At 41.4% G+C, this 52,921-nt stretch overlaps 2 long non-coding RNA genes and 1 pseudogene across 3 annotated transcripts; all 3 read left to right on the top strand.

Moving 5' to 3' along the window:
- The first annotated feature begins 610 nt into the window (after positions 1–610).
- On the top strand, positions 611–2,948 carry LOC116366734 (uncharacterized). 2 transcript variants are annotated; one of them, XR_004208306.1, is made up of 3 exons: positions 611–1,248; positions 1,550–1,676; positions 2,323–2,948. It is a non-coding gene; the product is annotated as an uncharacterized LOC116366734 (long non-coding RNA). The 2 variants fall into 2 exon arrangements; XR_004208307.1 differs by having other exon boundaries at positions 614–1,248; positions 1,600–1,676.
- An 821-nt stretch (positions 2,949–3,769) lies between these two features.
- LOC116366733 (zinc finger protein 420-like) lies at positions 3,770–21,479 on the top strand (annotated as a pseudogene).
- Positions 21,480–51,764: 30,285 nt separating this feature from the next.
- Positions 51,765–52,671, top strand: LOC116366735 (uncharacterized). The gene is made up of 3 exons (XR_004208308.1): positions 51,765–52,042; positions 52,198–52,331; positions 52,630–52,671. It is a non-coding gene; the product is annotated as an uncharacterized LOC116366735 (long non-coding RNA).
- Positions 52,672–52,921: the final 250 nt, after the last annotated feature.

Consider the following 52,921-nt stretch of genomic DNA (forward strand, 5'->3'; position numbering starts at 1 on the left):
CAACAACGAATATTGCATCTGCGTCCTCGATTATCCAAGTGGTCAATGTGCTCCGCCATTTCGCGCACCTGTTTCTCAAGTGCTTTTATCTTAGCGTCCATAGATGTAGTTGAAGTTTCCACTGCAGCAATTCTTCCTTCCGCCTCAACAACACGTTTCACAACGCTCTGTAATTTCAGCTGAATGGCCTGCTATTGCTTCCAAACCGTTCTTATCTTAGCATCGAATACTTTAGTAATGTTATCAGTCATCTTTTGAATCATCAGGTACATTGTGCCTGGATCCGCAATGGTTTAGCTTCGCTAACGTTAGCTAGCTCCTCATGCACATCCACAGGGGTGGTGGTTTTTGGTCGACTTCTTTAGTAGTTCTATTGGGCATGTTGTCGGAGGTTTTTGCGAAATAGTCGTCAAGTCTCATTATATGGTAACTTATTTAGCCAATTCTACCACTTTTTCAAGCTAGGAGATTAATGTAAGAATATAAATTTACGAATGTCACGAGAGCTCGCTGAAACAAGCGTGTTCTCTCTACGGCGCCATTTTGTCCCCAGCAATTACATTTATATTGATACATAAGCATATTTAAACCAAATACTTTTAGACTTTTACTCAAATAGAATTTTACCAGGTGACTATCACTTGGACTTGTCATTTTCTATTATGGTATCTTTACTTTGACTCAAGTATGACAATTGGGTACCACCACCAGACTTATGTTTATTTTTGACCGGAGAATTACTTGTGAATTAGTTTTGATGCATCCATTGCAAAGACTTGCATAAACAGCTCTTTGTGCTGGTAGTGTACAGCAGCTGCCATTATATCAGCAGCCAAAGACCGGAAATAGTCATTCTCAGACACCCCCTCACAAGAGGCCTATTCAGATACTCCCTCTTTGCTCATGTGTTCCAAGTCCCTGCCAGGCAAGGGTAGACGATAACAAACTACAGGATTCTTAACGTTTTGTTGACTTTTATAGATCACCTAAAATGTTATCCAGGAACTTTCTGAAGAAATATTAGGATACATGATACGTTTATTTGTTTGAACTTAATTCCGTGTTGATATTGAAGTAGATGTTTGATTGCTCTGGTCTAGGGACGCATCATTTGCAGCCTTGGGAATCTAATTTTCTCTCCGCAACTCCCTTGTCATTATCTCTACACTACAACAAAGTAGTCTACTCTACTGTAGCCAACAATTATTCATTCAATACAAAGAAACAATAGCTTACACAATGGATCGGGTAAGTCTGGCTTTAACAGTATAGGCCTGCTGTGTTGTAGAAAATGTCTCGGCCTAGTTTCAATCGTCTTTGATCCTCCACATTCCTGCGTTGGGTTTAAACGTTTCGACCAAAAAAGCATGACGGTAAAACTTGTTGGGATTTTTTTTCTTCTTCAAAGTAGCCTGCTACTATATCATGTTTAGGAATCTGTGATTATGAACGAATTATCTCTATTTTTTTCTTATTCAAAGTAGCCTACTACTATATCATGTTTAGGAATATGTGACTATGACCTAATAATCTCTCCTTCCTCCCAAAGTGTTCACATTCCTTCACTGATTTCGAACACATTGTCCATTATTTGACCAGATACTCAAGTGACCGTTCAAACAAAGAAAATAAATGTCTTCAACAATGGAAGGCAATCGATAAAGAGGCAAGATCAGGTGGGAACATTATAGCCAATGAGAGGGCAGATATGCGTGTTTCCACTAGTTTCCACAGCCACAAATGTCTATATTGCTTTATTATTTATTTAAGGTTAGACATAAAGCTAGAAGTGGTGTTAAGGTTAGGTTTAAAAAATAAATAAAAAATAATTATTGCCACGTAAGTACTGGAAAATTCACAATAAGATCAGGTGGGACCATTATTAGGCATAAAGTTAGAAGTGTTGTTAATAAGATCAATGGTAGAAATGGGCGTGGTTTATGGCTTTGTTTGCGGTAACTAGTGACGACAAGTCACTACTACCATATAAAGTGTCCTACTTTTATCAATACACTCCTGACTCCCTAATCTTTATGAAATGTATATTCGATCAAATGAGGCAGAAGCCAGATTCTGGGCCCAGTTATCCCTCTCGCTTCACCTCTTCATCGCTGTTTGAAAGGAAATGACTGGTATGAGATATATGGTGGAAACTAGCCCATGCCTCCACCAATCTAATGCTCTTAGATTTGTGGGAAGTAGTGTACAATTGAACATTTGAGGAAAAAGGAGATGTTCGAGGGATGCACCCAAATCAGAGGTTTAGACTAAATGAATACACTATTTGGTTTAATGTTAATCTATGTTGAATACTTCCAACAGGACAAATCTAGGCCGTTCCCCTCCACCCTCCCAGAGTCCCCAGGTCGATCGCCTCCCTGTACTTTACTGCTGGGTCTGGTTGACTGCAGGAAAACACCAGGGCAGAGTGGAACTGAGAGAGGAGAAGAGGAATATGGAGATGTGATTTCATTAAGTAAGAACCATGGCGTGTGGATGAGACTACAGTCTGCTTCTGTAACAATGAATTCATTATATATTGATGAAAATATCTGGTCGTTCCACCCAATTTTAAAAAGTGTACCAAAAAAAAGTTTGATTTCACATCATTTTAACATTCTGTCATAAAAAGCACATGTTCAACTTAATAAAATACATTTTGCCATCTCAAGAGGTTTAATGAAATATAAATACTATAGTAAGAGCCAATGTGCCAAATAAAGTTACATGGTTGACCGTAACATGGGACTACTGAAAACAACAAAAACCCTACATTGGTAAAACGGTCCTTTAAATCAGCCATGAATCTGCTTGTGACGGGGGGAATGGAAGCTAGTATTGTGCAACAGGAAGTAGTAATTGAATGCAGTCTTCACATAAAAAGTTATTGTTAAAACATCTCTATCATGTCTGTGTCTGGATAGAAGGGTTGAGATGCTCAGTTTCCCACCACAAAATAGCAGTAAATTGATAAAGAGTAGAACCAGCTCACCTGCTTTTACTCTGTGATTTGACTATTAGATGTTCAATGTTTCTTATGCAAAAAAATATATATTTAAAAAAAAAAAATTAAAGAATAGTTTCACCATATTAAAACAAGAGTTCAGTTCATGTAACAGGGTAGACCTTAAAATGAGGGACAGACTCACTAATCACTGAAATAAATCATGTTCAGAAATGAACTGTTAAAGTAACCAAAATAACTAGGGGCTTTACATGCACACTAATCATTTCCTATTAAATTGATTATGGCAGTAGGCTAAGTGTGTCATTAGTCATGTAAACATCTTACTCTGCTGATCTTAATTGGTGTAAGGTCATAACCGAAGTAAGGATACGCCTTTAAAAACACCTGGTTTTCTGAGAATTCTTTAGAATTATTAGGACATGTAAACACTTTAATCAGAGTTATAGAGGTGTATTTAATCTGCATGTGCTAACAGAAGAAGCAGTGCCAGCTAACGTCTTTGACCGAGGGCAGTGAGTTCAGGAAAAACTAAAAGTATGCTGCTTAGAAATAGTTTCACATACAAACTAAATTTGTAATAACTCAGAATTAAATATGCTTAAAAAAAATAACATGATAATAATAGACATGCTTTTACAGAGCCTTTATTTTGATAGCAGCCTGATTTCAGATGTGTCCATGTAAACAGGTTTAGTAGGGAATTGTTCTACTTTCCAAGCATGTCAACTTTTAAAATTAAACTCATATACTAATTGACTTCACAATAATCATATTATTCTGCGCTTGTAACTTTACTCAATGATGGTAAAACTTGGAGTAAGTATTGTATTAGATGGGTTAAAATCTTTCTAGAAGTTACACAGTGGTTGACGGAGGGACCTGTCAAAATGCTGATTTGTGTCACTTTAGTTTTTTTCCCCGCAAAAAATCCGATTCATTGAATTCTCCCTGTGTTCTGTATTAAATGGCACTTATGGAATATTACAGTTTTAAAATGCAATATTGGTATGCAATTATTACAGGAAAAATGTCAATGGGACCCAAAAGGCAGTCTTTCATAGAACGAAATCTGTTTATAGGATCCATATTTGCAAAACGTAGTTATTCATGTCTTTGTTTCACAGGGGACATCCCTCAATCGTTGCTCTCTCAGTGGGAGGGGCTTATCATCTGGGGAGCCTCAACAACATCATGATGCTGACAAGAAAGAGAAGAGTCTCTCCAGATCAGAACACCTCAAGAAACACCAGCATAGAGGTATAGGGAAGAAACCTCGACCACTCTGCTTTGACTGTGGGAAGAGTTTTGCTAAACAGAAGGAATTGATGATTCATGAGCATATTCACAACGGAGAGAAACCATACCACTGCTCTCAGAGTGGTAAGAGTTTTGCTGAATTTAAAATCTTAAAATCTAATCAGAGAATTCTTACAAGGGAGAGGACTTACACCTGCTTTGATTGTGGGAAACACTTCAGTCGATCAGGAGACCTGACTGCCACACCAACGCATACACACAGGGAGAGAAGCCTTATAGCTGTGATCAGTGTGGGAAGAGCTTCAATCAATCAGGATCCCTGACTACACACCAATGCATACACACAGGAGAGAGACCTTATAGCTGTGATCAGTGTGGGAAGAGCTTCCGTCATTCAGGATCCCTGACTACACACCAACGCATACACACAGGAGAGAAGCCTTATAGCTGTGATCAGTGTGGGAAGAGCTTCAATCATTCAGGATCCCTGACTAAACACCAACGTATACACACAGGAGAGAAGCCTTATAGCTGTGATCAGTGTGGGAAGAGCTTCAATCATTCAGGGTCCCTGACTACACACCAATGTATACACACAGGAGAGAAGCCTTATTGCTGTGATCAGTGTGGGAAGCGCTTCCGTCATTCAGGATCCCTGACTACACACCAACGCATACACACAGGAGAGAAGCCTTATGGCTGTGGTCAGTGTGGGAAGAGCTTCAATCATTCAGGAAACCTGACTACACACCAACGCATACACACAGGAGAGAAGCCTTATAGCTGTGATCAATGTGGGAATTGCTTCAGTCGATCAGGAGCACTGAATACACACAGGAGAGAAGCCTTATAGCTGTGATCAATGTGGGAAGAGCTTCAATCATTCAGGAAACCTGACTACACACCAACGCATACACACAGGAGAGAAGCCTTATAGCTGTGATCAATGTGGGAATTGCTTCAGTCGATCAGGATCCCTGTCTGCACACCAATGCATACACACAGCAGATAAACCTTATAGCTGTAATCAGTGTGGGAAGAGCTTCAATCGATCAGGAGCCCTGACTACACACCAACGCATACACACAGGAGAGAAACCTTATAGCTGTGATCAGTGTGGGAAGAGTTTCAATCATTCAGGATCCCTGACAAAACACCAACGCATACACACAGGAGAGAAGCCGTATAGCTGTGATCAATGTGGGAAGAGCTTTGCTCTATCTGGAAACCTGACTACACACCAACGCATACACACAGGAGAGAAGCCTTATAGCTGTGATCAATGTGGGAAGAGTTTCAGGAAGATAGAATACTTGACTATACACCAGCGCATACACACTGGAGAGAAGCCTTATAGCTGTGATCAGTGTGGGAAGAGTTTTTCTCAAAATTCCACCCTGACTACACACCAGGTCACACACACTGGAGAGAAACCTTACTCCTGTCTATGTGGAAAGAGCTTTGCTCATTCAGGGTCACTGAAAAACCACCAGAAAACACAAACATGTTTTCTTTCATCTCCCTCCTCTCTGGCACCGGTTCCAGATCCCTAAATACAGTTTCAATAGAAAACATCTTGTAAAGAGTCATCCATCTCCCATTCTTTAACAGTTTACTAAGTCTGATTACCATGGTAACCTGTGTAGCATAATATGCAGCTCTGGATCCATATGTATCAAGCATCTTGGAGTAGGAGTGGTGTGTGGTGGGGAGTAGGAGTGTTCAGAGCTGTATCTTATTTCTATATCTCCTATTATCCATTAAATAACTTTAATGTAGAATGTTTCAACAATACAAGGTGTGTATTCATTTTAAAAAATTACATCCATTATCTGCTCAACAACGTCTGCTTTTCACATTAATTATATGTTTTTAAAATCTATATCATTTTTAATGAGGATCATTGGCCTCTTGTATAAATAATTTGGTCCTAAAAGATGTTCTGCCAATTGGTCTGAGGGTCACAGTTACCTGCATGAACCAAAACCGAGTGAGAGAAGAGCGAGCACTCTCTTCAGAAATACAATTCCAGCACAATGTCCTGTACATTACCATTCTACTTCTTTTTGGTGAGTTGTTACGTGGAACAAATGCTTGTATGAAAATATTGTAAAACATCTGGAATGTGGTTTCCTTGTTTTGTTTTACATTGCTGATTGCATATTCATATTTTAAATATGTATCTTTTTCAAATGTGTATTGTTTAGTTGTATTCTGTAAAAGAGACCAGGATATGTTGTTGGCCTGGGTCCCAATACTCAGTGTTATAGTCAGGGTACTGACAATAGAGACCAGGATATGTTGTTGTCCTGTGTCCCAATACTCAGTGTTATAGTCCTGGTCCTGAGAATAGAGACCAGGATATGTTGTTGGCCTGGATCCCAATACTCAGTGTTATAGTCATGGTACTGACAATAGAGACCAGGATATGGTGTTGGCCTGGATCCCAATACTCAGTGTTATAGTCATGGTACTGACTATAGAGACCAGGATATGTTGTTGGCCTGGATCCCAATACTCAGTGTTATAGTCATGGTCCTGAGAATAGAGACCAGGATATGTTGTTGGCCTGGATCCCAATACTCAGTGTTATAGTCATGGTACTGACAATAGAGACCAGGATATGTTGTTGGCCTGGGTCCCAATACTCAGTGTTATAGTCAGGGTACTGACAATAGAGACCAGGATATGTTGTTAGCCTGGGTCCCAATACTCAGTGTTATAGTCCTGGTCCTGAGATTAGAGACCAGGATATGTGGTTGTCCTGGGTCCCCAATACTCAATATTATAATCCTGGTCCTGAGAATAGAGACCAGGATATGTTGTTGGCCTGGATCCCAATACTCAGTGTTATAGTCCTGGTCCTGAGAATAGAGACCAGGATATGTTGTTGTCCTGGATCCCAATACTCAGTGTTATAGTCCTGGTCCTGAGAATAGAGACCAGGATATGTTGTTGGCCTGGATCCCAATACTCAGTGTTATAGTCCTGGTCCTGAGAATAGAGACCAGGATATGTTGTTGTCCTGGATCCCAATACTCAGTGTTATAGTCCTGGTCCTGAGAATAAAACAGGTTTAAAACAACAACAGAGAAACACGTGTCTTACAGTGCTACACATCTGTTATGATAGAGACTTTTTCCTGCTTAATGGAAGTATCAGGTGTAGTTTTTCACCAGTTATAAAGTGTGTTTGTTGTCTCTCTTTATGATTCCAGGCTGCATGGAGGGAGATGCAACAACAGCCTTGAGAACATCTGGACTCAAATTGAACTCTGTTCCAAGTTGCTGTCAGGTAAAAGTAGACGAAAGCAGACATACAGGATTATTTTTGAAAGGGGTGTTGTTGAATGTTCCCTTTGCAGAAAAACAGCCCCAAAGCATGATGTTTCCATCCCCATGCTTCACAGTAGGTATGGTGTTCTTTGGATGCAACTCAGCATTCTTTGTCCTCCAAACACGACGAGTTGAGTTTTTACCAAAAAGTTATATTTTGGTTTCATCTGACCATATGCCATTCTCCCAATCTTCTTCTGGATCATCCAAATACTCTCGCAAACTTCAGATGGGCCTGGACATGTACTGGCTTAAGCAGGGGGACACGTCTGGCACTGCAGGATTTGAGTCCCTGGCGGCGTAGTGTGTTACTGATGGTAGGCTTTGTTACTTTGGTCCCAGCTCTCTGCAGGTCATTCACTAGGTCCCCCGTGAGGTTCTGGAATTTTTGCTCACCGTTCTTATGATCACTTTGACCCCACAGGGTGAGATTTTGCGTGGAGCCCTTGCTTGTTTGTAGGTGACCAAATACTATTTTCCACCATAATTTGCAAATAAATTCATTAAAAATCCTACAATGTGATTATCTGGATTTTCTTTTCTCATTTTGTCTGTAATAGTTTAAGTGTACCTATGATGAAAATTACAGGCCTCTCATCTTTTAAAGTGGGAGAACTTGCACAATTGGTGGCTGACTAAATACTTTTTTGCCCCACTGTACACCCACACTTCGAACCCTATTCAGATTTGAGAACTTAACATCGACGAGAGTCCAAAATATTGCCTAATGTCCACATTTTATTGACATGTCCATGTTACGTCAACATATCTCAAGATTGAATCGGGCCCTTCATACACATCATGCAATATACATTGTAATTGTTGTAGTTTTTAGTAAAATGTTTTGTAAAATGCAGTATAATTTATCATGAAAATGATTTGGGGTTAAACCATCTCTTTTAAAACAAAAGTATTTGCTGGACTTGATTTCAGTTAGTACATATATTATATATTAAATAACACATTATAATCAGCTTTATTTAATGAGGCCTAACAATAAATCTACACAGTGATTTAAATGTTTTCTCTTTCCGTCCTGAATGAGGTAAGTCACAGGTCCCAGTTTCCAGATTACTGTTGCCTGAATCCATTTCCCTGTCACACTTGTTCTTCCTCCTGGAAAACTCGAAGGTGTAGTCTACCATGGTCAGGGTGTTTCTTTTGTTTGGCATGTTTTTCTTCCACTGTTTTAGCTAAGTCAGGTCGGAGTAGGTTGAAGCGTGTTCGGATCTGGAGCTTCAGGAAGAGCTCAGCAGGGGTCTGACATGTGACTCTGTGGGGGGTCCTGCGGAACATTGGCTCAGCGATGCTTGAGAAAGACAGTAGATTGTCTGTTGTCCTCAAACGTTTTTTTTCAGAGCTCGCTTGAGTATCTGGACTGACCTTTCTGCTGCACCATTCGAGGCAGGATGGTAAGCAGGAAGGGTCTGCTTGATTCTGTTGTTTTTTAGGAATTGTTTGAAAGCAGAAGAGACCAGCTGGGGTCCATTATCAGAGACAATTCCATTGCACAATCCATAGGCTGCAAACAGCATTCGTAGGTTTTTGATGAAGTTCGTTAATGTCTTTGAAGTTTTGTGAAAAACTTCCAACCACTTTGAATCACTATCGATTATCACCTCATAAAGGAATGTTCTCACCTCGGAAAGGAATGTTCTCACCTCGGAAAGGAATGTTCTCACCCAGCAAAGGAATGTTCTCACCCAGCCAAGGAATGTTCTCACCCAGCAAAGGAATGTTCTCACCCAGTAAAGGAATGTTCTCACCCAGTAAAGGAATGTTCTCACCCAGCAAAGGAATGTTCTCACCCAGCAAAGGAATGTTCTCACCCAGCAAAGGAATGTTCTCACCCAGCAAAGGAATGTTCTCACCCAGCAAAGGAATGTTCTCACCCAGCAAAGGAATGTTCTCACCCAGTAAAGGAATGTTCTCACCCAGCAAAGGAATGTTCTCACCCAGCAAAGGAATGGTCTCACCCAGCAAAGGAATGTTCTCACCCAGTAAAGGAATGTTCTCACCCAGCAAAGGAATGTTCTCACCCAGCAAAGGAATGTTCTCACCCAGCAAAGGAATGTTCTCACCCAGCAAAGGAATGTTCTCACCTCGCAAAGGAATGTTCTCACCTCGCAAAGGAATGTTCTCACCTCGCAAAGGAATGTTCTCACCCAGCAAAGGAATGGTCTCACCTCGCAAAGGAATGTTCTCACCCAGCAAAGGAATGGTCTCACCCAGCAAAGGAATGTTCTCACCCAGTAAAGGAATGTTCTCACCCAGCAAAGGAATGGTCTCACCCAGCAAAGGAATGTTCTCACCCAGTAAAGGAATGGTCTCACCCAGCAAAGGAATGTTCTCACCCAGCAAAGGAATGGTCTCACCAAGCAAAGGAATTTTGTTTTCTTTAATGGCAGGTGACTCAGAGCATCATGGAAACACAGTTCCGAGACCAGAGAGACAGCGGGCTCTGTGTCTAACTGCCTGTCCAAATCCTTTCCATCCAATGTGACATTCATTGTAACGCCCTTTTCCCATTGGAAGAAGTGTAAACTGTATACACCCCAAAAAACTGAATCATCCTCCTTACTCTTGCCATGGCTCTGAGCAGTATCAACATAGTGTGTCTGTCCTGCTCTGCCGTTCCTACATGCAGAGGCAATGTGTCCAACTTTAGAACAGACATGTATTTCTCATTTTTGAATCTGCAACCACGAGCAGAATGTTTTCCTCTGCACCTGTAGCATGGTTGCTGACCAGAATTCTCTTGCCCTGTGTTATTTTTTTATACTGTTTCTCTACATTGTCATTTCTGCCCTTGAACTGTCCGTTTCCTGTCCTGGGAAATGTTCTAGCATTTCTATTCACTGCATTTACTGCTTGAGCCTCTTTTGTCACTCTGTAATATCCCTGGTGTACTTGGAAGCTAACTCCATTGATAATGCCATCTCACATGCCTTTCTGAATGTTCGATCCTTCTCTGCCAGCATCTTGTGTTGCAAAGCTTCAGAGCAGAGTCCACTAACAAACTGATCTCTCAATGCTTTTCCTAGATATGGCCAAAAACACAACTACCTGACAGCTATCGCAAAGCCAGCGCATAATCAGACACATACTCTCCTTCCTTCTGGTTATGTTTTTTTCAAATGAAATTGCTCTGCAATCACCAGAGGTTTTGGTTTGTAGTGAGCTAGCAACACTAGCTTCAGTTCCTCATACTGGAAAGTACTTGTATCAGGTGTGATCAGTCTCTTTAATAGTCCATATGTCTCTGCACCGATCACAGAAAGAAACACACGGACATTCTTGTCGTCTTTAAGTCTTTAATGTAATTTGCAAACATCCATAGCTCCAAAAGCTCAAGGTAGCTTTCAAAATCCTCCCACGATTCTTTGTACTCGTCCACTTGTCCGCCTTGTATAGTTGCCATTTTCCATCGCCACTGTTCTCTGGCCTAATATCTCTGCAATTGTTCTGTATGTTCTTCCTGATAGATGCATGGCTGCTCCATTTACAATCCTCACGATTGTTCTTTTGAATCCATTTGTCGTATTTGAGGTTTTATCACCTATAGAACAACTAATAATAACAACTGGACAGGAGAGAGGAGCTCATCTGGGAAACTTTACGAATTCAAAAAATGGTAGAATAACACCCGCAAGTTTGAGGCAGCACGTTCTGCTGGGTCTGGTCTACTGTAGGAAAACACCGGGGCAGAGAAGAGGAACATGGAGATTTGATTTCATTAAGAACCATGTGGATTAGATTACAGTCTGCTTCTGTAACAATTAATGGTTAATTATATATTGGATGAAAATATCTGGTAGTTCCACCCAATTGAGAAGTGTAACTTGGTGCCCACAAGATGTCACCTACTTTTAAACATTCTGTCATGAAGTGCACATGTTCAACTTCATAAAAACATGTTTTCCCATCTCGAGGTTATATGAAAATAAATACTGTACTAAGTGCCAATGTGCTAAATAAAGTAACGGGGGACAACTGAAAACAAACAAAACCACTATTCACATTGGTAAAATAGTCCTTTAAATCAGCCACATATTTTCTTATGACAGGTGTCATGTCTTTACTATCATTAAATTGAAAAACATAGTTATAATCAAAGATTCCCGGTAATTAGTATAACGCGATCAAAGTAATTAATCCTGTAACTGTAATTAACTAGAAAGTCGGGGCACCAAGGAAAGTATTCAGATTACAAAGTTATAATTTCCCAATATAACCTTTCAGATATTTTCATATCTGATCAATAGTCTTCCGATTAATTAATTATTTATTTTACCTCACGTTAGTCTCATTCCAAAAGTCGTAAATTGTTGATCTGCACGAATCCAGTCTTGACTATGAGTCATCCATACATCAATTGTCTTTATTTATTTATTACTAAGTAATTCACATAAATGCATAAACAAACAGTAAATATGGTTACATGGAAATTATAGAATGTGCCCGAGTGGGTTAAACCGGCATCGAGGCTTGTTTGACAAAAGAGGAGTGGGAGGTCGACTGAGATGTCACAACAGAGTTAATAATTTTACAATTGAAATGCTATTCCTTACACATGAACGCTCACTCAGTCGGGAACAATTGCAATCAATCAATATATTTACGCTCAGTATGTCGTCTTGATCGCTGGTGAAAAGTTCATTTATTTTGAAGAATTGTCCTTCTCTCATCCTCTCTCTCTCTCTCTCTCTCTCTCTCTCTCTCTCTCTCTCTCTCTCTCTCTCTCTCTCTCTCTCTCTCTCTCTCTCTCTCTCTCTCTCTCTCTCTCTCTCTCTCTCTCTCTCTCTCTCTCTCTCTCTCTCTCTCTCTCTCTCTCTCTCTCTCTCTCTCTCTCTCTCTCTCTCTCTCTAGAGGGGGGTTATATTCAGAGTGACATTCGTTATAGAATGGATGTTTCGGCGGTTGTCGTTCTTCGCGTTCAATGATGCCGAATTCCTAGCTGCAGTCTCTCCATCAGGGAGACTGTAGTCCCATGTATGACAACATCTCAGGCTCTGCAGCACAGAGCAGACAGAGGAGAGCAGGATGACAGTCACTACACCAGCGTCCACTTCTCTTGGTCCAATAACCAGGAAAGTGCCTATGCATTCCACTGTTCAACTGCCTCAAACCCCAGAAAGAGGATAAGGATGTCCAGCGTGATGCTGTGAAATTCTACCGCCCCAGTGCTGCCACCCGGTGAGCAGGTCCAGATATTACAACATCTCAGAAAAAAATATAAAATAAATGGTTCATGTGCTTGACAGTTAGGAATGCATAAGACTTGTATGTTAAGCAGATCAGCAGTTGTCGGAGCATGAGGTCTAACACCACGGGCCAGAGACAGTTTCTATCTACAAGCCATCAGACTGCTTAACACTTGAACTGGACTGACCACCTGCAATGTTCCTCGCACCTTAGCACACACACACAGCGCACACACACACACACACACACACACACACCACACACACACACACCACACACCACACACAATCATGCACAAACACAGCTTAGCCTTTGGTTAATCACCCTGTCATCTCATATTTTGAAATTATGCTTTGCATCAAAAGCAATACAAGCGTTTGTGTAAGTTTATCGATGGCCTAGCATAGCATTATGTACACTTAGCATCAGGAAGCTTGGTCACGAAAATCAGAAAAGCAATCAAATTAATAATTTACCTTTGATGAGCTTTGGAATGTTTTCACTCACGAGACTCCCAGTTAGACAGCAAAATGTTCCTTTTGTTCCATAAAGATATGTTTTATATCCAAATACCTCGTTAGTTTGATGCGTTATGCCTAGGACTCCCCCGGATATAGCCGGTCACGACATTTTAGACAAAAATTCCAAATTACTATCCATAATATCGACAGAAACATGGCAAAGTTTTTTACTAATCAATCCTCAAGGTGTTTTTTCAAATATCTATTCGATAATATATCAACCGGGACAGTTGGCTTTTCCCTAGGACCGGGAGGAACAATGGCTACCCTCTCTGTTTTGCGCAAAAATCACACTGAGAGCCAACAACTGACCACTTAAGCAATGTGGACGTTTACGCTCATTCTTCAAAATAAAGGCCTGAAACTATGTCTAAAGGCTGTAGACACCTTAGGGAAGCCACAGAAAACGGAATCTGGTTGATATCCCTTTCAATTGGCAATAGGGATGATAGAAAGACAGGGTTTTCAAAATAAGAGTCACTTCCTGATTGGATTTTTCTCAGGATTTCGCCTGCAATTGCAGTTCTGTTATATGCACAGACAATATTTTTACAGTTTGAAACTTTAGGAGTGTTTTTCTATCCTAAGCTGTCAATTTAGATGCATATTCTAGCATCTGGTCCCTGAGAAATAGGCGGTTTACTTTGGGAACGTTATTTTTCCAAAAAAAAATAGTGCCCCCTAGCTTCAAGAGGTTTTAATAGACCAAACTATTACACCATCCATCCACCAGACTAGAATAGACCTTCAGGACCCAAACTATTACACCATCCATCCACCAGACTAGAACAGACCTTCAGGACCAAAACTATTACACCATCCATCCACCAGACTAGAACAGACCTTCAGGACCAATCTATTACACCATCCATCCACCAGACTAGAACAGACCCTTCAGGACCAATCTATTACACCATCCATCCACCAGACTAGAACAGACCTTCAGACCAATCTATTACACCATCCATCCACCAGACTAGAACAGACCTTCAGGACCAATCTATTACACCATCCATCCACCAGACTAGAATAGACCTACAGGACCAATCTATTACACCATCCATCCACCAGACTAGAATAGACCTTCAGGACCAATCTATTACACCATCCATCCACCAGACTAGAACAGACCTTCAGGACCAAATCTATTACACCATCCATCCACCAGACTAGAACAGACCTTCAGGAACCAATCTATTACACCATCCATCCACCAGACTAGAACAGACCTTCAGGACCAATCTATTACACCATCCATCCACCAGACTAGAATAGACCTTCAGGACCAAACTATTACACCATCCATCCACCAGACTAGAAACAGACCTTCAGGACCAATCTATTACACCAATCCATCCACCAGACTAGAATAGACCTTCAGGACCAAAACTATTACACCATCCATCCACCAGACTAGAATAGACCTTCAGGACCAATCTATTACACCATCCATCCCACCAGACTAGAACAGACCTTCAGGACCAATCTATTACACCATCCATCCACCAGGACTAGAACAGACCTTCAGGACCAATCTATTACACCATCCATCCACCAGACTAGAACAGACCTTCAGGACCCAATCTATTACACCATCCATCCACCAGACTAGAACAGACCTACACATAGTCTGGTCTGAAATGGCATCCTATTACCTATATCTGTCAGGTGACATTTCAGATGCAGCCATCCTCTCTAATAGTTAGAAGTCAAACAAATGATGTCAGGAACTCCAAATGACAAGTCACTCTTGGGGATTGTCTTTGCAATGACGTCTCACAAATCATCAACGCCATGGTGATGCTCCATGACAATTTATTGGATGGTGAAGTGTTGTAGAGGAGTGGGAGTAACAACACTACACCCTTTGGGAAAACCTTAAAGAGTTGTTTCGGCTGTCCCCATAGGAGAACCCTTTGAAGAACCCTTTTTGGTTGCAGGTAGAACCTCTTTGGTTCCATGTAGAACTCTTTAGGGTTCCATGTAGAACCCTTTCAACAGACCAGATGTTTTTTAACTTTCTGTGGAGAAACCGTACCCGTCACATTAGGAAACTGTTGCATTGAACACGTGAGTATGGTGGGCTGAATTTTCTGGACAATCCTACCTTAAATAATACTTTTAAGATCAATTTGATAAACACTACATAAGAAGACCTACTCTATGTGAAACTTTATTCCTCATCATGCCTTTTCTACTTTTGGCCTTAACCTTCATGCCTTACTTCATGTTGGTTTGCTTTTGACAAAATTCAAGTGAAACTCTGCTTTTCATCAACAGGTTTTCTAGTCATGATCCTTCATTTAGAAGCATCATTTCTCTCCACACATATATTATATTTGTAATAACCAGCAATATTGTATAACAATTCATCTTTGTTTTTAAATATTGGTTGAGAAATAATATCCTATTGGTGAGACAACTTGTAAATGTAGAGTAGTTTACTTCATTATGACTCATTCTTATCAATTTACAAGATCCCTATAACGCCTAAAGAGTTTACCAATTATGTTAGGTCTCCATTTCCTCAGGTGTTGCTTTATTTTTTATTTAACTAGTCAAGTCAGTTAAGAACAAATTCTTATTTACAATGACAGCGATTAATAACTGCTTTGTTCAGGGGCAGAACAACAGACTTCTACCTTGTCAGGTCGGGGACTCAATCTCGCAACCCTTCCGGTTACTAGTTACTAGGCTTTAACCACTAGGCTACCTGCCGCCCCGTTATTCAGGAACATGTTAAGACTCCTCAGAACCTACCTTCGATTACCCCTGTTGACTCAATAGTAGTAAAGATTTGTTTTTGTTTTAGTCCATTCAACAACAGAGTGATTACTTGCCTTGTATCAACAGGATTTGTATCTATCTATACACCTATGTAATTCCTTATTGAATCGTTTTATTGATAATATCTGTGGTCTCATACATACGTACTTTCTAACACAATTAAGGAGGTTATTATAAAATTATTCATTAATATTACCCTGCCAACCACTAAATGAAGATTTAAAAATAGATACATTCAAATTGTACCTTTTGCAACAGTTTTGCATCTTTGAATGGTATTAATGTAAAGAATTTTTGGCAAGACATCAGTAGATTTCTAATGGAAAAATCTGCATTTAGATTTGACACTATTATGGAGAGACGTATTACATTAATTCTTTACCGACGATAGGAAATCATTTGGATGGAAATGTATATTATCATTCACTCGCCGTACAGTAGGGTGGCGGGCAATACGGCAATAGGTGTAGTCTGCCATAAAACCTTAAAGAAGAACCAAGACAACAGGAAATTGTTGAAGAGAACAGCTCGGGTCGAACAATTGCTTCCACAATGGATCGGGTAAGTCTGGTTTTAACATTATATGCCCGCTGTGTTTGTATAAAATGTCTAGGCCTAGTTTTCATCATATTTGAACCTCTACATTGCTGTGTTCTGTTTGGAGCGGCAGGTAGCCTAGTGGTTAGAGCGTTGGGTCAGTAACCGAATCAACCGAGCTGACCAGATAAACATATGTCGTTCTGTTCCTGAACAAGGCAGTTGACCCATTGTTGATGGTCAATCATTGTAAATAAGAATTTGTTCAAAACTGACTTGCCTAGTTATTAATTTATATATTTTAAATAGCCTACAAGTGTAGAATTTGAATCTATTATGGATACTCTTCCTGGGGTCCAGCAAAATTAAGACTCTGTGACTATGACCGAATTCTCTCCTTCCGCCCAGTGTGCACATGTTTCACATTCCTTCATTGATTTCTTACACATTAGCCATTATTTGACCAGATACTCAAGTGACCGTTTCTAACAAAGAAAATAAATGGCTTGCAGTTCCAAACAGGTTGTTTTTCCCTGGTGGTATCCCCGTCGAACCGGATGCAGTTTGATTACCATCTTAATAAGGGAGGTCTAATTCCCTAAAGTTGGCCCTCGATTTAGCTTGAAGGAGCGATTGAACAACTTTGGTCACTTGCGGGGATGATATGATCTCAGGAATATGAATCGAGCTGTCTAAAACAATCTATTGATTTAGCTTTGGAAAATAGGCTCAGTTTCGTAGTGATGAGTGCAATTCAGAAATGTATTGGAATAAATGACCAAACTATGGGTAACTGTAGCTAGCTACCGGACAGGAGTGCTAGCTAGACACGTTAGCTTACTAGGTCATTAATAGCTTTAGGTTGGTTGTTTTAAGTTAAACTTCAAGATTTCCACCAAGGACGTTGCCCTCTCCCATCACCACTCTCCCCGCTTGGGTAAGGGACATTTTAAGGTACACTTGAATTTGAATTGTAGCTGGAAGGCAATCAGGAAGATGCAAGATCAGGTGGGACCATTATAGGCAATGAGAGGGCAGATATGCGTGTTTCCACTAGTTACACAGCCACAGAGTCAAACTCCTATAACGTATTTTTATTCATTTAGGGTTATGCATAAAGTTAGTGTTTGCAAGGTTAGGGTTAAAATTACATTTAAAAGACAGTTGTATAAATGGGCGTGGTTGTGGTAACTAGTGATGACCAGGCACTACTTCCATACAAAGTGTTTTTTTTCTCAAAGTTGCCTGGATGTGACGTGGCCTACTTTTACCAATACACTCCTAACAACCTACTCGTTTCGAAAATGTATATATGATCAAATAAGCCAGATTTTGGGCACAGTTATCCCTCTTGTTTCTTCTCTTCTGCGCTGTTCGATAGGAAATGACTGGTATAAGAAATACGGTGGAAACTGGCCCATGCCTCCACCAATCCAATGCTCTTATATTTGTGGGTTGCAGTGAAAGATTGAACATTTCAGATTAAAGGAGATATTTGAGGGATGCACCCAAATCGGAGGTTAGACTGAATTAATACAATATTTGGTTTAATGATCAGCTGTAATACGTCTTGTCGAACAGCAAAAAGGATAACCTGTCCCCCTCCACCCTCCAGGAGTCCCCCTCCACCCTCCAGGAGTCCCCAGGTCAATCGCCTCTCCGTACTTTACTGCTGGTTCTGGTCGACTGCAGGAAAACACCGGGGCAGAGTGGAACTGAGAGACTAGAAGAGGAACATGGAGATATGATTTCATTAAGTAAGAACCATGTGGATTAGATTAGTTTGCTTCTGTAACAATGAATTGGTTCATTATGTATTGATGAAATATCTGGTCGTTCCACCTAATTTTGAGAAGTGTAACTGCTCCCCCCAAATGTTTGATTTCAACCTCATTTTAACATTCTTTCATGAAGAGCACATGTTCAACTTCATAAAAACATGTTTTCCCAAGAGGTTGTATGAAAATACATACTGTAGTAAGTGCCAATGTGCTAAATAAGTAAAGGGGGACAACTGAAAACAACATAACCACTAGTTTACATTGGTAGAATAGTCCTTTAAATCAGCCACCAATGTGCTTATGACAGGGCTAATGGAAGCTAGTTTGTTCCACCGGTGGTGAAAATTGAATGCCATCTTCACAAAATAATATTCTACCATATCAATTATGGGTAAAATGGTTCACTTGCTCAGTTTTCTACAAAAAACACCAGAGAATTGATAAAAAGACTAGAACCAGCTTACCTGCCTTGGCTCTATAATTTGACTATTGATGTTTGATGTTTCTTTTGCCCAAAATGTAAGGAACAGTTTCACCATATTACAACATGGGTTTGACCTTAAAATGAGGGACAGACGTAAATTAATCACAAATAAAATAAAATAAATAATGTTCAGAAATGACTGTCAAAGTAACCAAATAACTAGGGCTTTACATGCACACTAATCATTTCCTATTAAACTGATTATGGCAGTAGGCTAAGTGTGTCATTAGTCATGTAAACATCTTACTCTGCTGATCTTAATTGGTGTAATGGTCATAACCGAAGTAAGCATACGCCTTTAAAACACCTGGTTTTCTGAGAATTCTTTAGAATGATTAGGACATGTAAACACTTTAATCAGAGTTATAGAGGTGTATTTAATCTGTGTATGTGCTAACACAAGCAGCGCCAGCTACTTCTTTTGACCGAGTGCAGTGAGCGTTTATTTAGATGTGTCCATGTAAACAGGATTATTAGGGAAATTGTTCATTCAAGCATGTCAACATTTAAATCAAACTCTTATACTAATTGGCTTCACAATAATCGTATTATTCTGCACTTGTAACTTTACTCAACGATGGTAAAACATTGGAGACATTATTGTATTAGTTGGGTTAAAATCTTTCTAGATGTGACACAGGGTTGATGGAACTTTTCAAATTCAGAATTGTCACTTGAGCAAGTCTTTATTCATATTATTTAATAACAGATTTAAAATATAATGCTGATGCACAATATTCTACTGGAAAATATGAAGGGACCCAAAAGGCCTTAATTTCATGGAAGGACCCATCTGTTTATGGACCCATATTTGCAAACCTAACTATCCAATGCCTTTGTTTCACAGGGGAACATCCCTTATCGTTGCTCTCTAAGTGGGAGGGCTTATCATCTGGGGAGCCTCAACAACATCATGATGCTGACAAGAAAGAGAAGAGTCTCTCCAGATCGAAACACCGGCATAGAGGTAGAGGGAAGAAACCTCAACACTGCTCTGTCTGTGGGAAGAGTTTTGCTAAACAAGACTTGACTATTCATGAGCAAATTCACCCCGGAGAGAAACCGTTCCACTGCTCTCGGTGCGGGAAGAGTTTCACTGCATCTAAAACTGTAAAATCTCACCAGAGAATTCATACAGGGGAGAGGCCTTATCCCTGCTTTAATTGTGAGAAATGCTTCAAACAATCAGGATTCCAGACTACACAAAAACACACAGGACCGCCTTATAGCTGTGATCAGTGTGGGAAGAGATTCAATCAATCAGGAGCCCTGACTAGACACCAACGCATACACACAGGAGAGAAGCCTTATAGCTGTGATCAGTGTGGGAAGAGCTTCAATCAATTAGTACACCTGACTATACACCAACGCATACACACAGGAGAGAAGCCTTATAGCTGTGATCAGTGTGGGAAGAGCTTCAATCAATTAGTACACCTGACTATACACCAACGCATACACACAGGAGAGAAGCCTTATATCAGCTTCACAGGATGACTAGCATACACACAGTTATAGCTGTGATCAGTGTGGGAAGAGCTTCAGTCATCAGGATGACTATACACCAACGCATACACACAGGAGAGAAGCCTTATAGCTGTGATCAGTGTGGGAAGAGCTTCAATCAATTAGTACACCTGACTATACACCAACGCATACACACAGGAGAGAAGCCTTATAGCTGTGATCAGTGTGAGAAGAGTTTCAGGACGTCAGATCACCTGACTAACCACCAATGCATACACACAGGAGAGAAGCCTTATAGCTGTGATCAGTGTGGGAAGAGCTTCAATCAATCAGGACACCTGACTAAACACCAATGCATACACACAGGACAGAAGCCTTATAGCTGTGATCAGTGTGGGAAGAGCTTCAATCAATCAGGACACCTGACTAAACACCAACGCATACACACAGGAGAGAAGCCTTATAGCTGTGATCAGTGTGGGAAGAGCTTCAATCAGTCAGTAAACCTGACTAAACACCAACGCATACACACAGGAGAGAAGCCTTATAGCTGTGATCAGTGTGGGAAGAGCTTCAATGAATCAGGAAACCTGACTAAACACCAACGCATACACACAGGAGAGAAGCCTTATAGCTGTGATCAGTGTGGGAAGAGCTTCAATCAGTCAGTAAAGCTGACTACACACCAACGCATACACACAGGAGAGAAGCCTTATAGCTGTGATCAGTGTGGGAAGAGCTTCAATCAATCAGGAAAACCTGACTATACACCAGCGCATACACACAGGAGAGAAGCCTTATAGCTGTGATCAGTGTGGAAAGAGTTTTGCTCTAGATTTCACCCTGACTGCACACCAGCGAATACACACTGGAGAGAAACCTTATTCCTGTCTATGTGGAAAGAGCTTTGCTCATTCAGGGTCACTGAAAAAACACCAGGATGCACAAATATGTTGTTTTTTTATCTCCCTCCTCCGGCACCAGTTTCAGATCTCTAAATGAAGTTTCAATAGAAACCATATTGTAAAGAGTCATCCATCTCCCATTCGCATTTTACCTTGGTAAGTCTGATTACCAAGGTAAAATGTGTAGCATGATATGCAGCTCTGGATCCATATGTATCAAGCGTCTTGGAGTAGGAGTCGGTTATCTTATTTCATTACTCCTATTGTCCATTAAATAATGTAGAATAATGTTTCAACAATTGTAGGTTCATATTAATGTGTGAGGGAAATGTTGTCTGAAGAAAGAGCCTTGAATTGTACATCTTGTCTCATACAATTATTGGTTCCTGTTGGTGCTGGGTAGAGATGTGAGGGGAGACGGTCATGACCCCTCAGACCTTTTGGCAGAATATGTTCTATAAGTTAAGATGGGAGACAGTGCCAGTCACATGCAGGAACCAAACGTCAATGATGAATTAATTATGATAATGTAAATCATGCAAATATAACTTGTCTGTGTAAACAGTATATAGAGAACTAACGGGGACTGCCCCGAAAGAGCTCCAGACCGTACTCTGGTGTTTTAGGTTTGTTGGAACCCCTCCAGCTTCCTGATAATAAATATTATTCATTTAAGTTTACCTTTGAGGCCCTGGTGTTAATTTCCACGACACGTATTCAATACAAAAATACATTAAATCCATTGTTTTACATGAAGGAGAGAGTCGCACTGCATGAGGCAAATGGTGGTCTCACCAGATACTGACTACCTTTTTAAAAAGTGTCTGTGACCAACTGAGTTATATCTGTATCGCAGTCATGGATTAGGGCCTAATTCATTCATAACATTAACAGATATTTTTGGTAAGAACTGTAACTCAGTAAAATCTTAGAAATTGGTTGTTTAATTGTTGTTGATAATAATAATTGAAGAATCTAAATGAATGGGCCCGCCTACTGTTTTAGGTGTCTGGGTCAGAACTGTTTCAACGTGACTTACATCCATCAGAGTATCTGTGGCCTTGAAGGAGTCAACAGTGGAACTGCCCTGCACATATCAACATCCAAGTTATCATGTAGTCTCAGAACCAAACTGGTATATCCAAGAGAAATATAATGAGGTGCCTAAATTCCTGAGCTCTGTCCATAGTATGCATGTTGTGCTGAGTACCTTGGGACTAAAGAGAAAGACTGCACCCTGAGAATCACAGACCTGAAAGTGATTCAGCTTAGTACAAGTTCAGATTTACAACACAGAATGGGGGTACAGCTTCCCTGGAACAACTCTGACTGACACAGGTAATATATAATATCTAATTCTAATAATTCATTAAGAATCATTCAGAGCTGCAGGTGAAGGTGTCTTCCTCCACAGAGGAATAGAAGAGAACACTGACCTGTAGCACCACCTGTCTTCTGACTGACAACCCAACCTCACCTACATCTGGTACAACAACGGACAACATCTCCATGACCCTACTTCCCAACAATACTCCTGTAATACTCTAGTGGTCGGGTGTTACTCTACAGACAGTCACTCCTGTGCTGTAAAATACCATGAGGATTTTCTCACTCCTACATTGTGTGAGTCTGAACTCACCTATAATAATCATCTTAAGTATCAATCATTAAGGCCTGTGACCAATAGTAGAACATGTGGGGAAAACAGACAAATCGGTGCACTCTTGGATAGTAAACACTAGTAAGGAACTATACAGCATAATAGAAAAGGTAGAAAATGGCTGATGGTATGTTGTTATACTGTTTTAGAATTATAATTTTGGAATTCGTTTTAGAATAAGACTAACGTAACAAAATGAAAAAGTCAAGGGTTCTGAATACTTTCTGAATGCACTGTGTGTGTCTATATATTTTATTCATTTTAAATTAACCAGTCCTATACATCTAAAACACTTGAAAATAGTCTCATTACCATTTGAGGAATTGATCAGATACATTTAGTTTCAGGTGTTTCATGGTCTGAGCTGTTTGAATGTGACTTACACCCTCAGAGTATTTGTACCTTGAAGAGGTCAACAGTGGATCTGTCCTGCTCTTACACATATCCCAGAGGTCATACAGTCACAGAGACATCATGGTTCTATAGATGGTCTGGTGTGAAACCTCAGAATGATGATTGTGTGGAGTACTATGGGGACAGAGTGAGTAACTGCAACCCTGAGAATCACAGACCTGAGAGAGAGAGACTCAGCTGAGTACTGGTTCACATTCAAGACTCAGATCATACAGGTCATGTCTTTAAAGACTGTTTAAAAGAAAGACTAGTTATAGTCTTGGTCCTGAGAATAAGAGACCAGGGATTGTTGTTGGCCTGGTCCCCATACTCAGTGTTTATAGTCCTGAGAATAGAGAACAGGATATGTCGTTGTCCTGGGCCCCAATAACTCAGTGTTATAGTCCTGGTCCTGAGAATAGAGACCAGGATATGTTGTTGTCCTGGGCCCCAATACTCAGTGTCATAGTCCTGGTCCTGAGAATAGAGACCAGGATATGTTGTTGTCCTGGGCCCCAATACTACAGTGTTATAGTCAGGTCCTGAGAATAGAGACCAGGATATGTTGTTGGCCCTGGGCCCCAATACTCGGTGTTATAGTCCTGGTCCTGAGAATAGAGACCAGGATATGTTGTTGGCCTGGATCCCAATACTCAGTGTTATAGTCCTGGTCCTGAGAATAGAGACCAGGATATGTTGTTGGCCTGGATCCCAATACTCAGTGTTATAGTCCTGGTCCTGAGAATAAAACAGGTTTAAACAACAACAGAGAAACACGTCCTTCTTACAGTGCTCACATCTGTTATAATAAGTGTTTTTTTCAATTGAAGTATCAGGATTAGTTTATTTACCAGTTATAAAGTATGTTTTAGTTGTGTATCTTCATGTTTCTAAGACTGCAGGGAGGGAGATGCAAACAACGGCCTTGAGAACAGCAGGAAGTGTGTTGGTCTTTCTCTGTTCTGTGACAGGTTTGGCCTCATTCATAATATGTCAGTAAACCATTTTTCTCCTATGCTTTGCAATCAATCTATAGACATTTTTAATAAAGGAAAGTTGTTCCTCAATGTTTTCTGGCATGCATTGTTCATATTTAGGAGCTGTTCTTCACAGATGCACTAGTGGTTTCTATAACTCTCTCAGCAGCTGTGAAACTAACTGAGTCAGAGGGATCAGAGGGGATGCTTGTCTGAGGTTGCTATTCTCACTCAACTCTGCAACTACGGTAAACAAGTGTGGACAAACTCTGTCAGTATGAGCCAACAGTGTTTGTGCTTAATTTAATGTCCTTATTTTGAGCGATTGTGTTTCGGTGATACTGGTTCAGGATGGCTGGAGTGTGACTTACACTACTCAGAGTATCTTTACCGTGAAGGGGTCAACAGTGGATCTATCCTGCATTTACACATATCCCAGAGGTCATACAGTCATAAAAGCATCATGGTCCTATAGATGGCTGGTGTGAAACCTGAGAATGGTGCTATTTCATTTCGAGATGCGCTATATAATAACATGTATTCATATCCTCCACCTTGTTGTTGAACCTTTAGGGAACAGACCTCAGTTATGTGAAGTGTAGAAGTGTTTCAGCTGTAGGAACTCACAGATTCTCATACTCCATCTCTCTGGAATCATGTGGTTCAGGTGAGAATCTAAGACTTTCACTTCACGTTATCATTTTGATTTAATAACTTGATTCTTTATTCATTCACGTATAAAACAGAAAGAAGGCCTCCAATCCAACTCTGACATAAAGGGACACAGCAGTTGACAGACAGGTGAGTAAAGATCACAAAGTATTTTATTAATTAAAGCTCCAGCAGCACTACACCCTGGGTTACACCTCCACACCTAGTGACATTAATATACTACACCACTACACCCTGGTTACACCTCCACACCTGGTGGACATTAATATACTACATCACTACACCCTGGTTACACCTCCACACCTAGTGACATTAATATACTACATCACTACACCCTGGTTACACCTCCACACCTAGTGACATTAATATACTACACCCTGGTTACACCTCCACACCTGGTGACATTAATATACTACATCACTACACCCTGGTTACACCTCCACACCTGGTGACATTAATATACTACACACTACACCCTGGTACACCTCCACACCTGTGACATTAATATACTACTATCACTACACCCTGGTACACCTCCACACCTGGTGACATTAATATACTACATCACTACATCCTGGTACACTCCACACCTAGTGACATTAATATCTATCACTACCCTGGTTACACCTCCACACCTAGTGACATTATATACTACATCACTACACCCTGGTTACACCTCCACACCTAGTGACATTAATATACTACATCACTACACCCTGGTTACACCTCCACACCTAGTGACATTAATATACTACATCACTACACCCTGGTTACACCTCCACACCTAGTGACATTAATATACTACATCACTACACCTGGTTACACCTCCACACCTGGTGACATTAATATACTACATCACTACACCCTGGTTACACCTCCACACCTAGTGACATTAATATACTACATCACTACACCCTGGTTACACCTCCACACCTAGTGACATTAATATACTACATCACTACACCCTGGTTACACCTCCACACCTAGTGACATTAATATACTACATCACTACACCCTGGTTACACCTCCACACCTAGTGACATTAATATACTACATCACTACACCCTGGTTACACCTCCACACCTAGTGACATTAATATACTACATCACTACACCCTGGTTACACCTCCACACCTAGTGACATTAATATACTACATCACTACACCCTGGTTACACCTCACACCTAGTGACATTAATATACTACATCACTACACCCTGGTTACACCTCCACACCTAGTGACATTAATATACTACATCACTACACCTGGTTACACCTCCACACCTAGTGACATTAATATACTACATCACTACACCCTGGTTACACCTCCACACCTGTGACATTAATATACTACATCACTACACACCCTGGTTACACCTCCACACCTAGTGACATTAATATACTACATCACTACACCCTTGGTTACACCTCCACACCTAGTGACATTAATATACTACATCACCTACACCCTGGTTACACCTCCAACCTAGTGGACATTAATATACTACATCACACAGCCTCTGGTTAACACCTCCCCACCTAGTGGACATTAATATACTACATACTACACCTGGTTACACCTCCACACCTAGTGACATTAATATACTACATCACTACACCCTGGTTACACCCTCCACACCTAGTGACATTAATATACTACATCACTACACCCTGGTTACACTCCACACCTAGTGACATTAATATACTACATCACTACACCTGGTTACACCTCCACACCTAGTGACATTAATATACTACATCAACTACACCCTGGGTTACACCTCCACACCTAGTGACATTAATATACTACACCCTGGTTACACCTCCACACCTAGTGACATTAATATACTACATCACTACACCCCTGGTTACACCTCCACACCTGGTGACATTAATATACTACATCACTACACCCTGGTTACACCTCCACACCTAGTGACATTAATATACTACATCACTACACCTGGTTACACCTCCACACCTAGTGACATTAATATACTACATCACTACACCCTGGTTACACCTCCACACCTGGTGACATTAATATACTACATCACTACACCCTGGTTACACCTCCACACCTAGTGACATTAATATACTACATCACTACACCCTGGTTTACACCTCCACACCTAGTGACATTAATATACTACATCACTACACCCTGGTTACACCTCCACACCTAGTGACATTAATATACTACATCACTACACCCTGGTACACCTCCACACCTAGTGACATTAATATACTACATCACTACACCCTGGTTACACTCCACACCTAGTGACATTAATATACTACATCACTACACCCTGGTTACACCTCCACACCTAGTGACATTAATATACTACATCACTACACCCTGGTTACACTCCACACCTAGTGACATTATATTACTACATCACTACACCCTGGTTACACCTCCACACCTGGTGACATTAATATACTACATCACTACACCCTGGTTACACCTCCACACCTAGTGACATTAATATACACATCACTACACCCTGGTTACACCTCCACAACCTAGTGACATTAATATACTACATCACTACACCTGGTTACACCTCCACACCTAGTGACATTAATATACTACATCACTACACCCTGGTTACACCTCCACACCTAGTGACATTAATATACTACATCCACTACACCCTGGTACACCTCCACACCTAGTGACATTAATATACTACATCACTACACCCTGGTTACACCCTCCACACCTAGGTGACATTAATATACTACTCACTACACCCTGGTTACACCTCCACACCTAGTGACATTAAGTATACTACATCACTACACCCTGGTTACACCTCCACACCTATGGACATTAATATACTACATCACTACACCCTGGTTACACCTCCACACCTAGTGACATTAATATACTACATCACTACACCCTGGTTACACCTCCACACCTAGTGACATTAATATACTACACCACTACAACCCCTGGTACACCCCTGGTTACACCTCCACACTGCTCCACCTCACACTAGTGACATAATACTACATCACTACACCCTGGTTACACCGCCACACCTAGTGACATTAATATACTACATCACTACACCCTGGTTACACCTCCACACCTAGTGACATTAATATACTACATCACTACACCCCTGGTTACACCTCCACACCTAGTGACATTAATATACTACATCACTACACCTGGTTAACCTCCACACCTAGTGACATTAATATACTACATCACTACACCCTGGTTACACCTCCACACCTGGTGACATTAATATACTACATCACTACACCCTGGTTACACCTCCACACCTAGTGACATTAATATACTACATCACTACACCCTGGTTACACCTCCACACCTAGTGACATTAATATACTACATCACTACACCCTGGTTACACCTCCACACCTAGTGACATTAATATACTACATCACTACACCTGGTTACACCTCCACACCTAGTGACATTAATATACTACATCACTACACCCTGGTTACACCTCCACACCTAGTGACATTAATATACTACATCACTACACCCTGGTTACACCTCCACACCTATGACATTAATATACTACATCACTACACCCTGGTTACACCTCCACACCTAGTGACATAATATACTACACCCTGGTTATCACCTCCACACCTAGTGACATTAATATACTACATCACTACACCCTGGTTACACCTCCACACCTAGTGACATTAATATACTACATCACTACACCCTGGTTACACCTCCACACCTAGTGACATTAATATACTACATCACTACACCCTGGTTACACCTCCACACCTAGTGACATTAATATACTACATCACTACACCCTGGTTACACCTCCACACCTAGTGACATTAATATACTACATCACTACACCCTGGTTACACCTCCACACCTGGTGACATTAATATACTACATCACTACACCCTGGTTACACCTCCACACCTAGTGACATTAATATACTACATCACTACACCCTGGTTACACCTCCACACCTAGTGACATTAATATACTACACCTGGTTACACCTCCACACCTAGTGACATTCATATACTACACCCTGGTTACACCTCCACACTAGTGACATTAATATACTACATCACTACACCCTGGTTACACCTCCACACCTAGTGACATTAATATACTACATCACTACACCCTGGTTACACCTCCACACCTAGTGACATTAATATACTACACCCTGGTTACACCTCCACACCTAGTGACATTAATATACTACATCACTACACCCTGGTTACACCTCCACACCTAGTGACATTAATATACTACATCACTACACCCTGGTTACACCTCCACACCTAGTGACATTAATATACTACATCACTACACCCTGGTTACACCTCCACACCTAGTGACATTAATATACTACATCACTACACCCTGGTTACACCTCCACACCTAGTGACATTAATATACTACATCACTACACCCTGGTTACACCTCCACACCTAGTGACATTAATATACTACATCACTACACCCTGGTTACACCTCCACACCTAGTGACATTAATATACTACATCACTACACCCTGGTTACACCTCCACACCTAGTGACATTAATATACTACATCACTACACCCTGGTTACACCTCCACCTAGTGACATTAATATACTACATCACTACACCCTGGTTACACCTCCACACCTAGTGACATTAATATACTACATCACTACACCCTGGTTACACCTCCACACCTAGTGACATTAATATACTACATCACTACACCCTGGTTACCCTCCACACCTGTGACATTAATATACTACATCACTACACCCTGGTTTACAAACCCACCTAGTGACATTAATATGCTACACCCTGGTTACACCTCCACACCTAGTGACATTAATATACTACATCACTACACCCTGGTTACACCTCCACACCTGGTGACATTAATATACTACATCACTCACCCTAGTGAATTATATACTACATACTAACAACCTGGTTACCTAGTGACATTAATATACTACATCACTACACCCTGGTTACACCTCCACACCTAGGTGACATTAATATACTACATCACTACACCCTGGTTACACACCTCCACACCTAGTGACATTAATATACTACATCACTACACCCTGGTTACACCTCCACACCTAGTGACATTAATATATACATCACTACACCCTGGGTACACCTCCACACCTAGTGACATTAATATACTACATCACTACACCCTGGTTACACCTCCACACCTAGTGACATTAATATACTACATCACTACACCCTGGTTACACCTCCACACCTAGTGACATTAATATACTACATCACTACACCCTGGTTACACCTCCACACCTGGTGACATTAATATACTACATCACTACACCCTGGTTACACCTCCACACCTAGTGACATTAATATACTACATCACTACACCCTGGTACACCTCCACACCTAGTGACATTAATATACTACATCACTACACCCTGGTTACACCTCCACACCTAGTGACATAATATAACTACATCACTACACCCTGGTTACACCTCCACACCTGGTGACATTAATATACTACACCACTACACCCTGTTACACCTCCACACCTAGTGACATTAATATACAATCTACACCCTGGTTACACCCTCCACACCTAGTGACATTAATATACTACATCACTACACCCTGGTTACACCTCCACACCTAGTGACATTAATATACTACATCACTACACCCTGGTTACACCTTCCACACCTAGTGACATTAATATACTACATCACTACACCCTGGTTACACCTCTCACACCTAGTGACATTAATATACTACATCACTACACCCTGGTTACACCTCCACACCTAGTGACATTAATATACTACATCACCTACACCCTGGTTACACCTCCACACCTAGTGACATTAATATACTACATCACACACCCTGGTTACACCTCCACACCTAGTGACATTAATATACTACATCACTACACCACCCTGGTTACAACCTCCACACCTAGTGACATTAATATACTACATCACTACACCCTGGTTACAACCTCCACACCTAGTGACATTAATATACTACATCACTACACCCTGGTTACACCTCCACACCTAGTGACATTAATATACTACAATCACTACACCCTGGTTACACCTCCACACCTGTGACATTAATATACTACATCACTACACCCTGGTTACCCTCCACACCTGGTGACATTAATATACTACATCACTACAACCCTGGTTACACCTCCACACCTAGTGACATTAATATACTACATCACTACACCCTGGTTACACCTCCACACCTAGTGACATTAATATACTACATCACTACCCTGGTTACACCTCCACACCTAGTGACATTAATATACTACATCACTACACCCTGGTTACACCTCCACACTAGTGACATAATATACTACATCACTACACCCTGGTTACACCTCCACACCTAGTGACATTAATATACTACATCACTAACCCTGTTACACCTCCACACCTAAGTGCATATATATCTACACCAACTACACCCTGGTTTACACCTCCCACACCGTAGTGACATTAATATACACCCACCTGGTTACACCTCCACACCTATGACATTAATATACTACATCATACAACCCTGGTTAACACCTCCACACCTAGTGACATTAATATACTACATCACTACACCCTGGTTACACCTCCACACCTAGTGACATTAATATACTACATCACTACACCCTGGTTACACCTCCACACCTAGTGACATGAATATACTACATCACTACACCCTGGTTACACCTCCACACCTAGTGACATTAATATACTACATCACTACACCCTGGTTACACCTCCACACCTGGTGACATTAATATACTACATCACTACACCCTGGTTACACCTCCACACCTAGTGACATTAATATACTACATCACTACACCCTGGTTACACCTCCACACCTAGTGACATTAATATACTACACCCTGGTTACACCTCAACACCTAGTGACATTAATATACTACACCCTGGTTACACCTCCACACCTAGTGACATTAATATACTACATCACTACACCCTGGTTACACCTCCACACCTAGTGACATTAATATACTACATCACTACACCCTGGTTACACCTCCACACCTAGTGACATTAATATACTACACCCTGGTTACACCTCCACACCTAGTGACATTAATATACTACATCACTACACCCTGGTTACACCTTCCACACCTAGTGACATTAATATACTACATCACTACACCCTGGTTACACCTCCACACCTAGTGACATTAATATACTACATCACTACACCCTGGTTACACCTCCACACCTAGTGACATTAATATACTACATCACTACACCCTGGTTACACCTCCACACCTAGTGACATTAATATACTACATCACTACACCCTGGTTACACCTCCACACCTGATGACATTAATATACTACATCACTACACCCTGGTTACACCTCCACACCTAGTGACATTAATATACTACATCACTACACCCTGGTTACACCTCCACACCTGGTGACATTAATATACTACACCTGGTTACACCTCCACACCTAGTGACATTAATATACTACATCACTACACCCTGGTTACACCTCCACACCTAGTGACATTAATATACTACATCACTACACCCTGGTTACACCTCCACCACTAGTGACATTAATATACTATCACTACACCTGGTTACACCTCCACACCTAGTGACATTAATATACTACATCACTACCCCTGGTTAAACCTCCACACCTGGTGACATTAATATACTACATCACTACACCCTGGTTACACCTCCACACCTAGTGACATTAATATACTACATCACTACACCCTGGTTACACCTCCACACCTAGTGACATAATATACTACATCACTACACCCTGGTTACACCTCCACACCTAGTGACATTAATATACTACATCACTACACCCTGGTTACACCTCCACACCTGGTGACATTAATATACTACATCACTACACCCTGGTTACACCTCCACACCTAGTGACATTAATATACTACAATCACTACACCCTGGTTACACCTCCACACCTAGTGACATTAATATACTACATCACTACACCCTGGTTACACCTCCACACCTGATGACATTAATATACTACATCACTACAACCCTGGTTACACCTCCACACCTAGTGACATTAAATATACTACATCACTAACCCTGGTTACACCTCCACACCTGGTGACATTAATATACTACACCCTGGTTACACCTCCACACCTAGTGACATTAATATACTACATCACTACACCCTGGTTACAACCTCCACACCTAGTGACATTAATATACTACATCACTACACCCTGGTTACACCTCCACACCTAGTGACATTAATATACTACATCACTACACCCTGGTTACACCTCACACCTAGTGACATTAATATACTACATCACTACACCCTGGTTACACCTCCACACCTGGTGACATTAATATACTACATCACTACACCCTGGTTACACTCCACACCTAGTGACATTAATATACTACATCACTACAACCCTGGTTACACCTCCACACCTAGTGACATTAATATACTACATCACTACACCCTGGTTACACCTCCACACCTAGTGACATTAATATACTACATCACTACACCCTGGTTACACCTCCACACCTGGTGACATTAATATACTACATCACTACACCCTGGTTACACCTCCACACCTAGTGACATTAATAGACTACATACACCCTGGTTACACCTCCACACCTAGTGACATTAATATACTACATCACTACCCCTGGTTACACCTCCACACCTGGTGACATTAATATACTACAATCACTACACCCTGGTTACACCCTCCACACCTAGTGACATTAATATACTACATCACTACACCCTGGTTACACCTCCACACCTAGTGACATTAATATACTATACACTATACACCCTGGTTACACCTCCACACCTAGTGACTTATATACTACATCACTCACTACAACAAACACTACAAGAACTACTAACCCCGGGTTACACCTCCACACCTAGTGACATTAATATACTACATCACTACACCCTGGTTACCTCCACACCTAGTGACATTAATATACTACATCACTACACCCTGGTTACACCTCCACACCTAGTGACATTATATACTACATCCTACACACCCTGGTTACACCTCCACACCTAGTGACATTAATATACTACATCACTACACGCTGGTTACACCTCCACACCTAGTGACATTAATATACTAACATCACTACACCCTGTTACAACCTCCACACCTAGGGACATTAATATACTACATCACTACACCCTGGTTACACCTCCACACCTAGTGACATTAATATACTACATCACTTACACCCTGGTTACACCTCCACACCTGATGACATTAATATACTACATCACTACACCCTGGTTACACCTCCACACCTAGTGACATTAATATACTACATCACTACACCCCTGGTTACACCTCCACACCTGGTGACATTAATACTACATAACCCTGGTTACACCTCCACTACCTAGTGACATTAATAATATACTAAATCACAAACCCTGGTTACACCCTCCACACCTAGTGACATTAATATACTACATCACTACACCCTGGTTACACCTCCACACCTAGTGACATTAATATACTACATCACTACACCCTGGTTACACCTCCACACCTAGTGACATAATATACTACATCACTACACCCTGGTTACACCTCCACACCTGGTGACTTAATATACTACATCACTACACCCTGGTTACACCTCCACACCTAGTGACATTAATATACTACATCACTACACCCTGGTTACACCTCCACACCTAGTGACATTAATATACTACATCACTACACCCTGGTTACACCTCCACACCTAGTGACATTAATATACTACATCACTACACCCTGGTTACACCTCCACACCTGGTGACATTAATATACTACATCACTACACCCTGGTTACACCTCCACACCTAGTGACATTAATATACTACACCCTGGTTACACCTCCACACCTAGTGACATTAATATACTACATCACTACACCCTGGTTACACCTCCACACCTGGTGACATTAATATACTACATCACTACACCCTGGTTACACCTCCACACCTAGTGACATTAATATACTACATCACTACACCCTGGTTACACCTCCACACCTGGTGACATTAATATACTACACCCTGGTTACACCTCCACACCTAGTGACATTAATATACTACATCACTACACCCTGGTTACACCTCCACACCTAGTGACATTAATATACTACATCACTACACCCTGGTTACACCTCCACACCTAGTGACATTAATATACTACATCACTACACCCTGGTTACACCTCCACACCTAGTGACATTAATATACTACATCACTACACCCTGGTTACACCTCCACACCTGGTGACATTAATATACTACATCACTACACCCTGGTTACACCTCCACACCTAGTGACATTAATATACTACATCACTACACCCTGGTTACACCTCCACACCTAGTGACATTAATATACTACATCACTACACCCTGGTTACACCTCCACACCTAGTGACATTAATATACTACATCACTACACCCTGGTTACACCTCCACACCTGGTGACATTAATATACTACATCACTACACCCTGGTTACACCTCCACACCTAGTGACATTAATATACTACACCCTGGTTACACCTCCACACCTAGTGACATTAATATACTACATCACTACACCCTGGTTACACCTCCACACCTGGTGACATTAATATACTACATCACTACACCCTGGTTACACCTCCACACCTAGTGACATTAATATACTACATCACTACACCCTGGTTACACCTCCACACCTAGTGACATTAATATACTACACCCTGGTTACACCTCCACACCTAGTGACATTAATATACTACATCACTACACCCTGGTTACACCTCCACACCTAGTGACATTAATATACTACATCACTACACCCTGGTTACACCTCCACACCTAGTGACATTAATATACTACATCACTACACCCTGGTTACACCTCCACACCTAGTGACATTAATATACTACATCACTACACCCTGGTTACACCTCCACACCTAGTGACATTAATATACTACATCACTACACCCTGGTTACACCTCCACACCTGGTGACATTAATATACTACATCACTACACCCTGGTTACACCTCCACACCTAGTGACATTAATATACTACATCACTACACCCTGGTTACACCTCCACACCTAGTGACATTAATATACTACACCCTGGTTACACCTCCACACCTAGTGACATTAATATACTACACCCTGGTTACACCTCCACACCTAGTGACATTAATATACTACATCACTACACCCTGGTTACACCTCCACACCTAGTGACATTAATATACTACATCACTACACCCTGGTTACACCTCCACACCTAGTGACATTAATATACTACACCCTGGTTACACCTCCACACCTAGTGACATTAATATACTACATCACTACACCCTGGTTACACCTCCACACCTAGTGACATTAATATACTACATCACTACACCCTGGTTACACCTCCACACCTAGTGACATTAATATACTACATCACTACACCCTGGTTACACCTCCACACCTAGTGACATTAATATACTACATCACTACACCCTGGTTACACCTCCACACCTAGTGACATTAATATACTACATCACTACACCCTGGTTACACCTCCACACCTGTCTCTTATACACATCTAGATGTGTATAAGAGACATTAATATACTACATCACTACACCCTGGTTACACCTCCACACCTAGTGACATTAATATACTACATCACTACACCCTGGTTACACCTCCACACCTGGTGACATTAATATACTACACACTACACCCTGGTTACACCTCCACACCTAGTGACATTAATATACTACATCACTACACCCTGGTTACACCTCCACACCTAGTGACATTAATATACTACATCACTACACCCTGGTTACACCTCCACACCTAGTGACATTAATATACTACATCACTACACCCTGGTTACACCTCCACACCTAGTGACATTAATATACTACATCACTACACCCTGGTTACACCTCCACACCTGGTGACATTAATATACTACATCACTACACCCTGGTTACACCTCCACACCTAGTGACATTAATATACTACATCACTACACCCTGGTTACACCTCCACACCTAGTGACATTAATATACTACATCACTACACCCTGGTTACACCTCCACACCTAGTGACATTAATATACTACATCACTACACCCTGGTTACACCTCCACACCTAGTGACATTAATATACTACATCACTACACCCTGGTTACACCTCCACACCTAGTGACATTAATATACTACATCACTACACCCTGGTTACACCTCCACACCTGGTGACATTAATATACTACACCCTGGTTACACCTCCACACCTGGTGACATTAATATACTACATCACTACACCCTGGTTACACCTCCACACCTAGTGACATTAATATACTACATCACTACACCCTGGTTACACCTCCACACCTGGTGACATTAATATACTACATCACTACACCCTGGTTACACCTCCACACCTGGTGACATTAATATACTACATCACTACACCCTGGTTACACCTCCACACCTAGTGACATTAATATACTACATCACTACACCCTGGTTACACCTCCACACCTAGTGACATTAATATACTACACCCTGGTTACACCTCCACACCTAGTGACATTAATATACTACACCCTGGTTACACCTCCACACCTAGTGACATTAATATACTACATCACTACACCCTGGTTACACCTCCACACCTGGTGACATTAATATACTACATCACTACACCCTGGTTACACCTCCACACCTGGTGACATTAATATACTACATCACTACACCCTGGTTACACCTCCACACCTGGTGACATTAATATACTACATCACTACACCCTGGTTACACCTCCACACCTGGTGACATTAATATACTACATCACTACACCCTGGTTACACCTCCACACCTGGTGACATTAATATACTACACACTACACCCTGGTTACACCTCCACACCTAGTGACATTAATATACTACATCACTACACCCTGGTTACACCTCCACACCTAGTGACATTAATATACTACACACTACACCCTGGTTACACCTCCACACCTGGTGACATTAATATACTACATCACTACACCCTGGTTACACCTCCACACCTGGTGACATTAATATACTACATCACTACACCCTGGTTACACCTCCACACCTAGTGACATTAATATACTACATCACTACACCCTGGTTACACCTCCACACCTAGTGACATTAATATACTACACCCTGGTTACACCTCCACACCTGGTGACATTAATATACTACATCACTACACCCTGGTTACACCTCCACACCTAGTGACATTAATATACTACATCACTACACCCTGGTTACACCTCCACACCTAGTGACATTAATATACTACATCACTACACCCTGGTTACACCTCCACACCTAGTGACATTAATATACTACATCACTACACCCTGGTTACACCTCCACACCTAGTGACATTAATATACTACATCACTACACCCTGGTTACACCTCCACACCTAGTGACATTAATATACTATACTACACCCTGGTTACACCTCCACACCTAGTGACATTAATATACTACATCACTACACCCTGGTTACACCTCCACACCTGGTGACATTAATATACTACATCACTACACCCTGGTTACACCTCCACACCTAGTGACATTAATATACTACATCACTACACCCTGGTTACACCTCCACACCTAGTGACATTAATATACTACATCACTACACCCTGGTTACACCTCCACACCTAGTGACATTAATATACTACATCACTACACCCTGGTTACACCTCCACACCTAGTGACATTAATATACTACATCACTACACCCTGGTTACACCTCCACACCTAGTGACATTAATATACTACATCACTACACCCTGGTTACACCTCCACACCTAGTGACATTAATATACTACATCACTACACCCTGGTTACACCTCCACACCTAGTGACATTAATATCTGTCTCTTACTACACATCTGGTTACACCTCCACACCTAGTGACATTAATATACTACATCACTACACCCTGGTTACACCTCCACACCTAGTGACATTAATATACTACATCACTACACCCTGGTTACACCTCCACACCTAGTGACATTAATATACTACATCACTACACCCTGGTTACACCTCCACACCTAGTGACATTAATATACTACATCACTACACCCTGGTTACACCTCCACACCTGGTGACATTAATATACTACATCACTACACCCTGGTTACACCTCCACACCTAGTGACATTAATATACTACATCACTACACCCTGGTTACACCTCCACACCTAGTGACATTAATATACTACATCACTACACCCTGGTTACACCTCCACACCTAGTGACATTAATATACTACATCACTACACCCTGGTTACACCTCCACACCTGTCTCTTATACACATCTAGATGTGTATAAGAGACATTAATATACTACATCACTACACCCTGGTTACACCTCCACACCTAGTGACATTAATATACTACATCACTACACCCTGGTTACACCTCCACACCTGGTGACATTAATATACTACACCCTGGTTACACCTCCACACCTAGTGACATTAATATACTACATCACTACACCCTGGTTACACCTCCACACCTAGTGACATTAATATACTACATCACTACACCCTGGTTACACCTCCACACCTAGTGACATTAATATACTACATCACTACACCCTGGTTACACCTCCACACCTAGTGACATTAATATACTACATCACTACACCCTGGTTACACCTCCACACCTGGTGACATTAATATACTACATCACTACACCCTGGTTACACCTCCACACCTAGTGACATTAATATACTACATCACTACACCCTGGTTACACCTCCACACCTAGTGACATTAATATACTACATCACTACACCCTGGTTACACCTCCACACCTAGTGACATTAATATACTACATCACTACACCCTGGTTACACCTCCACACCTAGTGACATTAATATACTACATCACTACACCCTGGTTACACCTCCACACCTAGTGACATTAATATACTACATCACTACACCCTGGTTACACCTCCACACCTAGTGACATTAATATACTACATCACTACACCCTGGTTACACCTCCACACCTGGTGACATTAATATACTACATCACTACTGGTTACACCTCCACACCTGGTGACATTAATATACTACATCACTACACCCTGGTTACACCTCCACACCTAGTGACATTAATATACTACATCACTACACCCTGGTTACACCTCCACACCTGGTGACATTAATATACTACATCACTACACCCTGGTTACACCTCCACACCTAGTGACATTAATATACTACATCACTACACCCTGGTTACACCTCCACACCTAGTGACATTAATATACTACATCACTACACCCTGGTTACACCTCCACACCTAGTGACATTAATATACTACACCCTGGTTACACCTCCACACCTAGTGACATTAATATACTACATCACTACACCCTGGTTACACCTCCACACCTAGTGACATTAATATACTACATCACTACACCCTGGTTACACCTCCACACCTGGTGACATTAATATACTACATCACTACACCCTGGTTACACCTCCACACCTGGTGACATTAATATACTACATCACTACACCCTGGTTACACCTCCACACCTGGTGACATTAATATACTACATCACTACACCCTGGTTACACCTCCACACCTGGTGACATTAATATACTACATCACTACACCCTGGTTACACCTCCACACCTGGTGACATTAATATACTACATCACTACACCCTGGTTACACCTCCACACCTAGTGACATTAATATACTACACCCTGGTTACACCTCCACACCTAGTGACATTAATATACTACATCACTACACCCTGGTTACACCTCCACACCTGGTGACATTAATATACTACATCACTACACCCTGGTTACACCTCCACACCTAGTGACATTAATATACTACATCACTACACCCTGGTTACACCTCCACACCTGGTGACATTAATATACTACACCCTGGTTACACCTCCACACCTAGTGACATTAATATACTACATCACTACACCCTGGTTACACCTCCACACCTAGTGACATTAATATACTACATCACTACACCCTGGTTACACCTCCACACCTAGTGACATTAATATACTACATCACTACACCCTGGTTACACCTCCACACCTAGTGACATTAATATACTACATCACTACACCCTGGTTACACCTCCACACCTGGTGACATTAATATACTACATCACTACACCCTGGTTACACCTCCACACCTAGTGACATTAATATACTACATCACTACACCCTGGTTACACCTCCACACCTAGTGACATTAATATACTACATCACTACACCCTGGTTACACCTCCACACCTGGTGACATTAATATACTACATCACTACACCCTGGTTACACCTCCACACCTGGTGACATTAATATACTACATCACTACACCCTGGTTACACCTCCACACCTAGTGACATTAATATACTACACACTACACCCTGGTTACACCTCCACACCTAGTGACATTAATATACTACATCACTACACCCTGGTTACACCTCCACACCTAGTGACATTAATATACTACATCACTACACCCTGGTTACACCTCCACACCTAGTGACATTAATATACTACATCACTACACCCTGGTTACACCTCCACACCTAGTGACATTAATATACTACATCACTACACCCTGGTTACACCTCCACACCTAGTGACATTAATATACTACATCACTACACCCTGGTTACACCTCCACACCTAGTGACATTAATATACTACATCACTACACCCTGGTTACACCTCCACACCTAGTGACATTAATATACTACATCACTACACCCTGGTTACACCTCCACACCTAGTGACATTAATATACTACATCACTACACCCTGGTTACACCTCCACACCTAGTGACATTAATATACTACATCACTACACCCTGGTTACACCTCCACACCTGGTGACATTAATATACTACATCACTACACCCTGGTTACACCTCCACACCTAGTGACATTAATATACTACATCACTACACCCTGGTTACAACCCACACCTAGTGACATATATACTAATCCCTACACCCTGGTTACACCTCCCACACCTAGTGACATTAATATACTACATCACTACACCCTGGTTACACCTCCACACCTAGTGACATTAATATACTACATCACTACATCCCTGGTTACACCTCCAACCTAGTGACATTAATATACTACATCACTACACCCTGGTTACACCTCCACACCTAGTGACATTAATATACTACACCCTGGTTACACCTCCACACCTAGTGACATTAATATACTACATCACTACACCCTGGTTACACCTCCACACCTAGTGACATTAATATACTACATCACTACACCCTGGTTACACCTCCACACCTAGTGACATTAATATACTACATCACTACACCCTGGTTACACCTCCACACCTAGTGACATTAATATACTACATCACTACACCCTGGTTACACCTCCACACCTAGTGACATTAATATACTACATCACTACACCCTGGTTACACCTCCACACCTGTCTCTTATACACATCTAGATGTGTATAAGAGACATTAATATACTACATCACTACACCCTGGTTACACCTCCACACCTAGTGACATTAATATACTACATCACTACACCCTGGTTACACCTCCACACCTGGTGACATTAATATACTACATCACTACACCCTGGTTACACCTCCACACCTAGTGACATTAATATACATACATCACTACACCCTGGTTACACCTCCACACCTAGTGACATTAATATACTACATCACTACACCCCTGGTTACACCTCCACACCTAGTGACATTAATATACTACATCACTACACCCTGGGTTACACCTCCACACCTGGTGACATTAATATACTACACACCTGGTTACACCTCCACACCTGGTGACATTAATATACTACATCACTACACCCTGGTTACACCTCCACACCTAGTGACATTAATATACTACATCACTACACCCTGGTTACACCTCCACACTGTGACATTAATATACTAATCACTACACCCTGTTTACACCTCCACACCCTAGTGACATTAATATACTACATCACTACACCCTGGTACACCTCCACACCTAGTGACATTAATATACTACATCACTACACCTGGTGACACCTCCACACCTAGTGACATTAATATACTACATCACTACACCCCTGGTTACACCTCCCAACCTAGTGACATTATATATACTACACCCTGGTTACACCTCCACACCTAGTGACATTAATATACTACATCACTACACCCTGGTTACACCTCCACACCTAGTGACATTAATATACTACATCACTACACCCTGGTTACACCTCCACACCTGGTGACATTAATATACTACATCACTACACCCTGGTTACACCTCCACACCTGGTGACATTAATATACTACATCACTACACCCTGGTTACACCTCCACACCTAGTGACATTAATATACTACATCACTACACCCTGGTTACACCTCCACACCTGGTGACATTAATATACTACACCCTGGTTACACCTCCACACCTGGTGACATTAATATACTACATCACTACACCCTGGTTACACCTCCACACCTAGTGACATTAATATACTACACATCTGGTTACACCTCCACACCTGGTGACATTAATATACTACATCACTACACCCTGGTTACACCTCCACACCTGGTGACATTAATATACTACATCACTACACCCTGGTTACACCTCCACACCTGGTGACATTAATATACTACATCACTACACCCTGGTTACACCTCCACACCTGGTGACATTAATATACTACATACTACACCCTGGTTACACCTCCACACCTGGTGACATTAATATACTACATCACTACACCCTGGTTACACCTCCACACCTGGTGACATTAATATACTACATCACTACACCCTGGTTACACCTCCACACCTAGTGACATTAATATACTACATCACTACACCCTGGTTACACCTCCACACCTGGTGACATTAATATACTACATCACTACACCCTGGTTACACCTCCACACCTAGTGACATTAATATACTACATCACTACACCCTGGTTACACCTCCACACCTAGTGACATTAATATACTACATCACTACACCCTGGTTACACCTCCACACCTAGTGACATTAATATACTACATCACTACACCCTGGTTACACCTCCACACCTGGTGACATTAATATACTACATCACTACACCCTGGTTACACCTCCACACCTGGTGACATTAATATACTACATCACTTACACCCTGGTTACACTCCACACCTAGTGACATTAATATACTACATCACTACACCCTGGTTACACCTCCACACCTAGTGACATTAATTATACTACATCACTACACCCCTGGTTACACCTCCACACCTAGTGACATTAATATACTACATCACTACACCCTGGTACACATCCACACTAGTGACATTAATATACTACATCACTACACCCTGGTTACACATCCACACCTAGAAAAAAAAAAACTGACACCTTAATATAACTACATCACACCTACACCCTGGTTACACCTCACACCTAGTGACTTAATATACTACATCACTACACCCTGGTTACACCTCCACACCTAGTGACATTAATATACTACATCACTACACCTGGGTTACACCTCCACACCTAGTGACATTAATATACTACATCACTACACCCTGGTACACCTCCACACCTAGTGACATTAATTATACATCATACACCCTGGTACCACCTCCACACCTAGTGACATTAATTATACTACATCACTACACCCTGGTTACACCTCCACACCTAGTGACATTAATATTACTACATCACTACACCCTGGTTTACACCTCCACACTAGTGACATTTAATATACATCACTACACCCTGGTTACACCTCCACACCTGGTGACATTAATATACTACATCACTACACCCTGGTTTACACCTCCACACCTAGTGACATTAATATACTACATCACTACACCTGGTTACACCTCCCACACCTAGTGACATTAATATACTACATCACTACACCCTGGTTACACCTCCACACCTTAGTGACATTAATATACTACATCACTACACCCTGGTTACACTCCACACCTAGTGACATTAATATACTACATCACTACACCCTGGTTACACCTCCACACCTAGTGACATTAATATACTACATCACTACACCCTGGTTACACCTCCACACCTAGTGACATTAATATACTACATCACTACACCCTGGTTACACCTCCACACCTAGTGACAATTAATATACTACATCACTACACCCTGGTTACACCTCCACACCTAGTGACATTAATATACTACATCACTACACCCTTGGTTACACTCCCACACCTAGTGACATTAATATACGTACATCACTACACCCTGGTTACACCTCCACACCTAGTGACATTAATATACTACATCACTACACCCTGGTTACACCTCCCACACCTAGTGACAATTATATAATCACTACACCCTGGTTACACTCCACACCTGGTGACCTTAATATACTACATCACTACACCCTGGTTACACCTCCACACTAGTGACATTAATAGTACTACATCACTACACCCTGGTTACACCTCCACACCTAGTGACATTAATATACTACATCACTACACCCTGGTTACACCTCCACACCTGGTGACATTAATATACTACATCACTACACCCTGGTACACCTCCACACCTAGTGACATTAATACTACATCACTACACCCTGGTTACACCTCCACACCTGGTGACATTAATATACTACATCACTACACCCTGGTTACACCTCCACACCTAGTGACATTAATATACTACATCACTACACCCTGGTTACACCTCCACACCTGTGACATTAATATACTACATCATACACCCTGGTTACACCTCCACACCTAGTGACATTAATATACTACATCACTACACCCTGGGTTTACACCTCCACACCTAGTGACATTAATATACTACATCACTACACCCTGGTTACACCTCCACACCTAGTGACATTAATATACTACATCACTACACCCTGGTTACACCTCCACACCTGGTGACATTAATATACTACATCACTACACCCTGGTTACACCTCCACACCTAGTGAACATTAATATACTACATCACTACACCCTGGTTACACCTCCACACATAGTGACATTAATATACTACACCCTGGTTACACCTCCACACCTAGTGACATTAATATACTACATCACTACACCCTGGTTACACCTCCACACCTAGTGACATTAATATACTACACCCTGGTTACACCTCCACACCTGGTGACATTAATATACTACATCACTACACCCTGGTTACACCTCCACACCTAGTGACATTAATATACTACAGCACTACACCCTGGTTACACCTCCACACCTAGTGACATTAATATACTACATCACTACACCTGGTTACACCTCCACACCTAGTGACATTAATATACTACATCACTACACCCTGGTTACACCTCCACACCTGGTGACATTAATATACTACATCACTACACCCTGGTTACACCTCCACACCTAGTGACATTAATATACTACATCACTACACCCTGGTTACACCTCCACATCCTAGTGACATTAATATACTACAAGCACCTACACCCCTGGTTACACCTCCACACCTGGTGACATTAATAACTACATCACTACACCCTGGTTACACCTCCACACCTAGTGACATTAATATACTACACCCTGGTTACACCTCCACACCTGGGGACATTAATATACTACATCACTACACCCTGGTTACACCTCCACATCCTAGTGACATTAATATACTCACCCTGGTTACACCTCCACACCGTGGTGACATTAATATACTAACATCACTACACCCTGGTTACACCTCCACACCTTGGTGACATTAATATACTACATCACTACACACCTGGTTACACCTCCACACCTAGTGACATTAATATACTTACACCCTGGTTACACCTCCACACCTGGTGACATTAATATACTACCATCACTACACCCTGGTTACACCTCCACACCTAGTGACATTAATATACTACACCCTGGTTACACCTCCACACCTGGTGACATTAATATACTACATCACTACACCCTGGTTACACCTCCACACCTGGTGACATTAATATACTACATCACTACACCCTGGTTACACCTCCACACCTGGTGACATTAATATACTACATCACTACACCCTGGTTACACCTCCACACCTGGTGACATTAATATACTACACCACTACACCCTGGTTACACCTCCACACCTAGTGACATTAATATACTACACCCTGGTTACACCTCCACACCTGGTGACATTAATATACTACATCACTACACCCTGGTTACACCTCCACACCTGGTGACATTAATATACTACATCACTACACCCTGGTTACACCTCCACACCTGGTGACATTAATATACTACATCACTACACCCTGGTTACACCTCCACACCTAGTGACATTAATATACTACACCACTACACCCTGGTTACACCTCCACACCTAGTGACATTAATATACTACATCACTACACCCTGGTTACACCTCCACACCTAGTGACATTAATATACTACATCACTACACCCTGGTTACACCTCCACACCTGGTGACATTAATATACTACATCACTACCACCCTGGTTACACCTCCACACCTGGTACCTTAATATACTACATCACTACACCCTGGTTACACCTCCACACCCTGGTGACATTAATATACTACATCACTACACCCTGGTTACACCTCCACACCTGGTGACATTAATATACTACACCACTACACCCTGGTTACACCTCACACCTAGTGACATTAATATACTACATCACTACACCCTGGTTACACCTCCACACTGGTGACATTAATATACTACATCACTACACCCTGGTTACACCTCCACACCTGGTGACATTAATATACTACATCACTACACCCTGGTTACACCTCCCACCTGGTGACATTAATATACTACACCACTACACCCTGGTTACACCTCCACACCTGGTGACATTAATATACTACATCACTACACCCTGGTTACACCTCCACACCTGGTGACATTAATATACTACACCACTACACCCTGGTTACAACCTCCACACCTGGTGACATGAATATACTACATCACTACACCCTGGTTACACTCCACACCTAGTGACATTAACTTACTACATCACTACACCTGGTTACACCTCCACACCTAGTGACATTAACTTACTACACTCACTACACCCTGGTTTACACCTCCACACCTGGTGACATTAATATACTACATCACTACACCCTGGTTAACACTCCACACCCCTAGTGACATTAACTTACTTACATCACTACACCCTGGCTTACACCTCCACACCTAGTGACATTAACCTTACTACATCACTAACCCTGGTTACACCTCCCCCACCTCGCTGACGTTGGTGAACTGATGGAAAGGATGATCAGGGAGAGAGAGAATTCACCTCAGAGTAGGACGTGCGGATCTGGGATCAGGTCGACTCTGTCACTTATAACACTTGTATTCATAGTATCTGACCTTTTGGTAAATTCTTAGTCTGGCTTGTCTGTCTTGTGTCAAACTGGACCCTGTACATTCATGAAAATATGCTTAATAAATGAGGGCTCACCTGCTACCACTGTAGTAGTACCAATACATATAGAATACTTGTACCAGCTGTTATATATATGCACATTTTATCATGATGAGCTCTTACATTTTCTCCAGTATTAAGTTGCCTTCCAGTGGGCCCACCACTCCTCCAGCCACATCTGGAAGTCCAAGACAGACAGAGAAACACACACAGAGTCTGAGAGCTGGGGAAATAGACAAATGTAAACAAATGTTGCTTATTCATAGGTTGCACCTCAATCAGTGGGTGCGTCATGTCATTGTTATGAATGTTCTCCAAGCCTCCCCCTGGTCGGTGCCATAGACGTGCACAAAAGTTGAAAGCGATCGAGGCTTCATGACAATATAATAACAAAGGTTTTTCTGTTTTTTAATTTTTGTATCCCAACCACAGGAGCTCACTCTCAATTTTCAAACATACATCAGAGAGCATCATTTAGCCACAGAGGATCAATAGTTTCAAAAATACTGTGGATTAAGTTTACATTTTATCACAAGCAAATACAGGTAACTGCCGAGCCCTTTCTCAACAATGCAGAGTTAAAACGTTTTTTTGAAATGCTTTGGAAAATAGTAACACTAAACAATAATAACGAAGCTATATACAAGGAGTACCAAGTCAATGTGAAGGAGTACAAGGTCGTTTAGGTAATTGTGGTAGTATGTACATGTAGGGTAGGGGTAAAAGTGACTAGGCAATCAGCATGTGTGTAATGTTGAGATGGAATTGTCAATCCTTAAAGCAGAAGCCAAACGGTTAATAAGAACTGTGGTTAAAAACAAATGGCAAGAGTTGTGGAACAAGGAGAGAAAGGGAAGACACTGGATGAGATCCAGGAACAGGGAGGAGAAGGGAAGACACCTGGATGAGATCCAGGAACAGAGATGAGAAAGGAAGACACCTGGATGAGATTCAGGAACAGGGAGAGAAAGGGAAGACACCTGGATGAGATCCAGGAACAGGGAGAGAAAGGGAAGACACCTGTATGAAGATCCAGGAACAGGGAGAGAAAGGGAAGGACACCTGGATGAGATCCAGGAACAGGGAGAAAAAGGGAAGACACCTGGATGAGATCCAGGAACAGGGAGAGAAGGGAAGACACCTGTATGAGATCCAGGAACAGGGAGAGAAAGGGAAGACACCTGGATGAGATCCAGGAACAGGGAGAGAAAGGGAAGACACCTGGATGAGATCCAGGAACAGGGAGAGAAAGGGAAGACACCTGGATGAGATCCAGGAACAGGGAGGAGAAAGGGAAGACACCTGTATGAGATCTGTTAGAGTTGCGTCAATTCGAATCTGGTATCAGGATAAATATGACAATGAGTCACCGATTGTATACTATGTATTTTTTATTAGCTAAGCAATAAGTGGTAAATGCAATTTTCGTATATACGGCCTCTCTGTCCCACCTCGCAGGGCAAACCAGAGAACTGACAAGATGTATGTAAACAGTATTCTTTATACTGTGATAGACAGTTCCAACCCGTCTGTTTGCCTATCACAGTAGAGACTGGGCGTGGTTTAAACTTGCTCAGCCTATTGCAGGCGCTCAGACGGGTCCCCGCCTCTTGGCGCTTCTGCTGATAGCTGTAACTGTTGCTGCGAAAGAACATCCATGCGCTCATACTGTTTATCTCGCACCTGGCTCCTGTTATCTAACAAAAGACCGCTTGTTCTCACAACATCCCGCTCTGAATGTGCCCCCCTCCCAACTCATTGAACAGTTCCTGTCTTCATGCTACTTTTCCATCATGAGAAAGGCCCATGGCCTTGAACTTTTAACAATGTTTCAAGTCAGCTATGTTGCATAACACATACATACATCCACACAAGCCAACAGCAGATAATATTCAATGATATATATGGTAATGGCTATAGTGTAAAACACAGAAACCTCATAGATCCAGGAACAGGGAGAGAAGGGAAGACACCTGGATGAGATCCAGGAACAGGGAGAGAAAGGGAAGACACCTGTATGTGATCCAGGAAAAGGTGGGGCAGCGGGGTCCTCAGGCCCGAGAGAGACGGGAGGAAAGTGTTGTCACAAGGCTGAGAAACACAAGGCTCAATAGTACATTGAAATTGGTGGGGAGACATCTGACTGGGAGGTGTGATCATTTTCAGAAATATGTGAGGGAAAGGGAGCGATTGTTATTAGTTTTGAGGAGTAATGGGGTTGATGAGCCAGGATTAAGTGAACTGCTGGAGAAATCTTCAGGGGATGAAGAAGGAAAAAGAGAGCAAACTAGAAGTTATTAGGCCCCTAGACAGAGAGGACACAGTGGCAGAATACCTGACCTCTGAGACTTGACCCAGAATGAAGGAAATCTTTGACTATGTACAGACTCAGTGAGCATAGAGAAGAGAAGACAGGCCAAGTGCACATGCCCACAAATGAGGTGGAAACTGAGCTGCACTTCATAACTTCTTAATTAACATCCTGCCAATGTATGACCATATTAGAGACACATATTTCCCTCAGATTAAACAAACCCACAAAGAATTTTAAAGCAAATACAATTTTGATAAACTCACATATCTATTAGGTGAAATACCACAGTGTGCAATCCCAGCAGCAAGATTTGTGACCTGTTGCCACAAGAAAAAGGCCAACCAGTGAAGAACAAACACCATTGTAAATACAACCTATATTAATGTGATTTATTTTCCCATTTGTGCTTTAACTATTTGCACATCATTACAACACTGTATATAGACATAATATGACATTTGAATTGTCTTCATCATTTGGAACTTTTTTGAGTGTAAAATTGACTGTCATTTTTGTATTGTTTATTTCACTTTGGTTTATAACCTATTTCACTCGTAAACATGTGTTTCCCATGCCAATAAAGCACCTTAAATTGAAATTGAGAGAGAAAGAGAGAGGGAAAGAAAAGAGAGCAGGGTTGTACACTGAGGTTAGATGGGAATTCAATACGTAAATTCCAAAATGGTGACAAATACTGACATTTAATCAATTACAAATTAAATGACCCTCCCTGGACTAAACTTTAAAAAACACAAAACCCTCCCCTGACTGAAATTGAAATAGCATGACCTCCCCCGTTTTCCTCCGTGAAATGCAGTAATTGCATACATTTCTGCCTGTCTCTAAAGCATAAATGGATTTATACTATAGTATTGGTGCAGTAATGCAAGATATTGGATTACATATGTCAGAAAACGAACTAGTAGCCAGTTGTTGTTGCCCATGGTGAAATAATATCAAACCCACAGACTCCTGAAGCACATATGTCCCACACGAACTCCCGAGTCTAGTTAGCATTTCGCTACCTAGCTAGGCTGTTTTATGACAAAACGGATGATCTGAATCAAACACTAACGTTAGTTAGCCATCCTCGGCGACAATGTTATTGTGGCGCAGGAAATTCATATTTGTGTTTTAACTTTATGTTAACTGTCATTGAAGTTGATGCTTACTATTAGGTTTCAGATTCGAAGTAAGATCAATTGCCCGTTATGTTTGTGTTTCGTTAAGGACTCAGAGTGCCCTTCTTACGGAAGGAAATGTCGACTCCCGGAACACTTAAAACAAAGTAACTGTACTACTGTAGCCAACACTCTTATTTTCTAAGACAAGTGAAGAAACGCGTAGTTTCCACAATGGATCCGGTAAGTCTGGTTATTTAACAGTATAGGCATGCATGCATGCTCCGGTCTTTTGAATGCACATGTTCACAAATGCACAAGAGACAAGCACCAGTTATATCGTCACTGATTTACTGTTGCATTGCTGTTTATATGAATATATATTCATGTGAATGGGAATCATGTTCCGAGTGCAACTTTGCAAGGCTAGCCCAGCTACCGTTAGCCTTGTTGCGGGAGAGGGTCTCTTTCAGGTGCAGACATCTTGAGTTTCTGGTGATTTTCTCACGGGCATTCTGCACTGTCTTTTGTCTTTTATCAGGCAAATATACTTGTAATGGAGTCCAGACGGCAGCATAACATTTGCTTGTATTTGTATCCATTCCATGCAGTCATTACAGAGAGACAACCGGCAGATTGTGTCCAGAGCCTCGTCTCCACCTACACCTTTACAAGAACACAATGCAGAACGGTACAGTGCAGAGCCGTTACATGGTGCCGTGACCGGATCAACGGGATCATTATGAATCGCCGTTATCAACACCTTCTTGGTCACCGGGGAGTTGCTATGCTAAAATAGGTTGGAAGTGAAATCTCTTAAACACACCAAAAAA

The sequence above is a fragment of the Oncorhynchus kisutch genome, unplaced genomic scaffold (genome assembly GCF_002021735.2).
Source record: "Oncorhynchus kisutch isolate 150728-3 unplaced genomic scaffold, Okis_V2 scaffold1558, whole genome shotgun sequence".
In the NCBI taxonomy this organism is placed as follows: Eukaryota; Metazoa; Chordata; class Actinopteri; order Salmoniformes; family Salmonidae; genus Oncorhynchus; species Oncorhynchus kisutch.